Source organism: Primulina eburnea, chromosome 17, assembly GCF_022965805.1.
Source record: "Primulina eburnea isolate SZY01 chromosome 17, ASM2296580v1, whole genome shotgun sequence".
NCBI lineage: Eukaryota > Viridiplantae > Streptophyta > Magnoliopsida > Lamiales > Gesneriaceae > Primulina > Primulina eburnea.
In genome coordinates this window covers 10,368,562-10,440,650 of record NC_133117.1, presented here as the reverse complement: position 1 = coordinate 10,440,650, position 72,089 = coordinate 10,368,562, and the positions used below count along the sequence as shown (strand labels likewise).

The 72,089-nt window shown below is 38.3% G+C and overlaps 4 protein-coding genes and 2 long non-coding RNA genes across 13 annotated transcripts; 4 read left to right on the top strand and 2 right to left on the bottom strand.

Moving 5' to 3' along the window:
- Positions 1-6,962: 6,962 nt before the first annotated feature.
- LOC140817857 (uncharacterized) lies at positions 6,963-7,487 on the top strand. Its single transcript, XM_073177649.1, has one exon. The coding sequence runs from the start codon at positions 6,963-6,965 to the stop codon at positions 7,485-7,487; it is 525 nt and encodes a 174-aa protein (XP_073033750.1).
- Positions 7,488-9,007: 1,520 nt separating this feature from the next.
- On the bottom strand, positions 9,008-10,484 carry LOC140817856 (uncharacterized). The gene is made up of 4 exons (XM_073177648.1): positions 10,257-10,484; positions 9,723-10,177; positions 9,557-9,617; positions 9,008-9,205 (listed from the first exon to the last, which is right to left on the bottom strand). Exons 1-4 carry the CDS (start codon positions 10,377-10,379, stop codon positions 9,008-9,010), a joined length of 837 nt encoding a protein of 278 aa, XP_073033749.1. The 5' UTR covers positions 10,380-10,484.
- Positions 10,485-26,906: 16,422 nt separating this feature from the next.
- LOC140818432 (uncharacterized) lies at positions 26,907-28,684 on the top strand. 2 transcript variants are annotated; one of them, XR_012114979.1, is made up of 4 exons: positions 26,907-27,058; positions 28,084-28,175; positions 28,336-28,408; positions 28,605-28,684. It is a non-coding gene; the product is annotated as an uncharacterized lncRNA (long non-coding RNA). The 2 variants fall into 2 exon arrangements; XR_012114978.1 differs by lacking the exon at positions 28,605-28,684 and having other exon boundaries at positions 28,336-28,495.
- A 5,330-nt stretch (positions 28,685-34,014) lies between these two features.
- On the top strand, positions 34,015-34,461 carry LOC140817853 (uncharacterized). Its single transcript, XM_073177646.1, has one exon. The coding sequence runs from the start codon at positions 34,015-34,017 to the stop codon at positions 34,459-34,461; it is 447 nt and encodes a 148-aa protein (XP_073033747.1).
- Positions 34,462-41,202: 6,741 nt separating this feature from the next.
- On the top strand, positions 41,203-42,240 carry LOC140818433 (uncharacterized). The gene is made up of 3 exons (XR_012114980.1): positions 41,203-41,248; positions 41,338-41,426; positions 41,725-42,240. It is a non-coding gene; the product is annotated as an uncharacterized lncRNA (long non-coding RNA).
- Positions 42,241-46,575: 4,335 nt separating this feature from the next.
- LOC140818248 (pentatricopeptide repeat-containing protein At5g66520-like) lies at positions 46,576-50,817 on the bottom strand. Of its 7 annotated transcripts, none has more exons than XM_073178152.1 (3): positions 47,522-50,817; positions 46,937-47,418; positions 46,576-46,852 (listed from the first exon to the last, which is right to left on the bottom strand). In XM_073178152.1, exon 1 carries the CDS (start codon positions 50,560-50,562, stop codon positions 48,688-48,690), a length of 1,875 nt encoding a protein of 624 aa, XP_073034253.1. In that variant the 5' UTR covers positions 50,563-50,817; the 3' UTR covers positions 46,576-46,852; positions 46,937-47,418; positions 47,522-48,687. The 7 variants fall into 7 exon arrangements, with proteins under 7 accessions (XP_073034253.1, XP_073034252.1, XP_073034254.1 ...); XM_073178153.1 differs by having other exon boundaries at positions 46,582-47,418; positions 47,522-47,608; positions 48,453-50,817; XM_073178151.1 differs by having other exon boundaries at positions 46,576-47,418.
- Between the last annotated feature and the right edge of the window lie 21,272 nt (positions 50,818-72,089).

Genomic DNA, 72,089 nt, shown 5'->3' with positions numbered 1-72,089 from the left:
TTTTCATAACCAATGTCACAGGTCAAAATTTGTAAAATTAACATAAAGAAATAGAGTTTTTGTGTAATAAAAATATAAAATGAATAAAGTTATTTAATTAAAAATTAAATGGGATGGTAAATTTGTCCTATTAAATGGGATGGTAAATTTGTCCTATTAATATAATCAAATGCCGATAACAGCAAGTCCCGGATTGTTATAACCCGACACGTTATAGTTTTAGTTTTACAATTATTTTATTAATTTATAATATTTTTAAAAAAACCCTTGGCAAGTGGCAACACGCTTACATAGAAACCTCAGTTCTCTCTATTGCGCTCTACTCGTTTCTTCCAACAGCCCAAACTCCCCACAGAATCTGCTTCCTTTACCTACAGTAATGGCACAAATCAACAAAATCTTCGATTCTAGTTCAATGAAGAAGAAGGCGTTTGCATTTTCGGACGATCCCAAAATCATCAAATTGAGCCGCAGCACATTTTTTCCTCCCATCCCCGTCCGCGGGGCCGTGAAGCGCCGAATCTTCTCAAGCCTGTTTAGAATGTTGGAGTATGCTTTCGAGTTCTCTGCGCGCTTCTTGAGAGGGTACTGACGTGTTCGATAGGCGGCGACGAGACGAGAAGCTAAGACTCTTGCTTGTTTTTTCAATAAAATTCTTCGTGTTTATGTGTGATTCTGTTTCGTATCTTTGTGTAAGCTTGTTTGATATGGACAGTTCGCGAGTGTGTTGTGTGTGCTCTGGTTTTACTATATGGAAATAAAAAGAGTTTGTTGTGCTCCAGTTGTGTCTTGTCCGGCAGATTTCCCAGTTCACTGGAGAAAATAGTGGTCTCCGCGGCGGTTTGGATGATTTTTTGGTGGATGCGGTGGCGATGGGATGTTGGGCCGCCGGTCCTGGGAAGCGGTGAGGGCGGCGACTGTGGTTCTGAAGCTAAATTTTTTAAATTTAAGGATATGGAAGTCATTTCACTTGTACTCTTTTTTGTAAGGAATTTATTTATGCATGGTTTCGAGTATGAAATTATTGGTAGTTAAATTTAAAGATCTATATATTATGATCTATGCGTTTAGATTGTTTGCAAAAACTTGTGTGATCACGGATTGTATATGTGAGATGGATTTCTTATTTGGGTTGTGAATATGGATAGGATTGACTGTCACAAATTAAGATCCGTGAGACGATCTCACATGAGACCCAACCTAGATTGTTTCTTATGTGTAAGATTGGATGAGCTCTGTTTTCAAGCACCAAACAATGAAACAGAGTATCGAGAGTGTGAAAGAAGAAACTATCGGGAGAAGGGTTGATCCGCAATGTATAAGTGAACACTTAATATATTTTCTCTGTTGAGACCGGGCTTGTAGCCCAATGGTCTCACCCGCCGGATTAGTTGGCCTCCCTCCCCGGGTTCGATCCCCCTCCCCTGCGTGAGTTGTAATAAAAAAAAATATATATATTTTTTCTCTGTTTTGGGTTTTGTCGGATAATCGTCTCAAAAAAAAGTAAGTGTTTCATATAATTTTAGTGATAAAGGCTATATTTAAAGAATTCGGAGGATAGGGAAGTCAATTCAATGTTCTTGTTTGTAATTAACTAGTATTTAATTTTGTTCAGTGTAATTAATTATTAAAATTAGCAATCACTTTTATATCTAAAATGATTATACCATTTGAAATAACCTTCAAATATGGATAACAATCTTATGCAGTTAAATTGATTTATTTACTATTATCATCGAAATATTGGTTTAGAACAACAATTATTAATAAAAATATATTTAAAAATCATATTTTATTTTGTCTATCAAATTTGAAATGATAAATAAGTATTTTTCAAAAAATTAATTTTTTTTTCATTTATAATAAAAAATAATTATTATTTTTTAAAACATTTTAAAATATTTATATCAAGTTCTAATAATAATAATAATAATAATAATAATATCAATTTAGAGAAAATAAATATATCAAAATTCAAGATTCATTAAAAAGTTGGAAAATGTAATATCATATAAAATTTATATTTTATTTATTATTTTAGAGAATATATATAATTAAATATATAAAATTAACACAAAATCTAAAATCATAACCAAAATTAAATTAAATGATATAAAAAAACAGACATTGAAACATAGTTTATATTTTCAAATAAAATTATATTCAAAACTTAATTTTTAAAAATAAAATTTAAAAACTTAACATTTAATTACATGTTTAATTGCTAATATTTAATATATTTCATATATATTTACATGATAATAGTATAATTATTTTCGTTTTTAAGAAATACATTTTCACAATTTTTTTCAAATATGCAAAACTCTGTTTTTATAAATATTATTAGACTACATGAATTTGTTAACAAGATGTCTTTTCCGGAATTATTATCATGATAACAATATCTTTAATTTAATTTTATACAAAATCTTCATAAAATTAAATTTAGAAATATATTGATGTCAAACTTGAAAGAATCTTGAGGCCACCATATATTATGCTTTAGTCAACGTAAACTTTGTGTTTTAATGCTTTATTCTCTATGTAACCGTCGACACGCTTTTAGAAAGATTGATTATTATTATTAGTCAAAAATTGGTGTGAAATAGTCTCATGGGTCGTATTCGTGAGACAAATCTCTTATTTGGGTCATCCATGAAAAAATATTACTTTTTATGCTAAGAGTATTAATTTTTATTGTGAATATGGGTAGGGTTGACTCGTCTCACAGATTAAGATCCGTGAGACGGTCTCACATGAGACTCACTCTTATTATTATTATTATTATTATTAATCTATCCACACACACACCTATATATATAATATAATCATGGCCGTGCCTATTAAGAGGCAAATGAGTCAAATGACTCAGGCTCATCTCTTTCTTGGAGCTCAAATTTTTTTTAAAAAAATTATTATATATAATACTAGTTACTAGATTGCCCAAAACCAAATATTTATTAAATGAAACTTGTTTAGCATGTTATCAATTTATTCCTCAATCTTCTCCAATATTCTGCGTTGTCTCTAGGTTTGATTGAAACACCCGTGAGGAGCTGTAAGTCTATTTTATTGTATTTGCTTTGTTCGGGCTTCTAATTTTTTATTGTAATTTTTTACTTTCTTCGGGACTTTATATGGTATCTATAATCTATGCTTTTTGACTGAAATTTTGGTGGATGTAATGCTTATCCGGCTTTCAAATGCTCATATTGTTTATAAAATCTTGTTGACTGTCCCGGTCACAGTAGCAAGTGTAGAGCGAAGTTTCTCAAAGATAAATCTTATCAAAACTTTTCTCCGATTAATCATGTCACGAGAAAGATTGAATGGATTGACTATGTTATCGATTGAGAAAGAAATTACTGAACAACTTGATTAGACGGACGGATTAGTATTTGTAGCTCTAAAACTGTTAGACGGTTTGTTTTTTAGTGATCATTTTGGACATGTTTGATATTTTTATTTTTTTAGTTTTTTATATTGTTTTTGACGTATTGATTTAATTTGAAAAATTTCTGTGGAACTAAAAAAAATATGAACACACATTATGATTCAGAGGTCTCTTTTTAAAAATTAGACTCAGGTCCAAATATCGTTAGAATCGGCTCTGAATATAATATTATAAAATTATCTTGTTGTAGCAGCTTTAGGTTTCACTTCAAATAAACCATTAAGCTATTTTAAACTTGTTTGACGTGTGGGGGAGTTGGAATGAAAATGGAGAGTCAAAAAAGGAGAAAAATTATATGCATTAACACAAGGGAGCTAATTTAATTAAAGCAGAGTGTGGTGGGAAATTATATAATTTAATATGTAGCCCGAGCATCGAATTTCAACTTGGACCTGGGTTTTTTTTAAAAAAATTTAACCGGCCCACTCTGGTTTTTTCGGGTATATGAAGGGCTACAAACAAACCGAATATAACAAAAAAAATTAATCCTCGAGTTTGATCTTGATTTGAAGTTCGAAATTTTAAAATATATGGCTCAGATTTGATTTGAATTAAAGCTCGAATTCGAGTTCGGCTCGAAAGATTCGAACATGTTCGTTAACTATTTCTAAAAAATAAGTACTCTCGTACGCCTCAAAATTTATTCATTTAATATGTAATTATATTATATTAATAAAATATTAAGGTATGTAAGCGCCTCACTAACTATCGAATAAAATTAAATAAATTGAGCTCAAGAAAGTTCGAACGTGTTCGAGTTCAGCTCAAATTCGATAAACTCAAATATGAATCCAATATTTTTCGTATCGTCTCCCCAAAAATGACTCATTTCATCTACACATCTTGATCTAAAAGGAAAAAAACACCCAATCCTAGGGTAACTCAATTCTCCTGTCGCTTTGAGAAGAATGGAGATAATTTGTCTTAGATTAAAAATAAATTTAAAACTTAACCGCACTTACTTGTAATTCTCTTGAGTCATTTCCTAAGGAAATAATTTTTTTGGGAGACGTTCTTATTGATTTTGTTTGTTTACAGATCGATCTGATCTATATTTAGAGTGAAAATTAATATTTTTTTTGCATAAAAATTAAAAAAAATTCATTGGTCATGTCGATCTGTATATCTATGTTACAAAATTGACGTTTTCATAAGAGTTTTTATGTTTGAAAGCGTAAACGAATGCAACTTATTCAAAAAATATTTGATTCTCCTTTACCATTTTCAAACGTTTTTTTTCCGACCAAAATCGAGCCTTAATTTTTCTATTTGATAGTATGTGATGTAATTTTTAATAATTTATTGATGTTATATAATTATATATTAAATAAATATTTTTCGATCCGAATAGTTAGACCTACTCGCCAATATATTTGGATCCTTCGGGGTGAAATTCGAACTCGCTCTAATTTAAATAAAAAAAATTAAAATTTTCAATCTTCAAATCTATCTTCGAATAAATTGAATTTGAGTTTGCGGATTTAAGGGGGCCAATTAAAAAAATGGGATTAATACATAAAAGATTTAAAAAAGAAAGACTCTGACTTTTTTTAAAAAAAGAATTTTCTTACATTGGGTGGGCATAGTTGAACATATCATTTGCCAGAAAAGGCGGGAGGAGCAATGGCAGAACATGTGAGAAATTTACTAAAGACACGGCTTGTACAGAAAAGGCGGGAGGAGCAATGGCAGAACAGGTGAGCGGCAAATGTCTTGAGCATTGTACAAGGACGTGCTGTAGGAGTAACCCATTACCTTCTGGGTGGAATTGCCAGAACTGACAAAAGTCAAGTGGAGCCCAAAAGAACTTCCCGCTTGTGGCAATGTCAGTGTTTGCGGTTTCCTTTTTTAGTGGGAAAAATGAAGAAAGAAGGTCCAGTCGAGCTTCTTTAACCTGCAGGCCGGAATAAATATGTGAGATTGGAGACTTCGAGAGGCTCCCCAGTCCTCTTTAACGCCACTCGACATGTCATTTTTGAATGATGAGTCCTTACCTTATTCTAGTGTATTTTATTTTACAAAAAAGGGTTGTGATAAGAACGCTCAATTTTTCGCGCTCTTGCTACAGGAAATGATCTTTACAAGGAAATGAAAGAATCTGGAGTGATTAATGAAGAAAATATTGCAGAATCAAAAGTTGCTAGAGGGAATAGTGTGGTTGTGCTTACGAGAATGTAAAGAAGTAATTCCAAGTTTAGGACCAGGAATCAAATAAGAAAGGATAGCTAGTGAGCGATTCTTTCGGGCGGGCATCTACTAGATCGCAACTGGCGAGCGATCAAGCAATAGGTGTAGAAAGTAAATCCAGTACTCGAAGTAAGACGTTTAGCAGCTAGTCATTCGAGCCCCTTGAAGGAAAAAGAAGGAAGCCAGACTCAAGGTTTTTGAACCCCTCGTAGCCTTAGTGGGATGTGATCATCAAAGATGGACTTGATTCAATCTTTCGGGCTGGATGTAATGCAGTGGTTTCCGGGATTTTTCGTTTCTTCGTGGTCGTAACAATCACTTCAAGCAGTGGAAAGAACAAAAGATGTGATCCAAGTCCCTCGTAATGATGATGATGACGAGGATCACCGTCCGATTATCATTGAGTTCTGGGACGGCGCAGCGCTGCTTACGCGCTAATTAGCTTCCGATGTCGAAACTTCTCCGGTATGGAATTGACTCTTGATTATTATATTAAACCTTCATTAAACTATTAACTTAATAAATTAATTGTTCTCTTATTTTTTTCTCTTTCTTCTCAGTCGACCCACTTCTTCTTCCTCCCCAATTAAAAAATGGAAATTTGGGTTACCAGCTGCCCAAATGTAAAAACCTCATCTACCACATCTACGGCTGCCGCATTACATTAAATAGAAATTGACTGTTGTTGTTCATACCTCATATCTAGATGTAAATCTACTTCTATTGCCAGATTTTCTGTATTTGAAGACCAATTCGGCTGCATTTGAAGAAAAAACACAGTAAGTTTTCTCCATTTTCGACGAATGCACATAATGTGGATGCCATGCATGTGGATCGTAGTAACACAGACGAGTTACATGATGAAACATGTAATGACGCAAATGAGGTCGAGACAAATGTGGTTGCAAATGCTGATGCAAATTTGGTTGCGGATGTGGATATTGATAATGACACATTTTCATTCACGGATGGTTCAAACTTGTTTGTTGGTCAAGAATTTCCAAACCGAGAAGCTGTGAAAAAAGAGCTAATTAGAATAAGTTTGGAAGCTTGCTTTGAATTTGAGACGGTTTAAAGTAGTCAAAAAGTGTACGCCGTAAAATATGTAGTGTCTGATTGTAAGTGGAGAATCCGGACCTCAAAGATTAGGAATGATTAACATGCATTCTCTGTTCATACATATTGCAATACACACACATGTGGTTTGACTGGGAGACGAAAAAGAATCTGTGGAGCGAGTTCTGCTGTTGTTCGAGATATGTTGGTGGATAATTTCTAAGGTCATCCAGTGCCAATTGTACCAAAAGCGGTGATAGCAATAATGCGCAATAGTATGAATGCTGATATATCATACTACAAGGCTTGGAAATGGAAAGAAATAGCAAACAATATGTTGAAAGGTGATCCTACGAAGAGTTTCACTCTATTGAATTGTTATTTGCACATGGTTGAACAGATGAATCGAGGAAGCATAAAAGACATATTTGTCGACGAGGAAAATCGATTCAAGTATATGTTTCTTGCCTTTGGTGCATGCGTCAGAGGATATCGAAGTATGCGGAAAGTTGTATCGATTGATGGTACGTGGTTGAAGGGCAAGTGTAATGGTGTTTTACTGGTGGCATCGGCACAAGATGGAAATTATCATCAATATCCTTTGGCTTGGGGAATCGTAGATGTCGAGTGTACTTCTTCGTGGAGTTGGTTTTTAACTAAGTTGTTAGAAGTAGTACAAGACGAGGATGAATTGGTGATAATTTCAGACAGACATAAAAGAATAATTAATGCGGTTTCTACTGTATATAAGTCATTATACGTGGCATTTATCCCAAAACATGAAAACTAGATTCAAAAAGAAGGGTGAAACCGAAAAGTTGTTGCACATTGCAAAAATTTATAAGCCTTTCGAGTTTTATAACGCATACAATGAATTTAGGAATAATTATCCTGAGGCAGCGCAATTTTTGGACGAGAGAGATTCACTTGATAAATGAACTCGAGCTTATTGTCTAATGACCCATTACAATATTATGACGACAAATGGGGTTGAGTCGATCAATGCTAGACTACTTGAAGAAAGGAAGCTGCCAATCATTACACTTTTAGATTCTTTGCAGAAACTGAACTCATCTTGGTTTGCCCGATATCGCCACGCATCAATTGTAAGTAACACTAATTTGACCCCTACCATCGAGGGGATTCTTCGTAGCAGGTTCAATGATGCCTAGGGAATGCAAGTTTTTGAATTAGGAAGTCTGGAGTTCGATGTTAGGAGCCGTGGACATTCGGCCATAGTGGACCTGGAATAAAAAAGATGCACATGTCGAGTTTTTGATATTGATAGAATCCCATATGCTCATGACATTGCAGCCAGTTGGTTAGCAAAGATTGATATATATGATCTGTGTTCAGAGTACTATTCTACAATGTCATGGTGCATGGCTTACTCAGAGACTGTTTACCCTGTTCCGGAAGAAAATGAATGGCCACGCAAAATTAATTTTCCATTGGAGTTGCCTCTTTTGTTAGAGAAGAGAGTTGGCAGAAGAAAACAAAATAGAATTCCTTCAATCGGTGAATTCAGCAAAATATAGAAGCATAGGCTGGAAGTTTGGGTCGACCCAAAAGCACCATGGGTCGACCCAAAGGCTGGAAAGTTTGGGTCAACTTGTAACTTGTGGGCCGACCCAAAGGTTGAACTTCGGTCGACCATTTTTTTAGGGTCGACCCAAAGGATGGAGCTTTGGGTCGACCCTTGCTTGCTTGTGGGTCGACCCATGCAAGCTTGTGGGTCGACCCAAAGTTCCACCTTTGGGTCGACCCAAAAGCAAGCAAGGGTCGACCCAAAGTTACGGCCTTTGGTACATAAATTTTGTTTTTGTGTCGATCTTAAACTTCCGGCCCAAATTGCTAGTACGTGCATAATTTTTTTTAATTGATATTCAAATTGTCGAAAAAATGTAACATAAATGTAAATTGTGATTCTGTGATTCATATGTAACATAACTCTGATTTCGTGATTCACATGTTAAAACATTTAACATGTTTGTGAAATAACGATTCATATTTTTTAATATGTAACATAACTCTGATTATGAAATTACGATTCATATAATATGTTTGTGAAATAACGATTCATATTTTTTAAAATGTAACATAATTGTGAGATTGTTATTCACATGTTAAAACATAAAACATGATTGTGAAATTACGATTCATATTTTTTAAAAAGTAACATAACTCTGATTTCGTGATTCACATGTTAAAACAGTGAAATAACGATTCATATTTTTTAAAATGTAACATAACTTTGATTTCGTGATTCACATGTTAAAACATATAACATGTTTGTGAAACCCTAAAACCCTAAACCCTAAACCCCAAAGCAACATGGGTCGACCCAGATATGAAGAGGGGTTGACCCAGATATGAACATGGGTCGACCCAAAAGCGCAGTGTGGGTTGAATCAAAAGCAGAGTGGTCGACCAAAACGAACCAAAAGCACCATGGTCGACCCAAATATCAACAAGGGTCGACCAAAACCACAGTGGTCGAACAAAAATCTGGTCGACCAAAAAGATTTTTGTTCGAGCCAAAAGATTTTTGGTCGACCCAAATATCAACAAGGGTCGACCAAAACCACAGCCAAAAGCACCATGGTCGACCCAGAAATCAACAAGTTCGACCAAAAATCAATAGAGTCGACAAAGTTAGGCATATCGACTCACAATCAACATGGTCGACACAAAACACAAGTAAATTCGACCCAAACCAACAATAGAACAAAAACAATGTCCAATAACTACATATAATTTTCCAATACATCATAACAATGTCCAATCATTATCGAACATATTACAAGCTAAAAAATATCTAAACTCAGATAATATTCTATCATCTAAAGTTAGTACTACTTGCTCACTCTTCCTCGGCAAAGAGTATCCAACAACCGCTAATACAAAAATGCTCAAGAATCTTCATTGTGAAAAAAGAAAATAAAAAAAGAAGTTATTATTTACGTACAAATAATAAAAATAATAATGAAGTTATTATATTTTAAATAGAAAGATGACAACTTACTGTTTAATCTTCGATCTAAATTCATCATGTAGCTTTATGTACCATGCCCTCTCAGAGTGTGGGTTGTTCCCAACAATGGATAGCAGACGAGCAGTGTTTATAAGCATAGGATCTATGTCCTCATTCAGAGCTTTGACGTTGGGGTCGTGCCTCCGCTGCAAGTCAAATATACTGCACTTATTCACCCCTTTCACGAGTTTTAACAAAAACCAGTACCCATGTCTGTAGACAGGGATGAGAATTCTTCGTGGCTTTTCCCACGAGAGGCAAGGCCATTTTGGATCAATACCTTTGACTATATCCACCAGATTTCCGTTGACAAATTTGTCTTCATCTTGAGCCAATAACGACATCCAAGTGTAGAAATGCCCACCCATCAAAGACACATCTGGAGACATCACTTCAGGATGTCGGAGCTGCATCTCAAGCAATCCCCGAAGAGCTTCGACCATGAGCTGCATTTGACAAAAGAATAGGTTTTCAAAGTTTAAAGATAAGTATGAATGCTGATATAAATGAGTTGTAAATGCTTACAAAGCTAGTGACAAGCGAGTTTGCGATCACCACGGGACCGTAGAACGTCTTCTCGTATTTGTCGTAAAAGCCTTTAATCTTACTTGGCGAACTCACGAGTATCGAGGCCCTAACTCGCGCCATCGAGATGTTTACCTTCAAAGTCACGCTCTCTGCAAGTGGCCTCACACCGTCATCTATAAATGCCCCAAACAGACGGTTAGCTGTGTAAATTGATAATTATTACAACTTTAATGCTAATAGGAATAGATAAAATGTCGTGAACTAACTTCTCGACCTGCTCGCCTTGCCAACTGCCATAGCCGCATCACGAGTTACCTGGATATCTAAAACAAAAATTTTATTGAGTAATATACTATACATATGAAATGTCTGCCCTTTTTTATTGCTTTAAAAGTACTAGAATTTTTTTTTCCGGCCAATCTAATAAAATGTTTTTATAAAATATTTTGCCCTTTTAAAATAAAACCTCAACCAACTAGCATTTAAAAATTCAAGTGAAATAGTCATAATGTGATAGGATCGGTTGTCGTAACAAGAGTGTTCAGAAGGGGGGTTGAATAAACACTTACAATTAAAATTGTTCTTTAATAATATTTGAGTTCAGTTTGTTGACAAACTGAATCTTGGAATCTTGTTGGTCAATAACAATCAGTTAAACTAGAGTAGTTGCGGAAATCAACTGACTGAAAGATATAATACGAAACTGAAAGAAATATGCAAGAGTTGTTTCTGGATGTTCGGAGAATTTAATTACTCCTACGTCACCCCTTCTATCACAAGGATAGGATATTCACTAAAAGACTTTGATCAAGTACAACACTTGTACAGACCCACTTCAGTTTGGACTTACTACTGCCAAAACTGAAACTCTTAGTTCTGCACAATATTCTCAGTGCGTAACTGATATTAGCACAATTGAATCTAACAACTTTTACAGAGTGCTAATAAGCTCAGATTGTAGCCTTGATTGCTACGAATAATTCAAATGAGAGTGAGCTAAGATTTTGACAGAGTAACAACAAGTTTAAGATTGAGTGATCGTTATTTCTTCTTTTTCTTCTGCCATATTTATACTCTTCTTTTCCAACGGTAATCTTGAGATAAATTTGAATCTTTGTATCCGTTGGTTTCCACTTGATTATTCCTTCGATATTGTTTGCTTCATTTATTGTAATTCGGCGTCTTGATTGCTTTGTCCGGAATGCGTTGTTTTAAGTAGTCTTGGTTGTTGTGCGGCGCTCTTGTAATCTGTTATGTCTTCTTTGATCTTTCCCGAGACATCTTCAGTTGAGAGACTTTTAAGGCATTCGGCTGAATGTTTTAACTGATCAGTTCCAACTGATCAGTTTACTTTGTATCATTGTATCAGCTGATTTCATTTGATAAGTTCAGTTGCCGAATTTTCTTGCGCGTATCAGTTGATTCATATTTTGTTAATCGATTGATTCATGTTTTGTCAAACTCTTGAATCTAGTTTCCAAAAATTTCCCCCTTTATGGTGTTTGACAAAACCAAGTGGTTTAAGATCAAATAACTGAGCTCTTTGTTGATAATAGATTACGCAACTGAATCATAAAATAACTGGATTCCTTGTAGATAACATAAAATCTGAGAATATAATATCAGTTGATTCTAATAATCTGATTAATTCTTCTTCTGCTGCATTAATTCTTCTTCAGCTGCTGTTCTTCCCCATTTTTGTCAAACAACTCCATTTTATCTGATAACTTTCGAGCGTCAATGGAAAGAAGTTTTACATCTGATGAGATACTTGTGGCAACAGTTGTGAGGGAGGTCTGCAGCAATTCTATTTTATTTGAGACAGAGGTTTCCAGTCGCTCAACTCTCTGACTGATTACATCCTGAGTTATAAAGAGTGAGTTAGCTAGCCCCTTCTTTATTTCACGCACAGTTCTGCTAAGAGAATTCATGTTGGCTTGAAGAGCGTTTAGTTTTGCCGAGTCAAATTCAGTCGAAGAATCTAATTTGACAGTATGAGACAGTTGTTCTAATTGAATTTTCTTGATTTCAGCGAGCATCTGCTGCATATTGTACTGTATGTTCTGGATTTCTTCAAGCACAACATCCATTTCTGTGGATTGAATTGGAGGGCGCTGACTTGTCGTTTCTGAATGCTTCGATGTTTGTCCAAAAAGAACTAATACTTGATTAGTTTCCATTGTTCCAGCCATAGGCTGATAGGCTGAGCTGGAATGTTTTCTTGAATTTGAGATGATGAACGTTGGCTTTGATCAAGAAATGGACTGTCTGGCTTAATGATGGAGATGGATGGTTCATACATAGGGGCCTCCTGTGGAGAATTAACTGAACATTGTTCTTGCTCCTTTGATTCGGTGAGCAACTGACCTTATACATGTTCAGCAGTTTCTTGTTCTGAGGGTTTTGATTGTTCATCAGTTTGAATGTCTTGTTCAGCAGAACTTTCTGGCTGAACTGGTGCTTCAGTTTGAGCTTTTTCCGATTCAGTTATTTTTTTTCTGAAGTTTGGTTTGGCACTTCAGTTTGATCTTCAGTTTGAGCAGATATAAGTTTTTCAGCAATAAGTGACTCAGCTGGTGCTTCAGATGATTTCTTAATGTCTTGCTCTGGTTGTTCAGCTAAATGGGTAACTGAGTCATAATGTATTCCCTCTAGCTGAGCTTCCAAGGTAACAGCTTGAATGATTTCATCAATGTTTGCCAAGGATAGTTCTGCTTCAAAATATAGCTGATGTTCTGTCTGAGAGGAATGAGGCGTTCCCTGAACTGGATTTTCAGTTGCCTGTTGTGGAGATGGTTCTTTTTGTGGAGAGGAGGATAAATCTTTTTCAGTATTTGAGTTGGGGGGTTTGTCTTGAAGAACTAGTTCCTGATCTTTTTCCCAAAATCTGATTTCACTCAGCAGACTACTAAGATCCGTGTCCAATTGAGTGAACACAGCTCTATCATTGTATGCAGTTGGACTTGTTGGATTGTAGTTGGACTTCAGCTTTGCTACCATTCTTGTTAGATTTTTGACGCGAATCTGATCAAAGAAATATTTCTGCCTTTCTAATGCCTGTGGAATTGTAGCAGCTTTGACTACTTTCATCACAATCGCTTCTAGCTTGATGAACTTTTTCAGTTGAGATCTATGCTTCAGTTCTTTGGCAAAGATTTCTGTTCTGAAGCTTTTCCAAACAATCGAAAGATTTTAATTGTGATGTGGCAAATGTATTGACCTGTTCCCAAACTAGGTCAATGTGTGTTTGAATGACATTGGATGGCCGGGATTCTTCAACCAGCTTGCCTTTTCCTTTGTCAGTTGAGAGAATGTGAGGAAGATCCATTCCAGAATGTGTGGAGTGCACTGGTTCCCTTAATATTACTCCTTTAGATCTGGCTCTAGGCAGGATGGTAGGGCGATTTACAAGAGTCAAGGGAGCTCTTACCTTAGCTGGTGTCTTAGCTTTGGTAACTGAATCATCAGGTGAGACTACTTGCAAGGGGATAGCTTGAATGGGCTGTTGAGCAGCTGATTGAATAATTTTCTCAGGTGGAATGTCTTCCACTGTTGTTATTGGTTTGGTTCTTTGAGTCCTTGGTCTCTTGACAAGCTTAGGGGAAGGAGTTTTCTCTGAATCTGATTCACTGAGAATCAGTTTCCTTTTTGTTGTTTTGGCCTTCTTGACTGGTGATGGCTCAACCTCTGGTTTCGTTTTTGATGGCAAGGTGTTTTTGGCAGTAAAGACCTTGAATTTTGATGATGTTTCAGCATTTTCAGCTACCAAACCCTTCAGTTTTAACAGATAACTGATTTGGATGGCAAAGCCACATGACTGTTTGGATGACTTGAGCATATTCTTCAAGATGTTAAAAAGAATATATCTCCAATTTGCTTTCTTTTCACCCATGATTATGGTCATTACCTGGAAATTTTCGAGTGTAAGACCAGCATAAGAACCGGCTTTTGCTAATATTCCCTTTGCCACGATATCAGCTAACAACTGAATTTCTGGTTTCAGTTCCTTCTTTGGATCGGAAACCTTGATTTTCCGTCCATCAACAGATAATCAAGACTGCATTTCTTCAATATCCTGAGTTTTTACTTCAGAAAAGCTGACATAACCATCAGTTGGCAGAGAGAAGATTTCTCCGAAAGCTTCTTCAGAAAGGAGTAGCAACTGATCTTTAATAGTAACAGAGATAGTGTCATTAGCAGTGATAAATCCCTTCCGATAGAATTCATTGACCTCCTTGAGGTATATCTTCTGAGAAGATTGTCCTAATAACATCCTGAGACCTGCCGACTCAAGCTTTAGGAATACATTCTTAATTTCTGCTTCTTGAATCGATAGAACCGAGTTAAAATCGATGACCATCGCATTCAAAATATGGGCTGGGATCTGGTTTGCCATTTCGGAAAGTGTAGTGATCTGCAAATTGAAGAGAATAAGTTCTGAAATTTGTATACTCTTAGAAACTGATTGTAATTTTGAAGAATAAAACTGAAATGAAGCGGGCAAAATGCTTTTGTTCGTGACTGTTCAAATTCTGGACACGTGTCAGCCCGGGATATTTTTTGAATAAAAATGTGTGCACGTGTGCTGTAATCGTGTGTATATAATAATGAGCGGTTTTAAAATATGCCACGTCATAAAAATTTAGTCACGTCATTTGATTTGGAATATAATAAGTTTTTAATTGGTTAACTTATGTGAGAAGATTTGTAAAATTTTCAAACTGAACGATCAGTTGGGAAACTGATTCAAGTCAGTTGAGAATTCACAAACGATTGTCTTCCCAGTTAACTTCTTTAAAAACTGACATTCCCCCTAGATTGGTGCATATAATAATTAAAGTAGTGCTACAAAATAATTTTAAGAGTCATAGAGGTTATTGGTTTTGCTGAAACGTTGATGACTCTTCAGCTTTCTTGATATTATGCTATAAATAGAAATGGCTCAACTAGTTTAAGACATATCTTCCAAAACATTAAAAAATGTCTGATACAGGTGACTCAAGTCTTTCTCGCTTTTCTGTGGAGGCCAGGAAGGCCGAGATAGAAGACGAAGTCTTCTATGAAAGTCTGCATTACTGGGAGCGATTACAGGAGCTTGAGCTCTTATACAACTCTGGAGAGGCCACCACTCCTGAATTGGTGGTAGAACTGAATCAAGTGCGAAAGCACTTGAATATTGCTGTGTGGGTGGACGTCTTCAAGGACGATCACATGTATCAGCTGATGCTCCGCAAGGAATTGAAGATCCTGAGGTGCATAGCTCATTCTCATAGCTTTCGCATGACTGCTCCTTCTTCTCTATCTGTTTGGTTGAAAATTTGGATAATTGTTGTGGAGAAGAAGTATGATGATGTAATCCAGACCAACATTTATAAGTAATGAAATATTTATCTGATTTTAACTCTGTTTTTTTGCAAATAATATATTTCATCAGTTGTGATATGTAAACAAATTATATGATGAGAAACTAACTGTCATATGTTGATCATGAACTGGGACTATTTAAACAACTATTAACAGAATTCAAACAAGTGTCAGTTGACAATGAACAACTGATAACTTAAAGTCCTTGGTAAATGTGAAAGACGCATTAATTGACTTGAGACTCTTCAGCTTCTCCAACGTCATTTTCCTATAAATAAGATGATAGTGATAAAAATGTGATGCAATATCAGTTCAAAAATATTTCAATATGTCTGATTCTGATGCATGCAGCAGCACTCATGTTCATATTACTGAGCAGTCAACCCCTCGTTTAAAAAATATCAAGAGAAATATGGAGATATATGTTTTTCAGAAGGTGATGTCAACATGGGAAAAGATTCATGAGTTGAAGAGGGTGAGTGACAGTGGTGCTATTCCTACTCGTGCTCAGGAGGCAAGAGCACTGAAATACCTTGAACGTTTTGAAGTTAGACATGTTAGGGATTTGGTTGAAGACAAATGTCTTTTGGAGGCGATGCTATGGAAGGAGTGGCATGTTGTTGATAAGATTTCGAAATCTAGGGCATTTTCAAGAGTTCGAATTTATGAGTTAAATGATTGGGTTAGGGCGTGTCTAGATTCAGTTGATTCCATGATATCTTCTGTAAAATGGGAACGTTGGTATTCTTAATGAAGTGTTATTTTCAATTTGTTGTGTTCTTATTTTCTGCATATAATTCTGTTAGTGAAGCAATATTACTAATAATTTCTAAGATAAATCAATTAAACCAAGAATATTTCGAAATTAAGAAAACTTAGCCTCGGGTAATGGTTTTGTGAAGATGTCAGCTGCTTGCTGTTCAGTTGAAATATATTCTAGTCGAATATCCTTCTTTAACGCATGATCCCTAATGAAGTGATGCCTGACATCTATATGCTTGGTCCTTGAGTGAAGAACTGGATTATAAGTGATGGCAATTGTGCTGGTATTATCACAAAATATGGGCGATTCAGTTGACGTTACTCCATAATCCTTCAGTTGTTGCTGAATCCAGATCAGTTGTGCACAACAACTACCAGCAGGAAGATATTCTGCTTCTGTTGTTGAGGTAGCTATGGATGTCTGCTTCTTGCTGAACCAAGAGATCAGTCTGTCTCCTAAGAACTGACAAGATCCACTTGTACTTTTGCAATCAAGCTTACATCCTGCATAATCTGCGTCTGAATATACAACTAAATTGAAGGTGGAGTCTTTGGAATACCATAGCCCAACATTTTGCGTGTCCTTAAGATATCTCAGAATTTTTTTAGCAGCTGAGAAATGTGATTGCTTAGGATTTGCTTGAAATCTGGCACACATACAGACAGCAAAAACAATATCAGGTCGACTGCCTGTTAGGTACAACAATGAACCTATTAATCCTCTATATAATGTCACCTCTACTGATATTTCCCCTTCGTCAGTATCTAGTTTAACTGATGAGCTCATGGGAGTAGTTGCAGCTGAGCATGATTCCATACCAAATTTCTTTAGCAACTCCTTTGTATATTTTGTTTGACTAATGAATATACCAGTTTCCAGTTGCTTCACTTGCAGTCCAAGAAAAAATGTCAGTTCACCCATCATACTCATTTCGAATTTGTCCTGCATTAACTTAGCTAATTTTTCGCACAATTTGGGGTTAGTTGACCCAAATATTATGTCATCAACATAAATTTGAACTAATAGAATATGATTATTTTTAGTAAATTTGAACAAGATCTTATCAACTGATCCGACTGTAAAGTCATGATCAGTTAGGAATTTTGAAAGAGTTTCGTACCAAGCCCTGGGAGCTTGTTTAAGACCATATAATGCTTTGTTCAAATAGTATACATGATCAGGAAGTTTGTGATTTACAAAACCTGGAGGTTGTTCAACATATACTTCTTCTTGTAACTGACCATTTAGGAATGCACTCTTCACATCCATCTGGTAAACTTTGAAGTTTTTGTGAGATGCATAAGCAAGAAATATTCTGATTGCTTCCAATCTTGCAACTGGAGCATACGTCTCATCGTAGTCAATTCCTTCTTCTTGCCTATATCCTTGTGCTACTAGTCTTGCTTTGTTGCGTATAACTGAACCGTCCTCGTTAAGTTTATTCCTGTACACCCATTTTGTACCTACAATGGTTTTTGAAGTTGGTCTTGGAACTAAGTTCCAGACGTTATTGTGAGTGTACTGATTCAGCTCTTCTTGCATAGTATTTACCCAGTTAGGATCAGCAAGAGCTTCATCAGTTTTCTTTGGTTCCATTTGTGAGACAAAGGCTGAATGAATAAATAAATTTAACATTTGATTGCGAGTTCTTACTGGGTCAGATGGATTTCCTATTACCAGTTGTGGTGGATGTGATTTTCTCCATCTGTACTCTGCATTTGTTGCATCAGCAACTTCTTCAGTTGGTAACTGAATGCAGTTTTCAGCTTCAGTTGATGCCTTGTCAGCTGGTATTTGAATGTTATCAGTTTGATTTAATAACTGATTGTCAGCATTGACTTCCTGCTCATTTAATTGATCTAATATCTCTGGTTCTGGTGTTTGAAAGATGTTTTGATCATTATGACTTCCATCTTTGTCATCATCTTCCAAACTGATATCTGTAAATCGATCAGCTAGCTCAACTTGATCAGTTGGCTCATCAGTTAGTACAGTTTCATCAAAATCAACATGCGCAGATTCTTCAACATTTAAAGTTTTCTTATTAAAGACTCTATAAGCTATACTAACTGATGAATATCCAAGGAATATTCCTTCTGCAGATTTGGCATCGAATGCTTTTAAGTAATTTTTACCATTAACATGAATAAAACATCTACAGCCGAATATTTTGAAATAAGTGATTATACTTTTTCTTCCATGCCAGATCTCATATGGTGTTTTCATATGATTTTTATTAATCATTGATCTGTTCTGAGTATAACATGCAGTGTTTACTGCTTCTGCCCAAAATCTTTGAGAAATACGAGAATCAGCAAGCATTGTTTTAGCAGCTTCTTTAAGGGTTCGATTTCTTCTCTCAGCTACACCGTTTTGCTAAGGAGTTCTTGCTGCTGAGAGCTCATGCCTGATTCCAGCATTTTCTAGAAAGCTTGAAAGTGTTTGATTTATGAATTCAGTTCCTCGATCAGATTTTGTTCGATCAATCCCAACTGATTTTTCATTTAAAAGTCTTTTAAAGAGTTTGATCAGTTGTGCAGCCGTATGTTCTTTGGATTTGAGAAAGATAACCCAGGTAAATCTTGAAAAATCATCTACGACCACCAAGGTGTATTTCATTCCCCCTAAGCTCATGACTGGTATTGGACCGAAGAGATCCATGTGCAATAGTTCTAAGCATCGGGACGAAGATTTACAGCCCTTGTTTTTGAAAGAAGATTGTACTTGTTTTCCATACTGACATGCTGAGCAAAGTTTTTCTTTTGAAAAATTTATTTTGGGCAAACCAGTTACAAGTTCATGATTACTCAGATAGGCAATGGATTTAAAGTTTAGATGATTTAACCTTTTATGCCACAACCAGTTTTGAGATGATTTTGAAGCAATAAAGCATACTGGTGAATGAGGCTGTTCATTCCAACTGACTTTATATGTGTTTCCACATCGTTTGCCAGTTAGTATGATTTCATCAGTTGATGCTTTAACTGAGCATGAGATTTTATCAAATTGTACCGAGAATCCATTGTCGCATAACTGACTGATGCTAATCAAGTTATACTTCAGATTATCTACTAATAAAACATCTTTAATAGTAAAGTTACCAGGGATAAGCTTACCCTTACCCACGGTTTTACCTTTGGAATTATCTCTGAAACTGATGTTTGGACCACTATATTTGGTCAGTTGAGATAGCATACTTGCATCTCCTGTCATATGTCGTGAGCAACCGCTGTCCAAATACCATATTGAATTTTTATTTGTACCTGTTACCTGCAAGCACACACATAATATGATTTGGTACCCATATCTATTTGGGTCCAAAACTTATTAGTCCCTTTGGAACCCATACTTGGATTAGTTTAACTGACTTTCCAGTAGCTGTATTCCAAATGGTTTTTCTCGGCTTTTGTGTGCTTGGTGAGTATTGTACAGATGATAAAGTATGTGTTTTAGTCTTATTCAACTGATTGTTCAATCTGTATCTCTTCTGAACTGGCTTGCAGTTATAGTAATTGATATAGCCATTCGAATAGTTTTTGTGAAATCTTTTTGATGACCCGCTTTGTGAATTAGTTGAAAGCTTTTGACTATAGCCAATCTCATATCTTCTAGCCTTGTTCAACTTCTCAGTAGGTTGTTCAATCAGTTTACTGGGCTCAATTTGTTCTTGTACCACTGCTGATTTGACAAAGTGAATGTACTTCCCTTTGTTCATTGTCAGCTTTGGTTGAGTATAATTTGAAAACGTTTCTCCTTGATTACGGAACTCTAAACCAGTTTTATCAGAAACTGATTTTTGTGAATTCTGCAACTCATTCAGTGCAGTAGACGATTTATTCCAAGATTGAATGAGTTCAGTCTGTTTTGAATTTTCAAGGATCAATTTCTGGATCAGTGACTGATCTTTCTTTCTCTCTGCTTTTAACTCAGAAATTTCTCTTTTTAGACTCAGCCCATCAACTGATTCATCAGTTTTGGTTTTATTGTCCATGGGATCATTTTGCTTTGACTTTATTTCCTCAAATGATGATGCAAGTTTTTGGTACTCATTTACCATTTCATGCAATGTTAAAATGAAAACTTCTCGTGTAAAATCAGTTGAACTAAAATCAAATACCTGTTGACTTGTAGATTCTGCTTCTGTATCATTGGCCATTAGACATTTGACTTCCTCTTCATCACTTGAGCTATATGAGCTTTCTGGTTCTGATTCGTCACTATCAGTTTCTGCCCATTTGGATTTGTTCTCTTCAGCTAATAGAACCTCATGTTTCTTTCTGTAGATTTTCTTACCATCTCTGGGTCTTCTCTTATGCTCATGTGATTTCTTTCTTCTGTCAGTTGATCCTTGACTGTCCTTTTTAGGTTTAGGACAGTCAGCAATGTAATGACCTGTTTTGCCACAATTGTAGCAAGCATTTGTTTCTTCTTTGGAATTATTTCTCTGGTATTGCTTCTGAAAGTTTCCTTGGTTCTTTCTCATGAACCTCCCAAACTTTTTGATGAATAAAGACATAGCATCATTGCTTAACTGATCAGCAGATTTCTTGGCTGAACTGGTTGGTTCAGTTCTGACAGCTGCTAAAGCAGTTGTAGGAGTAGGAGTAGATGGTTCTCTTTCTCTGTTCTGCAATTCAAAGTCATAAGCTTTTAAATCAGCGAATAGATCATGAAGTTCGATCTGGTTTAAGTCTTTACACTCTCTCATGGCCATAGTTTTGACATCTCATTCCTTTGGAAGGCCTCTCATAACTTTCAGTGCAACTTCTTTGTTTGTATACACTTTTCCAAGTGCATTTAATTCATTGAAAATACTGCTCACCCTTTCATCATACTCATTCATTGATTCTCCAACCTTCATTTTGATATTGTCAAATTTCTGAACAACAAAAGAGAGTTTATTTTCTTTTGTTTGGTCATTTCCTTCATATAAATGAATCAACTTTTCCCAAATTTCTTTTGCTGTTTTGCACATCTTTATTTTGTTGAATGTTGCTTTGTCCAGTGTTTTGTACAGAGTATCTTTGGCCACATTGTCAAGATTGGCTTTTCTTTTGTCCTCAGTTGTCCACTATTCTCTGGGCTTTTGAATTCTCTGTGGTGCTCCTTCAGTTATGGCAATTGTTGTGTTTGCTTTTAGAATCTTCATGGGTCCGTCTGTTATGACATACCACATGTCATCATCTTGTGCAGCTAAGTGAGCCTGCATTCTGATTTTTCAGTCATCGAAATCTTCTCTTGAGAACATAGGAATTTTATTGAATGAAGTCATGCTAGCAGATTTATAGATCAGAAGTATTCAAGAACAAGATTCAACCGCTCTGATACCACTTGATAGGATCGGTTGTCGTAACAAGAGTGTTTAGAAAGGGGGGGTTGAATAAACACTTACAATTAAAATTGTTTTTTAATAATATTTGAGTTCAGTTTGGTGACAAACTGAATCTTGGAATCTTGTTGGTCAATAACAATCAGTTAAACTAGAGTAGTTGCGGAAATTAACTGACTGAAAGATAGAATACGAAACTGAAAGAAATATGCAAGAGTTGTTTCTGGATGTTCGGAGAATTTAATTACTCCTACGTCACCCCTTCTATCACAAGGATAGGACATTCACTAAAAGACTTTGATCAAGTACAATACTTGTGCAAACCCACTTCAGTTTGGACTTACTACTGCCAAAACTGAAACTCTTAGTTCTGCACAATATTCTCAGTGCGTAACTGATATTAGCACAATTGAATCTAACAACTTTTACAGAGTGCTAATAAGTTCAGATTGTAGCCTTGATTACTACGAATAATTCAAATGAGAGTGAGCTAAGATTTTGACAGAGTAACATCAAGTTTAAGATTGAGTGATCGTTATTTCTTCTTTTTCTTCTGCCATATTTATACTCTTCTTTTCCAACGGTAATATTGAGATAAATTTGAATCTTTGTATCCGTTGGTTTCCACTTGATTATTCCTTCGACATTGTTTGCTTCATTTATTTTAATTCGGTGTCTTGATTGCTTTGTCCGGAATGCATTGTTTTAAGTAGTCTTGGTTGTTGTGCGGCGCTCTTGTAATCTGTTATGTCTTCTTTGTTCTTTCCCGAGACATCTTCAGTTGAGAGACTTTTTAGGCATTCGGCTGAATGTTTTAACTGATTAGTTCCAACTGATCAGTTTACTTTGTATCATTGTATCAGCTGATTTCAGTTGATTAGTTCCGTTGCCGAATTTGCTTGCGCGTATCAGTTGATTCATATTTTGTTAATCGATTGATTCATGTTTTGTCAAACTCCAGAATCTAGTTTCCAACATAATGTAAAATCGTCTACTGTTTTACCAAACCTAAAAAGCAATATTTTGAAAAGTAAAGTCCATACTAAACCTCTCAAAAATCTCTCAAAAGCATAATGAAATAATCTTAAAAATCTTTAACTTAAATCAGTAATCATAAAGCGTAATGCGAAAATAGTAGCGCTGGTCCTCGGGTTGTGTGCACCTTCAGTCCAATCAGGTCAACCATCAAGACCTCCACCAAACTCACCTGCATCCATCACACCTAGTGAGTCTAAAGACTCAACACACCATAATCTTTATAACAAATAATACGTATAAAACCACATGCAACAGTGAAAATAGTTTTAGGTAAAAATAACATTTCATGACATGCATAAATATCCTTGATCTTTTTCCTTATCATAACATAAAACATTTTTAACATGATCATAAAAATTTTCCTTTTCCTTTTCCTTTTGTTGAATTCAGATCGTTAATTGTGACTTTCCTGATCATGATCATGAGGGTCGATGGATCCATCTATGTATAACCATAGTACTGGGCGGCGGGGGACACCAGCAACACTCTCACCGGTCAACTGGGCCCTGGCCTATCAAGATTCGAATAGAAATACGATCGTCGGGGCTCCCTCTGGGGCTTTTTCCAATAAATGGGCTCCCTCTGGGGCCTTTTCCCCTCACGATATTCCCATTCTTCCGTTACCACAAAACCGTTACCACATATCTGTTACCACATATTCGCAATGATGGAAACACGATCGTCGGGCTCTCACTGGGACCATAACCCTCACGACGTCGCCAACATTAACGAATTAGTCACAATCACTTCACATCCTTCAAATTTTTTTTTCATTCACATCACTTAGAAAAATCATGAATAATATTTACATTTTCTATTTTTGAAACCAAGCATGCAACATGTATTTTAAATGTCTTCTTTAAATCATAAAAATTCCTTAGACATTTAAAAAATCATAATTTAATCATGAGAAATTCATAAACATTTAAAAATAATCATATTTTCATAAGAACAGTCTTTAGGGCACTGCCATGACCTTTACTAATTTCTAGGTGTAAAAAGACCGTTTTACCCCTAGACTCGACATTTTACGAATTCGACTTTTTTCTTGCTTTCATGACCCTAACATGTCCCAAATAATTATTTAAGCTTACATAAATTTTTCCATAATTTTATTTAGCCTACAACTTAGACTTTTTCATTTATCTTTAATTAATTGTTTTGATGGTGTTTTAATCCCGAAAAATCCCAAACTTTAATATAAAACTCCTAAATTAAAAAATTAGGCTTCTAATAATTATTTAATCTTAAACCTAATTTTTCATAATTTTTTTAAGCTTAAAACTAGGCGTTTCAATTAACTCGTTAATTAGCATTTCGTGCGGCGATTAAATCTCGAATAATTCCAAAACTCGTTATTTTGATTCCAAATTTTAAACATAACCTTTTTATGATTTATTCTACCTTTTCAAGTCATGAGCCACCCCCGTGGACCCATGGATTCATTTTTTAGCCTTTTAATTTTCGTTTTTGACACCCTAACGAACCCACCGAGCCATCTCCCAATTTACTCGAGCCACGCCCGAGCCACCTTGAGCCAAAACCTAGCCAACCCATCTAGGGACCCTACTATGCAAGCCCAGCCCAAAAAACCAGCCCTGTACGCCCAAGACACTTCTGAAACTGAGACCAAAAACTGCACCCCTTTCTAACTCACGCTAGTAATTTCCTAGTCAACCTAGGTCACCTCCAGCCGAGCCACACTCGAGCCCAGCCGACCCTGAACACCCCTGGACCTCGCCCAGATCCTGACCAACCAACCCCGAGCCCCTGAACGCGAGCAGCCACCTAACTGAACCAAACAACAACCTCGCGTAGGAGCTCCCCTCACGCTGTCGTGTGTTTTCTCGACTGCCTGAACCAACCCATACCAGCCCCTATCCCAACCCTTAAGCACTCTCTTAGGACCCTAAGGTCGCACCCTAGCCCAGCCCGAAGACCCCAGACCGATCCCCTTAGCCCTACTCAAGCGTTGAACCCTGCGCACATCTGATTCCTTTCTCGGGTAGGAGTCCTCGATGGATGGGACTCCTCCCAGCCATCTAAGCTCGCGTCCTAACATGGCTTGGACCCTTCTCCTGCCTCACCTATGGTCTTAGTTAGGTCCTGGTCCCCACCAACCCCAAGCCTAGCCTTCCATCCCATACAACCATTCAGCCCTCAAATGTCCCCGTTCCTCGATCGCAACTGGAATAACTTTTCAAAATATATTTTAATGCAACAATGGAGAATAATGTATTTTAAACATGAAAATATGCACAACATAATTAATTAATGCAATTAAAACATTTAATTAAAATACAGGATAATTTAATAATTCAAATGCATGTGGTTCGCGTTGACCTTTAAATTTTTTGGGGCGTTACAACATAAATATATAATCAAAAAAGTGCATTGAGTAATATACTTGCCTTTGGAAGATTCCTCTATTATGACTGGAAGCCTAGGCTCAAATCTCGGTTGTTCCAGTGCTTGGTTACTACTACTGCCAATTTCTCTAGCCATATCATCATCCACACCTAACATCATATATCAAACAAATTAAAATTAGAATGACAATTCTAATACATCAATCTATTACGTAAACATAAATATTATTAATAAAATTAACTTACAGAAATCTGCCTCGGATGATTTCCTCTTCTGTCCTCTGCTATAGACTATGCTATAATCTCTCTCCTGATGCACTAGCATGTGAGATCTCATCTCAGGAAAACCAGCTCTAATCTGCTCAGTCAAACTCGATCTCAACTCATCGAGACCAAGATTCATACTCGATTTCAAATCATCGATAGCCAGATTTATATTCCTGTAGACTCTCTGGTTTCAATAAATCATATCATTTGAAGACGCATAGACGTAACAGTATCCTCCAATTCCGTCAACCGCCTCTCGAAACGACGCTCAAAGGGTGATGGGAGGCGGGAAGGATTGAGTCCAAAGTGGACTCTAGGACCCCTATGCATGAGAGCACTGGTGCTAGAGCTCGATCTACTGACATCACCAGAACGGGTGCCGGAAACATTAGGAGATGAATGTGCAGAAGGCGTGTGCTGGACTGAGAGAGACTCCAGATGGTGCTCGCTATATATGACTGTCTGACCTTGCCTCCAGATCTCGAGTACCCGAGTGGTGACCGCATCAGGCGCAGAATCAACAAAAACCCCGGTAGTATAATACGGTGAAACGAGCTCCTCAGGAGTAAGATTCAAACCTCCAAGACAATCCTACGTTTAATTAATAACGTATCAGATTAATTAAAAATTAAGTCCACAATTATTATATCAAATCAATTCATATTACTTACATCTACAACATAGTCACCAAAGGCTGCAGTGACATCAACAGTAGTTGGGGCACGGTTTGACGGTCACGTGTTAGTCACCCAATGAAACATCCTGGGCAACATCAAACCGTCCACATCTCTTCTCTTCGCAAACTTTTGTGCCATGCTCAGATAATATTCATAAGCGAGGATCTGTAACATAAATTTCAAACAATGTTATTAGTAGAAATAAAGATAACAAATCTACTTTTAACATTCAAAAAATAATATACCTACAGAGGCATCACAAAACCACCGACAAGGAAACTGCCATCAACTTCTTTCCGACCTGTGCCTCAGTGAGGTAATCATATCAACATAAAATGTCCTTCTTCAAACATCAGACTGCATCACGAAAGGCTACTCTACCCCACGAATAGCTATTAAACATATCCAAATCATCTTATTCGTTTTTCTTAGTCCCCACACCGAACACAAAATAACAGAAGTAAAGACTATCCATCTTTAACTTCTCCCACATCTACACCAGTCTCATTCTGCACTTGAACACTCATCTTTGCCTCCAAATCACTCAGAACAATCTCAGACTTACAGGCAAAGTGTCTGGAGCCAAAGACTCCTCCCTCTGGTACATCTACAGGCTCTGTAGCATAATCGAGCCTATAGATCTTGAAGAAATTCCGAGTAATAAGGTAACCGTGCATTTGATTTAGTTTCTGCTAAAATTTTACCAAATTCTTATTATGCTATTTTCTTTGCCTAGAGCATCACTAGAATGGCAAACATTCTACCAATTCCAACTGACTCGTACAATCTTGGTTTTAATGGAGCTGGAAAAATGGCTGAGAGCATTGCCAAAGCTTGGTTTTAATGGAGCTGGAAAATTGGCTGAGAGCATTGCCAGAGGTGTAGTAATCAGGATTGTTGGCTGGTTCCAGATTCAAATTGCCTATCATGCCTTGATTCGCCATACTGCATTTGAATCTTTTGGCGTCAAAATACTTGATCATAACAAGCAGGTACATCCTATTGCTGGACCAACTCTCTCTTTCTCTCCTCGCATATGTGCGTGTATGTCCAGCTTTATTGATGGGGCCTATGGATGTGATATCTGCGGAAAGAACACATTTTGCAATATTCAACTCACTTTTGTTCTTGATTCCTCCTTTTCTAGTACAACTCTCGATTTTAGTTGTTTTTTTTATTTGGAATGTCTTTTATTCTAGTCTTCTACTCTTGCATTGCATTCTGTCAAGTCAAGGACATAAACGAAATATTGAATACAGAAAATAATTTCATATCTCAATGGTCATGTAGAAGAAAAGAATTTCATATCTCAATAGTCATGTAGAGTGTGTTGTCGTGACAAGCTACCTCAAGTGGTTTGATTTTTTTTTATATATTGGAAGGTTATAAACTGATGCCATGAAATTCACTCTTTATTCTTGCATTTTAATAGTTTTCTATATTGAATGCATAGGTATTTTATAAATACATGGCACTGCCGTTCCCTTTCAGTGAACTGATTATGTAAATTGACCTTTTCACAACATTACGCTGAGGCACAAAATTTTGCTAAACTTTTTAATTAATAATTAGTCATGACTCTTGATATTTTTTCGTTTAAATTGCTTGTCTCGGAGGTTGGTTGTAGAAGTCAGTGATGTAATCATATTATATGTTAAACCTCAAAGTTGGTGTGATCCATTCCTGGTGTTTCTCCAATTTTTTGTATTTAGTGTTTACTTTGCTACTCAATTGATGATGTATCTACGAGCTTTAGCTGGTTTTTTGGTATCTAGTTTGGTATATATATATATATATATTCAGTTTTGATCTATTGCACACCACCATGCTCACCATCGATGGTGTGTCACTCCCTTATTGGATGTGATGAAACATAGAAATATTGTACGTACAATAGGTGAATGTCACCTCATTTGGTTCTCAAGTAAGTGTGCACCATGGGTGTGCAACATATCAAAAATATATATATATATTATGGCAATGCATTGACAGCTCTGTTGTTATGTTGATTCTGTAGTTAAAGATGTGATGCTGCAGTTAAGGCCATTTCTTTCGGAGAAGCGGCTCTTGGTATCCGTTGTTGCTGGAGTTAAGCTAAAAGATCTTCAGGTTGTAATGTACAGTACAATCTAAACTCTTAATGCTTCTACGAATATGGTTATACATCATATATGTGCACTATCTAGTTCTATTCCAAATCTCCATGGTTCTAATAATTGATTTTAGCTCACAGTGTTTTGAATATTCTTACTGGTCCATGGATATCCAGGAATGGGCTTGTCACAGTCGGTTTATCTGAGTAATGCCAAACACTCCAGCTGTTGTTGGTTTGGCGGCATCAGGTATCATCATCCGTGTATCACTTTTAGTTTTCCTTATTATCTTTTCGATCATCTTGGGAATGCTAATATCAAAAAAGAGGATCACATTTTATGCCTTGCATACCAGTATATTGGTATGCACATGTGATGAATGAACATTGTTAGCTTAGGGCTTGGTGTCTGCCTATGTTGAGAGACATTCTACTTAGTTGTGCAGTTATAAGCCTTGGTTCCATGGCAACAAAGAATGATGGAGAAGTAATTGGGAAGCTGTTTGGAACAGTTGGCAAAGTGTGGTGATACCCCCATTTATGATTCGAGTCAGCATTGACCCAATTTGTTACTTAGATAGCCGAGATCAAGATCACCCGGGTAGAAAATCATGGCTTTACCCGAGCTCTTTTACCAACAGCCAGCGCCCTCATGGAACCATCCGGGCGTTTCTCAGCTTCCCGGGCAGGATTCCCGGATTACATTACCACTTGGACAACCTCGAGAACTGCACCACCTCGAGATATGAACCCCACTCGAGTATAATCTATGCAGTCAGTCCAATCTGTCAGAACAACTTGGGTTTGAAGTGTCCGAGAAGTCATCAGAAGCTAGTATGGTAAACCGACTTAGTAGGTGGTGTGATAATCGAGGTAACTACCCACTCTTCCACTATAAATAGCAGGTATTAATCTCATTTAATGATTCTGAAATCTTGGAACTAAGGGCATTTTACATATTTTCCCTCCAATATTGCTTGTGTTCATCTAAAAAAGCCCGCTGACTTAAGCATCGGAATGGCCACGCCGGACATCCCTCCGGCGCCCATTCACGAGTTACTCTCTTTTTTGCAGGTGTTGTTCTAAGCCATTATCTTCACTCAAATTCCCAAATACTATAAATTATTGATTTGGTCCGTTGGAGCCCCGTACCCGGTTCATCCATTTCAACGAGATCTTATAATTGGCGCCGTCTGTGGGAATATCTGAGTTCGAGACGTTGATATGGCTCGTACGAGAAGAACCAACCAGGATAATTCGCACGCCCAGGGTGATGGTGGACAGACTTCGAGACAAACTGGTGCTAATAACACCGGACCAAACCTCATTACCCTGACCCCTGAAGAGTTAAAGAAAATGATGGCTGATGCCATCGTGCAAGCTATGACCAAGAAGGAGGTCTCCCATCCTGTTACACCACCCGGTGATAAACAGGGACATGAACAGGGGTTTGAGCAGGAGCAGGAGCAGGGGAGAAAGGAGAATGAGATGGCAGGAGAAGATGAGGAATCCAGCGCCGGGTCCAAATCTCCTACCGTGGCAGAGGAATTGTTTGAATTAAGGCAGAAGATGAAGGTCCTGGAAGGACAGTTGGAAAATCCGAGCGATTCCCGGGCAGTCCCGAAAGGATGCCCGTTTACTGATATCATTGTCCGGGAACCTCTTCCTGGAAATTTCAAATCTGTGAAGGTAAAAGACTATGATGGCAATGCAGACCCGGAGGAACACCTGGCCAGGTTTGAAAATATGGTCATGTTGCACTGTTACACTGATAGAATCAAGTGCAAGGTGTTCCTAACAACACTGGTAGATTCAGCTCAGAGGTGGTTCGAGGGCTTGACTTCCCAAAGTATCAGTTCCTTTGGAGATTTCCAGAAGGTTTTTTTACACCATTTTAGCAGCAGTAAAAAGTACAAAAAGACTGCTTTTAGTCTTTTTGAAGTTAAACAGAGCTCGGAAGAAAGTTTAAGGGCCTATATCAGAAGATTCAACAAAGTGGCCCTAGACGTTCCTACTTGTGCCACTGAAACCAAGACTACTGCATTCACCCAGGGTTTGAGAGAGGGCGAGTTCTTCAAATCACTTACTAAGAAGGTGCCGGGAGATTTCGAGGATCTATTGTCACGAGCAGAAAAATATATCAATATGGAGGAGGCCCAGAAGCAGAAGAGGGAGGCTGTGAGAAAGGAAAAAGGAGACCGGGTGTCTAAACCCGAGGAGAGGGGACAGAAGTGAGGCAATACAGGGCACTTTTCTCACCACGTGCCTCTGAAAATTGCTCGAGAGAGGGAAGTGCAGGAGTGCAGCAGAGATTTGGCCCCGGATCATCAGTTATCTCGGCCAGAAAAGAGCGGATTTTGCTCTTTTCACAAAGTGTGCCACCATAACACTGAAAATTGCAAGGCACTGAAGGGGAATTATGTCTCACCTTCCATCCCGGGACCCAGTAACAATAGCCAGAGGCCAAGAATGCCACCTTGGACATCTCGGCCACCAGGATCCGGCGCCCGGGGAGGAAGTGTGAGGAATTTCCCGAGGATTGAGCCCGCTAGAAGAAGGGAGCCTGAGCCCGAGAGAAAGAAGAACTCGCCCCCTGCTACGGGGTTCATTAAAATGATATCTGGAGGCTCCACTGATGGAGATTCCAACTGGGCGATGAAGTCGAGAAGTAGGAGGGAGTGTTTGGAGGTGGAAGGAGCAAGAAGGAATGAGGCGGTCATCAGTTTTGGCCCCGAAGATTTGAGAGGGGTGAATCTGCTCCACAACGATGCCCTGGTGATCCAAGCCCGAGTGGCAAATTATGATATACTCCGAGTCTTAGTGGACTCGGGCAGATCTGTGAATGTAATTTTTAAAGACGCTTTTATGCAGATGGATTTGCAGGGCTATCATTTGGAGGCTGTGGAAACGGCCCTTTTCGGTTTTGCTGGCCATGTGGTGTACCCAGAAGGGGAGATCGTTTTGCCATTAACCCTGGGTTCCCATGATTTCAAAAAGACGGTGATGACCTCATTCACCGTGGTGGACTCCCCATCATCGTACAATATCATTCTGGGGAGACCGGCCATGAACGAGCTGAGATCCGTGGCATCCACCTACCATCAGAAAATAAAGTTCCCCGTGGGAACCCGAGTAGGAGAAGTTCGGGGAGATCAGCCATATTCTCGGAAGTGCTATGTGGAGGTGGTTAAGGCAGATCGGAGCAAGAATAGGAGGGAGGAGAAAAAGGCAAGGGTGGACGGGGAAGGAGAAAGAATGATCGGGAGAGGAGAGGTGCATTTTGTGGCGGAAGAAGAGCAAGAAGCAATAGAAGTTGGACCAGGCCAGCAAATCCGGGTGGCCCGAGATCTCGATATATCCACCCGGGTTAGTCTGATTAACTGTTTAAAAACTAATATTCGTGTGTTTTCCTGGTCTCAACAGGAGTTGACAGGGATTTTTCCCTTGATAGCGGAACACCAATTGAACTTCCTCCCAGGATATCGCCCGGTAAAACAAAAAAAGAGGCACTTTGGCCCTGAAAAGGACAAAGTGAGTGATGTGCAAGTAAGTGAGCTTCTGAAAGCTGGCCACATTCGGGAAATTCAATTCCCTACATGGCTTTCGAATGTGGTCTTGGTGCCCAAATCCACCGGAATGTGACGCATGTGCGTAGACTTCCGCGATCTTAACAAGGCCTGTCCCAAGGACCATTATCCCCTACCCCGCATTGATCAATTGGTGGATTCCACATCAGGTTTCGAGTTGTTAAGCTTCATGGACGCGTCCCAGGGGTATCATCAAATCCCCTTGGCCAAGTGTGATCAAGATAAAGCCAGCTTCATCACCTCGGGAGGTACATTTTGTTATATTGTAATGCCTTTCGGGTTGAAGAATGCAGGGGCAACTTACCAGCATCTAATGAACAAAGTCTTTGAGAAACAATTGGGACGGAACGTGGAAGTCTATGTGGATGATATTCTTTCTAAATCCAGGGAGGGCGCCAGCTTTATTAATGATCTAGAAGAAACTTTTGCCACTCTCATGCATTATGGAATCAAGCTTAATCCGGCCAAATGTATTTTTGGCGTGAAAAGTGGCAAGTTCTTGGGATTCATCGTGACAGACCGGGGAATTGAGGTGAATCAAGAGAAAGTCCAATCTGTGCTGAGCATGCCATCTCCCCGATCTGTCAAAGAGGTACAAAAGCTAACCGGGAGAATTGCTTCCCTTTCCAGATTTATTTCCCGATCAGTACACCGGAGCTATCCTTTCTTTCAAGTCTTAAGGAAGGCCCAGCAATTCGGATGGGATGAGAAATGTGAACAGGCTTTCCAGGACTTGAAAATTCATCTTGCAGGGCTCCCTGTGTTAGTACCAAAACCCGGAGAAAAATTATATGTCTACCTATCTACTACATAGTATGTTGTCAGCTCGGTTCTAATAAGAGAGGCAAAGACTGACCAAAAACCTATCTATTATGTCAGTCACGCTCTGAGGGGGCTTGAACTCCGGTATAGCGAAGTGGAGAAAATTGCTTTGGCCCTGGTCATGACCGCCCGGAAACTAAGACCTTACTTTTTGTCGCATCAGGTTATTGTTCTTACCAATAGTCCTCTGGGTAGGATCATGACTCACTCTGAAATATCCGGGCGAATGATAAAATGGTCAGTAGAGTTGGGAGAATATGACATCGAGTATAAACCCCGAGTGGCCATTAAAGCGCAAGCTTTGTCAGATTTCTTATCAGAAATGATCCAACCCAGCGAGGAGGAGGTATGGAGAGTGTTGGTTGATGGGGCATCTAGCCTGGTGGGGTGTCGAGTAGGGGTGGTGTTGGTATCGCCCCTGGGAGAAAAGATCAAATTAGCATTAAGAATTGATGCCCGGGTAACCAACAATGAAGCTGAGTATGAGGCTATCCTTGTAGGTATTCGAGCTGCCCGGGAAGTTGGAGCTTCCCGAATTATTCTATATTCCGATTCACAGCTCATCACTCAACAAATAAAAGGAATTTATGAGGCTAAGGATGACAGAATGCTTAAATATTTACAGCTCATTAGAGCCCAAGCAGAAAGTTTCATGGATTGGAGTATTGAACAAATACCTCGGGTAGAGAACAGTGAGGCAGACTCTTTGGCTAAAATGGCTGCTTCTTTATCAGAAGTTAATACCCGATAAGTACTGCACATTACTCGTTTGGTCCTCTCCATGGAGGAAGAAGCATCACCCGTGCCGGAGGACTCATGGATGACACCACTGATCACGTATATTACAAACAATGAGCTCCCCGAGGATAAAGCCCGAGCTCAAAAGATCAAGAGACAAGCTCCCAGGTTTGTCCTCTTAAATAAAATTTTGTACAGGAGATCATTCCAAGGACCGCTTCTTAAATGTCTAATTGAGAAAGAGGTGGATTATGTTCTCCGAGAGATTCATGAGGGGTGTTGTGCCGAGAACCTCGGAGGAATGCCTTTAGCTCGAAAAATGATCCTTGCTGGATTTTGGTGGCCAACCTTAAAACGAGATTCTGCTCGGTTGGTCCAGACTTGCGAAGGCTGTCAGCATAATTCAAATTTCACCCACAGCCCGACCACTCTCATGAAGCCTATCTGGGCTTCCTGCCCTTTTGATCAATAGGGCATAGATATTGTGGGTCCTTTTCCAGTTGCTCAGGCTCAGAAGAAATTCTTATTAGTAGCTGTTGACTACTTTTCTAAATGGGTTGAAGCTGAGCCTTTAGCAAAAATCACCGAGCAGGAAGTATTGAAGTTCTTGTGGAAGAGCATTGTGTGCCGGTTCGGTGTGCCCAGAAGATTAATCTCGGATAATGGAAGACAGTTCCAGGGCAAAAGAATTACATCATGATGCCAGGAGATGAAAATCACTCAATCTTTTACCTCTGTCGCATATCCTCAAGCGAATGGTCAAACAGAAGTTGCCAACAGAATAATTGTGCAAGCATTAAAAGCAAGACTTCAAGGTAAAGGAAAAGATTGGGTGGAGGAGTTACCTAGTGTTCTATGGGCTTACAGAACTACTCCCCGGGAACCTACTCAAGAAACTCCTTTCAGCTTAATATATGGTTCTGAAGCGGTCCTCCCAGTCGAAATTGGGAAAGTTTCCTCCCGGGTAGAATCTTACCCAAGTCAGAACGATCAAAGCCGGGCCATGGAATTGGATCTGGTAGAAGAAAAGAGAGACCAGGAAACCATTCGGATGGAAGCATATAGGAACAAGGTTATGAAATCTTATAACCGGAGAGTCCGGGTCCGAGATTTCCAAGTAGGAGATCTGGTTATGAAGAAAGTTAACTCGGCATGAGATGTAGGAAAATTAGAGGCTCGATGGGAAGGACCCTATAAAATTACCCGGAGAGTTAGTTAGGGATCCTTTTACTTAGAAGATGCCCAAGGACATTATCTCAAAAGGCCTTGGAATGTATTTAATTTAAAGAAGTATTACTCATGACAGATGTAATCATTTGGTGAAGATATAATAAAAGATCTATTTTTCTCGAAGAAGAAGTGTTATATTATCTCTCGTATCTTAAAATTGAGGAAAAACGGTTCTTAAAAAGCCCAGGGCATTACACCTTGGCTCGGGGCTCCGTACCTCGACCATTCACAAGTCCCGGGACATGCTCCCCGGCCCAAGGCTCCGCACCTTGGTTCTTAAAAAGCCCAGGGCATTACACCCTGGCTCGGGGCTCCGTACCTCGACCATTCACAAGTCCCGGGACATGCTCCCCGGCCCAAGGCTCCGTACCTCGGTTCTTAAAAAGCCCAGGGCACTACACCCTGGCTCGGGGCTCCAGACCTCGACCATTCACAAGTCCCGGGGACATGCTCTCCGGCCCAAGGCTCCTCACCTTGGTTCTTAAATAGCCCAGGGCACTACACCCTGGCTCAGGGCTCCGTACCTCGACCATTCACAAGTCCCGGGACATGCTCCGCGGCCCAAGGCTCCGCACCTTGGTTCTTAAAAAGCCCAGGGCACTACACCCTGGCTCGGGGCTCCGTACCTCGACCATTCACAAGTCTCGGGACATGCTCCCCGGCCCAAGGCTCCGCACCTTGGTTCTTAAAAAGCCCAGGGCACTACACCCTGACTCGGCGCTCCGTACCTCGGCCATTCACAAGTCCCGGGACATGCTCCCCGGCCCAAGGCTCCGCACCTTGGTTCTTAAAAAGCCCAGGGCACTACACCCTGGCTCGGGGCTCCGTACCTCGACCATTCACAAGTCCCGGGACATGCTCCCCGGCCCAAGGCTCCGCACCTTGGTTCTTAAAAAGCCCAGGGCACTACGCCCTAGCTCGGGGCTCCGTATCTCGACCATTCACAAGTCTCGGGACATGCTTCCCGGCCCAAGGCTCCGCACCTTGGTTCTTAAAAAGCCCAGGGCACTACACCCTGGCTTGGGGAGCGCGCTTAACCATTCATAACTCCTGATTTAAAAGTTTATCATCCCGATCACTTATCAAGATTCCCGGTTAGATCTCAATACTTAGAATATTTTGTGGTTGTTTTCATAAAACCAATGGTATTATTCGATTTTCAAAGAATAAACGAGAAGCTCAAGACATTGTTAAAAAGGAATGGGGAAGTTTTCATTAAAGACAGCTCGGAGGCCAAACATTACAAAAAAAAAGAAGAAATACAAAATTAACAATCCTACTCTACTCTAGATCTAGATCTAGGGCAGTAGTGGGTTTCTCCCCTGTCTCTTCAGGAACCTTCTTGGCCTCCTCATCAGCCGCATTATCCTTGGGGAGGGAATCAATGGCTTTGTCCATATCCGGAAATCCCTCTTTATCGGCCGGGATCAGACCCTCTTCCTCGAATTGCTCTCGGAATTTTTCAAAGCCTACCGAGAAGTACTTATAAGACTTATCTTCAACGGTGGCTTGGAACTCAGAGGATTGAAGGAAGACGGTTCGCCATTCTTCTTGAGAAAGCTGCAGCAACCTGAGATTATCTCCAGCCATAACGGCCCGATGTTGTTGTGTGTTAGCTTCATCCTCAAGAAAGCGAGCCCGGCCCTCAAGAAAGGAAATTTGTTTTCGAAGGGCCTCTTCTCGGACTAGACCTTCTTCCCGGGCAGTGTTTGAGGAAGCCAGGTGCTGATTGGCCACTTCCAAAGAGGCCTGAAGCTCTCCAGTTTTCTCTTGGAAAGCTCGGGTAGCCTGGGCTAGTTCTCCTTGCATTTTTCCAAAGAGATCCTGATTGACCTTGACCTGCCTACTTTGTCTCGTAGCTGCTGCCGCCACTTCCTCAAAGGCCGAGATTATCAATTGAGCAGACTAAACATTAATAAAGGTCAGAATTATACATGTAAATATTTACATATGCAAGAAATAGGGAACAAAGGAAACCTACAGAGAGGAGTCGGTTTGATCCCTCCAGGAACCTGCCAGTTGCAGGGACACTTTTCAAAAATGTCGCCTCAGCAGGGCTAAGCATCTGCTTAAAACGCTTAGCACCACTGGCAGTAGCTCCCTCAAAAAAGATGTTTGCCAGGGGAGGCTGGTCAGTGGAAGGGAGCTCGGGGCCAGGTTCCTCATTGGACTATTGTCGAGGAAGAGAAGAGTGGATAGAACGAGAGGTGCCTTGGCCACCCTCGGGAAGGTCTTCAAGAATGACCAGCTCTGCAGCCTTACGTTTCCTCTGACTAAGAGGAACAAGATCTTCAGCTTCCTCCGAGGTCTCAGTCATCGCCCGGGAAGTATCATCCTGGGGAGGGTCTTCCCGAGCAGCTTCAGCTCTTCTGGATGTCTCCTCTGCAGCTCTTTGTCTCTCCTCTTCGACAACCGCTCGACGAGTTGCGATTTCTTTTTCTCTTGCCGCCTTCTCGGCTGCCCGTCTCTTGGCGAAGGCTGCCTGCATCTCGGAATTATCTGCAAAAAAAAAAGAGAGAAGAAGAAATAAGGTTATAGATAAACGGAGCAAACTAAGGAATAATTAGACGAGGCAGAGAGGAGAATTACCGGGTTGAGAGCCCGAGCCTGCCACCTCATCTATTACCCGGTCCATGGGATCCTCAGCCCGAGGACTCAACCCGTAAGTCACTAAATTTTCGTCCGAAATAAGAGTAGAGGAGGAATATTTACGCCCTTCCACCAGATCTTGGCTTACAAGGAAGGGCTCTTCGAACTTGTAAGTACCGGGAAGTGAAGGTTGTGGGGGAAGGGAAGAAAGGAAGCCTGTTTTGCAAGGAAGAGGTCCCGGGAGTTCAATAAAGAAGTATCTTCCTTTCCACCCTTTCTGAGAAGAAGGTATGTCATCAAGGAAGCGGGAATTTTGTCCGGCAGTCAGGGAAAATGCATTTTCCCCGAACCGACAAGAGAAATAGTAGTGAAGGATGAAGGGGTCGATGAGAAAATTGTTCATCTGGAAGAGAACGTAGGTGGCAGCCATGATCCTGAAGTAATTAGGATGAAATTGGTTAACGGGTACGCCGAAAAATTTGGCAACCGCGATATAAAAGGAGTGGACAGGAAATCGGAGACCATTCCTAACCTGGTCCCGAAAGAAAGTTGTGTATCCGGGAGGAGGGTTATTGGCTCTGTCGAAAGACCCAGGTATTAAGATAGAGGAGGTCGAAGGAATATTGCCCAAAACCCTAAGTTCCTCATCTGATCTCGAGTGCAGGGTGCTACTCAGGGAAAAAAACCAATGAACTCCCGGAGCCTCAGTAGGAGGAGGGCTCGGAGCCCGGGATTTACCCTTACCTCTCTTTATGGTAAGAGCCTGAGCCCGGGAAGGGCTCGAAGTAGAGGGTTTCGAAGAAATCAGTTTGGTTTGGTGGGTTGAGGGTTTTTTAGAAGAAGGCTGGGTGATAGAGCGGCGAGGGGGAGATGGAGGGGAGTCAGTGCGCAGCGCGGCGGACTCAACGCTAGGCGAGCCTTGCGCATTGGCCCCTGATGTGGAAGTAGTAGAATTAGACATATTTTGGGAAAACAAAAGAACAAAGACTTACGATTTAAAAAGAAGTGGTCGTAGGTGGTCGTAGTAGCGGAGATTCACCAGAGAGGGAGGAGTTGGCACAGAAGAGCTTCCAGAAAATTTTTTGCAAGGGCTTCGCCGGAGTTTCGAATTCGAAATTAATTTCTGGAATTGGAGCGCCCAAAATTTATAGAAGAGGAAATCTAATCTACACCGTTAATATGAATCAAATAGAACGGTAGAGCTGAACCTCGGAAAGTGTGCGGATAGGTGAAAGGACGCATGCAATGATTAAGTTGTCAGACTTATCAACTCCTCAAAAAATGAAACGTTTCTGACCGTCTTAGGAGAGGACACGCGTTCTTGTGACACCCCTTGGACTACCCGGCATCTTATTTACAGCTCGGGAGGTTTGAGGCCCCCACATCTTATTTACAGCCCCGGAGGTTTGAGGCCCCGGCATCTTATTTACAGTCCGGGAGGTTTGAGGCTCCGGTATCTCATTTTTAGCCCGTGATGTTTGAGACCCCGGCACTTTATCTATAGTCTGAACGCTGGTAATAAAGTAAAAACGGAGATAAACCAAGTATATTTTTTGTTAAAGAAAGATATTAACTATGGTATTACATTTGTGCCAATCTGGAGGCCACATAATCTTTCCATTCAACTATCCAATCTGTTATTTTTGGGACGAGAAGATTGGAAAAAGACTCGGATAGCGATAGCTTGTTCAGTTGATTCCTTCCACAGCATCGCGTGCATCAGAACTTGGTCAGTGGCGAGGTCTGCAACGTGAGCTACTCTTAGATCTCGCCTATACTTCCTTGCCACTGCCCTTTGTGCGCGGTTGAGGGCCAAGCCATTCTGGTACGCAATACCAATATCTTGGATCTTGTACCAAGTGGACATAACCTTTACCTCAATATACTCTTCAATCGTTCTTTTAAGAGTTGCCACATAAGGACGTAGCTCGGCTGGTGTTTGACTGTGTGCACCAATGGAGGAAACTGTGCTCCTGCAGTCGCTGAATTCACTTGAACTTGACATGTTGAATTAACAAACACTTCTCCTTTTTTACTATCTTATTTATAGGCAAATGGCATTTAATGAAGGAGAAGTCGGAAGGTTTCTGGCCAGTCGGAACGTTTTCCCATTTACCCATGAAAAAAGTTAAATCGTGATTATTAGTTTGAGCGCACGTGGACGATCATGATGCGCTTCGTGAATTTTCTTAGCAGTCGAAGGGGCGTGCACAAGCACCGATGGCACGAAACCATCTTTACCTTGGAAGACGGAATGTTTATAAGCGGGAATTTAATGCTGATGCATGTATTATTTGTGCTACCGCATCGTAGACTGGGAGGTCTTAGGCCCCGGTGTCGTGTACTATGGGCCGGGATAGATGAAGCCTTAGTTTTTTCATGCAGATCCCGAGAGGAGTTGAGGCCCTGGTACTTCGTTTTGAGCACGGGGAATTCTAGGGCCCATTTTCTTTTTTCAGTCGGGCACTTATTAGTTTTGGATATTTATTCCGATTCAGTTTGTGATATATATATCATGCGATGACAATGATATACAGGCAATGAGAGTAAAGCTAGATAATCATTTTTTTATTATTTCGGAAATTCTTTACCCGTTACATTGAAAAATTCCTTTTCTACAGAGGCTATCCATTTAATTATTAAACTCTTTACAGAGCTACCAGTGAACGCTTTCGTAATGCTATCAGAATGGGCTATCTTCTGCAGTATTCGCCTCTCTTTGTGAAGCATTAATTGGAGGACATAATTGTCCTCAAAGAGGTTCACCATATCGGAAAGTTGCAGGCGTTCCCGATATTTTGCAGGCTTTGCTACCAGCTGAGGAGTGGTAGCCTCCTCCCACTCATGAAGAAGCTCAAGTCCTTGCAGCTCTTCCCAGTAGTGAAGGATCTTCTGGAAGACTTCGTCTTCCAATTCAGCTTTTCGCCTCTCAAAAGCTGCCTGCATGAACTCGGCCGCCATGTCGAGAGCTTTTGAACCATTGGAACCTGCCATTGCGCTTCCTAGATACTGAATTGGTGGAATAAAGAAAAGTAAGCAGGTCGCTATATATACACAAGGGGATAAAATTCCACCGTATATCCGAATTTGATCGAACGATCAAAAAGAAATCTAGGAAATTGAGCAGGCAGATGAAAAGACGTGCACGCATATCAAGGAAACATATTCATTATTACCTCGGAAGACGAACCATTTTCAGCGGTGGAGAACACCAATGCATGTATCATAATGACACTACTTGGACTTCCTGAGAATATTAAGCGCCAAATATTCACAAATCGGGGATATGTGGGAGTCTAACACGTACAGTCGTTAGAGACCCCGAGACCTTATTTAGTTTGGAGTACTTTTTGAGAAAAACCAGTATGAATAATCGGGACAGCGAGTAAAACTCTAGCCCGACTATTTTAGGGATGGGTGGTGATACCCTCATTTATGATTCGGGTCAGCATTGACCCAATTTGTTACTTGGATAGCCGAGATCAAGATCACCCGGGTAGAAAATCATGGCTTTACCCGAGCTCTTTTACCAACAGCCCGCGCCCTCATGGAACCATCCGGGCGTTTCTCAGCTTCCCGGGCAGGATTCCCGGATTACATTACCACTTGGACAACCTCGAGAACTGCACCACCTCGAGATATGAACCCCACTCGAGTATAATTGATGCAGGCAGTCCAATCTGTCAGAACAACTTGGGTTTGAAGTGTCCGAGAAGTCATCAGAAGCTAGTATGGTAAACCGACTTAGTAGGTGGCGTGATAATCGAGGTAACTACCCACTCTTCCACTATAAATAGCAGGTATTAATCTCATTTAATGATTCTGAAATCTTGGAACTAAGGGCATTTTACATATTTTCCCTCCAATATTGCTTGTGTTCATCTAAAAAAGCCTGCTGACTTAAGCATCGGAGTGGCCACGCCGGACATCCCTCTGGCGCCCATTCACGAGTTACTCTGTTGTTTGCAGGTGTTGTTCTAAGCCATTATCTTCACTCAAATTCCTAAATACTATAAATTATTGGTTTGGTCCGTTGGAGCCCCGTACCCGGTTCATCCATTTCAACGAGATCTTATCATGTGGGCTGCGGATGAGAAACTGTTCGATGCAATCACTGGGCTAAGGTCTCAGAAAAAACCGTTCTATAGTTTTTTGTTGAGAATGAAAGTCTAATTCTTGATTTTTTTACCTAATATTTTCTGTTTACGAACAGTGGTAGTGGATCGGCATACATATATTTAGCAATAGAAGCTTTAGCTGATGGTGGTGTAGCTGCTGGTCTGCCTCGAGAACTTGCACTCGGTATAGCTTCACAAACTGTGAGTTATTGCATGCATGAAGTTTTGTTCTTGAAAATTTCCTCTTAACAATCCAACCTACTATTTCCGGCTGGTTGCTTGTGCAACATGGTGATCAAAACCTAGGTTTTTGGCTGGTATAAAATTTTAAAGATTTGAGTTTTGCCATTCCCATCAACTAATTTTGAAACAGCAGGAAACACTTCATCTTACACCTTTGCTTGAAACTCTATTAGCTTAACGAGATATTTTGATTAAAACATGTCTTGACGCTATACCTGAATTACATGCTCCATTTTCAGTACCCTGTTTTAGGAGCCGTGTCGATGGTAGCTGACATGGGGAAGTATCATGGTCAGCTGAAAGATGATGTTGCATCGCCCGGTGGCACAACCATAGATGGAATTCATGAATTGGAGAAGGCCAGTTTTCGTGGAATTTTGATGAATGCTGTTGTTGCTGCCTCAAAGCGCAGCCGAGAACTTTCTTAGAGCTAGTCTCGTTAAATTCTCGATCAAACAAAGCTTTTGCATGCATTAGTTATCTCCTTTTCTCCATCGAGCAGGTGGAATTTTGATGCCTGATGCAGTTAGATTGAGAAAAATGAATGTTACTCATCTTGATATAATTTTGAAGGTGTTCGTTTAGTTAGTTTTGGAAGGGCCTTTGAGCTTGGTGACATTTAGAAATAATTACCTTCCCCAATCAGTTTACTTTGCATCACTGCAGGCATAATTTCAGTACAGAACCCTTCAGGATTTTGTACCAAGTATGTTTATTCACTTTAATCTGCTGTTCGACATGTTCTTTTTATTTGATGGCAAGACATTTGTAAAAGGGAATGAGATGCTGTTGATTTTTTCACATCTTTCTAAAGTTAGATTCTTTTTTATTATGCATTTCACCCAGTCATCTGGATTTTTATACGCACTGTAGATTAGAATTTAGTTAAAAGCTTTGAATAAATTAATTATTGATGAAGAAAGCATATAGCAACAATGGTAACCTATTTAGCGGAGCGAAAAGGGTTTTCCATGAGATGGGAAGAATCAAGCGAAGTATCACAAATGTATGCATTTCGATTAGGGTCGTATTCCGCAGGATTAATTTTGAAAACCAGTCATTTCTTTCCTTTATCAACGGCTCTACCATCGCGGGCAGCACAAAAACGAAATATTGGGGCAGGAAATTCTTTAGCGTTGAATCGGGATATTCAGGATATCATCGATCTCATACCAAATCCCATCAATCAAATCACTTTTTCGCGGGCCAGGGCCATAAATGTCTATATGAAATCCTCAGATGCTATGTTTCAATTTTCGATTCGATTTTGCTGTTTTTTCATTCATACAGAAATTCTATGAAAATCTCGAAAATAATGAGAACATTCTATGTGATTTTATTCAATCGAAAAATTAACTTTTGATACTCGTATCTATTATCTATATAAATATGTGACTTTATATATATGTGAATTTTTATTTGTCTTCTTTTTAATTGTTTGCTTTTAAATATTTCTATTTATCTATTTATTCATATTTTAAATATGTGTGATTATTATTAGTATTGGTTTTTGGTAAAATTAGAAATAAATTACCAAACCCAAACTCAACTTTATCCTAACTCCCTACCCCTCAAAAAACTTTACCCAAACTCCCTAAAATCAAAAAATTGACAAAAACACCTTATATTAAATTGATTGATTTTCCTAGGATAAATGATATTAGAGCTTAGGTAAAATTATTTCAAACATACAAATTTATTATTATAAAAGTAATTAAATGTTTGAGGAGGAAATTTTTTTCAATTAACATGAATCCGAATCCAGGTTCGAGATTAAATTGTTACAAGATTTATTCCAGAACTCCGAAAAATTTGCAACAAGAAGATCTAACCAAGGTTAGATATCAAGAAAGAACCTATCAGGGGACTAATGTAAACTTATGATTCAAAATAATAGGTTCTTAGAAATAGTATCAGATTCCTCTAAACTCTCTGGAGATCTTAGAGAAATTCAAAAGATGATACAAAATTATGGCAATAAGCTATATTATGTACCACAGAATGTGGAGAAAATCCTGAAAAACCAGGAATAAATTCTTGGGATATTAATGAATATTCGAACAAGAATTCAAAACCTAGAACAACAACCAAGTTCTAGTAAAAGATCTTCAGCAGGAATGTTATCACCATCATTTGGTACTGAACCCTTATTACATCAAAGAAGGAAGGCCAAAGTGATGCACAAACCTTTAACTGAAAAAGAAAAGATGATCAATCTGATCAAAACAGTCTCAGAAAAGAAATTAATCTGATGACAACTTTAGAAAGGATATGTGTAGAGCCCAAATTCAGTACACGTAAAACCATGTATTTATATTGTTAAATTGTTTATTTAAATTTAAAATGATTTATAGCGATGCATGATTTATTTAATTGCATAATTTTAAATTATTTATGTATATGTGATGCACGTTAAAATATTTTCTTGAGTTTCATATTTCAGACGATTATTCGATGCGAGGTCGAGGAAAAGAGATCGACGACGATTTTGCAATTTTCAAAGTGTGGTATTTTATTTTAAGTTATGTTTGAGGCATTTTAAAATTTTATTTAATTTTAACATTTTAAAGACTAATTTAATTATTAGGTGATTTTATGACTGTAAAGTTTTTAAAAATTTGTCACTTGTAGATTTTATTTTAAATTAAGAGATTTTATTTAAAGTTAGAGGAAGGTTAGTATTTTAATTAGTTGTTAATTATCTAATTAAACAATTTTTATTCCCTAATTACCTCAAAACTCACGCACACACCCACATTTACACACACACACACACACTTGTGTTTAACACACACACACACACAATTCACTACCCTTCAATTCAGTTTTTTAAAAGAAAACTTAGGGTTCTTGAAAGCAAGAGCAGCCGTCTCCTTTCCCTTCAGTTTTCCAACAAGTTTTTGTCGCTTTTCTTCAAGAAAATCGAGCTACAAATCGTTCCGAATCAACCCTCGCATCCTCCCCGCTTCGGTATCGTCGTTTCGGTATTTTATATATCAAAAGGCATGTATGATCTTTTGTTTCTGCATCGATCTTGTTATATTATATGTTCTTATGTTTATTATGCATAAAAATCCATGTAAGTTGTGAAACGTTTGTGCAAAAACTTGTTGGATCGGTTTTGAAACGCTTTTGGATCTAAAAACTTGAAATTTGCTGTCATTTTAAATACTGAAATTTTTCGATCGATTTTCTTGATAAACTTTCAACATATGCAACGTATAAATTTTCGATGCCTTTGATTTGATAGTAAATTCGAAATATTTGGATAAGAAATGAGTGAGTTATGATCGTTTTGGTGGGACTACTCAAACTGCGATTTTCTGAAAATGCGTTCTTGATGTGTTCTTGTAGTTTTATTGTTGCAGGCTTCGTTGGGGATCGACGGGTGATCGCTGCTGTGTTTAAGTATGTTTAGTATGATGTTGGGATGGTTTTTGGTGCGTCGGTTTGCGTCGATAGCCACTTGATTGCATTAGAAGTCGTAGGATGCGTTTTGGTGTCAAAATGGCGTGTTTACGAGTTGTGTTGCGTTGTTTGGGGTGCTTCGTCGTTTGGGACATTTGTATAGGTTTGAGTTAATGCCATAGCATCCTAGGATGGGTCTCGAGTTGTTAGTTCACGGTATGATCGAGTTAGGAGTAATAAGCCATAAGTGTAGTGTTTCTCCGTTAGTTTACGATTTCAGTAGGTACACGGACCCTCAGCTGGACCCTTACACAGGGTCCGTGCCCTTGTTTCTTTCGAAATTCGAAATTCCAGCATTTACCCGGACCCCTAACCAGACCATTACACGAGGTTCGTGTACTCCTAAAAAAAATTATTTTTTAAGGATTGTTTTTGGGCTTGATGTCATGATTTAGTACGATGATTAAACGAGGTTGAGTCCCGAGAGATTTAGAAGGTCATAAGGAAATTTTTCATTTTTGGGTGTGAGCATGACTAAAACGTCTAAGTTATGAAAGATAAGTGTTTGAACTCATGTTAGTATGTGCAGCAGTGGCACCAAGCGAGATCCAATGAATCCCTCAACGCCATGTAAGTATGTTCGACGTGCAAAAGAAAATATTTTATTTTTTCGAGGTATGCTAAATGTCTTGTGACCAAATTATGAACGGGTTTGGAAGTCGGTGAACGTGGCCGAGGACCTCTCCACCCCGGTAAAGCGTGACCGGGTTTAGATCGGGATTGAAAAGAGGTAAAGCATGATCATAGACCAATCCATCAAGTAAAGCATTACCGGGGATCTCATGTATGTGGTAGTAGATTTTTCCTGCCAGCCCAGTACTGTGGTTTAGTCTGATCAGAAAAATTTATGTATAGGTCATATGCTTTGAAACATATCTTTACGCAAAATGATGAAGTTATACATGTTCAAGTATGTATGATGTAAGTATGTTTACGAAAAGTTTTATGATGATGACACGTCTATGTTTATGTTATTACGTTCAAGTTTCAAGTATGTACATTCTACTTTAAAGATGTATGTGGTTTTATTATGTACTACTTGTTATATCCAGTTTATACATAATGAATCTTTAGACTAATTAAATTTGATCGATGCAGGTGATGACGAGTATGAGGAGACGAGGAGTGGGGACCAGTGAGCCGAGTTGGATTGCGCGGGAGGCTAAACCCGAGGACTGCCAATGTTTCAAGATTTTATGCATGACGATTTTAATACTCTGATTTTTACGAGATTGCTTCATGTTGTTGGAACAAGTTATTTTTCTAGAAAACTTTATTTGTAACCTTTTTCTTGCAAATATTTTTGCCGAACAATTTATTTTTATTGCAATTTGAATGATTACTATCTACTTAAGAAAATTTTTATTTTTCCGCAAATTTTAAAATAATTTAAAAGTACGATACGTTACAGTTGGTATCAGAGCAGTGTTCTTGTTAAAGGTTATGCCTACTGTCAGTTGCGAGAAGCTCACGAAGTCACACCTCAAATCTGTAAGTTTTAAATTATTTCATGTAGTAAACAACAAGTCATGATTTCAGCATGTGCATATATAAATTCAAATTACGTGCATATTATGATATAGATATTATGTTCATGCATATTGGGTTTATGGCTTGTTCGTTCGTCAATTTACAATCAAAATAAGCTACTTTTTTTTTTATCCAACTACGACATCACCATCAATAATTTCCCGTGCCTTTTTTGCCCTTGTGAGATTCCAATTATCCTTTTTTCCCTTGTGAGATCCCATGTGACTTCACTACTCTATTTGCAGTTCAAAACAGGACTAAACTGATATAACTTCGAGCTGAGTGCGAGAAGCGATCTGACAGATTCATGATGGAATTCGAGCATCCTGTTTTCCAGATTGCCTCCAATATGGAAAGCATTGTAATTATCTTTTGCAGAAAAACAGAACCAAGTTATTAACAGATGATCCTGCAAAGTCGACGCCCACATGAAATATAAAAGCAAAAATTTACCAAGAACAAGAAATTGCAAAGACTTTTGTATCGTAACATCCATTCATTTGCTCAAACCATCTGCAATTCCCGTTTCTGCCCCCAGTTATCTTGTTTTACAAAAATGTCTATGTCTACTTTCGCACTCTTATGAATGAACATCGAAGGCAAGATAATAGCTAATAGATTATACCCCTGCCTCTATTGGTAACTTTACGTATATTCCTGAATAATATTTGGTTTATACATAATCAGAGGATAAATTGACTGTATAGGTTGTTTGATGCAGCATCAAGAAAGAGCACCAGGGCCATGTCCTAGATTTTTGTTGCAATGGAACAAAAGTTCACTAAACTTCTCTAGCTCAGCTCCTCGAAGTTGGGTGTTGCATTGGCACTTCTAATATTGGAAGTCCTTGATACTATTAAACTCAAAGCCAATCAAAACTGGGGCAGATCTTAGCATAAGGTGCTTGTTTAAGGGGTCCTTTTTTCCCAAATCAGCTGCTAGACTAAAAAGAAGAATGAAACAGAGCACAAAGGGGAATGGCAATCTTTACTGGATCTCAAAAAAAGTTTAAATAATCCAGGATGTGAAAATTTGTACCTCGAGCCCAGTTCAACCATGTACACAGCAGACAAGTCACACATTGTCGATATATGAACAGAGGAGACAACATATGCATGTGTCGATCTAACCAAAATCACAACTGGTTTGAGTGCAACATAACAAACAATATCATGCTATATGTAGGGCAGTGCTAACAATAAAGTGCGGCATGGAACCTCAAAAGGCTTACTCGAGCAAATCTATCAACAATATTAGTTTGACATTTCATTAATATATTTACATTTTTGACAGCTTTTTGACAGGAAGGGATTCAAGAAAAATAAATATCAAGTAACCGTTATCCAACAACCCTAAGCAAAAATAAAAAATTATTGTCAAAGCCAAGAAAGAACAAGAAAAATCACAAGCTCATGCATGAAATATCCATGAATCAAAGAGAGCTCATTATTAATCTCATCTCTGCATCAACTCATTTACCAATTTGTTTTTTTGGGCTCGGATCTCTCTCATTGCTAAACTTGACAGCAGCATTTTGATCTTTACCATAGTAAATAAATGAAAAGATTATATAATGAGACACAGTTGAATAAAACTCATAATCCAGGGTGAATCAATAACTGAGCAGATGGATGACTAAATGTATTTGGAATAGAAACTTGCATTTTTAAGAAAAATTAAGCATCCAATACCTTAAATAATCCATCTGCTCAGTTCTTGTTTCCAGAAGGTATGTACATTATGTAGAAACCACAAAGCAAAAATCCTAATGATTCTGACCAAAGCCAAGAATGCTTACCCTTTTATTCACAATTCTATATAGGTATTGATTGATTTTTTCGTTACTTCTTGAAGATGGAAGATCAATGGTTTCTTTATTTGATATACACTCTTTCATACATGAAACATTACAAAAGCAAAAAAGGAACAATATGTAATTAATAAACTAAGTAGGATACCTGGGACTTACCCAGGGAAATGTGCTTGAACAAGCTACTCGTGTCTGACAGATTTTCCATCTGGTTCGAACTTGATAACTCTCGAGACATATTCCTTACTCCCAAACAAAGGTCTAAAAGATCTTATTCGGCATTAATTTCTTGCATCCAAGAATATGCCATAGATTGTCAAAATAGACAATTATCCACAAGGGTCCTACCAAATGTTCTCAAGCTGAGGGATCATGTCGCCACCCATTTTTTTCTTCACCAGTATTCTTTACACGAACATAATCCTCCTTTGAAATGGTGAAACCGATTCCGATCCCTCACAATTATTTCACGATCATAAACCTTTGATATCAACTTACTCACCTCATGGCAATCTTTACAGACACGCAAGTTCTTGGTAACACGGATAAGTTCCCCAGGTTTAGTTTTCAACAATCCAAAAGCAATAGCCAGTTTCTCACTATGGCAGTGAGATAGATTGTCTCTTTCCTCATCAGAGATATCAAACAAAATTTCATCAGTGTCTGGCACATAGCCTACATCTCTAATACGTACAAAAATTTCTTCCATTTTACAATATATTTCTTCAGCTTGTGGATGAGTAATTCCTCCAGCAATGAACTCGCTAACTATACCTTGAAATTCAATCGTCGAAATTCCAGCTTCCTTTTTAACTCCTCTGTCATTCATCAACTTCCTGATGTTAGCAACATTTTCATATCTACCAATTTTGGTATATAGATTAGCCAACAAAACATAGCGCCCACTGTTGTCTGGCTCTAGGTCGATCACTTCCCTCCCGATCTCATCTCCCATATCCACATTCCCATAGATGTTACAAGCTCCAAGAAGAGCACCTAAAACACTCGCATCAGCTTTCATAGGCATATCATGAATAACTTTCCTCGCTTCCTCGAGTAATCCAGCTCTACCCAACAAATCCACAAAACATCCATAATGCTCCATTCTTGGAGAAATGCCATACATTTCAGTCATGTAACGAAAATAATGCTTCCCTTCTTTTACTAGTCCTGAATGTGCACAAGCACTGAGCAGATTCACGAATGTAACATAATCAGGTTGCACTGCACTCTGCTCCATTTCTTTCAAAAGCTCAACGGCAGCCTTTCCTTGACCATGCATACCTAATCCCCCAATCATACAATTCCAAGATGAGATCCCTTTACTTGGTAATCCCTTAAACACCTCGAGTGCCTTCTCCAGGTGTCCACATTTGCAGTACATATCAATAATTGTTGTCGCCAACTTGGGATCCACTTGAATCCCACTACTTCTAATGTATTCGTATATCCGATCACCTCGTTCCAGTGCACCCACTCCTGTACAAGCAGACAGCAAACTAGCAGCCACAAAATTGTCCATCACCACATTTTCTTTTAGCATCCAATCGAACGCGGAAAACGCTTTATGGAACCGATTATTCTGCACATAAGCTGCGATCAAGGCATTCCACACAGCGGATCTTTTGACAGACATCAACTCAAGAACATGAAGCACTTCATCAACGCAGCCCAGCTCGGAATAACCACTTATCAAGGTAGTCCAAGAAACATCATCTTTCACATCCAACTTGTCAAACACTCTTCTAGCTTCATCCAAAGAATTAAATTTCACATACATGTGAATTAAATTGTTCTGACAAAATGAATCCTGGCCAAACCCAAGTTTGATCACCTGGCCATGCACCTGCTTCCCTTCTTCAACCGCATTGTCTATGCTACACGCACGTATAACGGGAGGGAACGTAAATTCATTCGGCACGACGAACCTTTCCAACATACGAGAGTAGAAAAGAATACCATTTCTGCACAAATTTGCTCCCAAAAAACCCCTCAGCGTAATGTTATAAACATAAACATCTGGGAATGGCAACATAGCGAACACCTTGAGTGCATGTTTCAAGTCCCCTGATTTTAATAAAGCACAGAATTTGATGACACGGCCCATGGCATCATTGTCGGAAGAACGACCCAGTTTGATTAACTGGGCTTGACATTGTTTGAGCTCCTCCATGGTTGAACACGAATGTAGACTCTTCAACGGCACAGACACGGCTGAGTATGTGGAAGATATAGATGTGGGTGGTGGAAGAACACATGCTAAAGCCATATGCAGATACTTGAAAGTTGATTAAATATCTTTTTCCCACAAAAAAACACTTCAATTGTTTGGCAATGAGTTTCATCACAGTAAGAAAAAATGCAAACTCGTAAACAAATACAGAAGAAAAGTTTGGAAGGATCGTGTGAGTAAATAACCCGGGGACTGAGGACATCGCCGGTGAAGAATGGATGCGTCCATCTTCCATTAATGGAGACGACAGAGAGAGAGATACATATCCATATATCTAACGTCAGATTTTATTCATAATTATTTTTGAAGTTTTAGAATAACTCACTCTTATCTATATGTCAGATATTTAAAAATTAAGTGGGTATTACGTGAGATTGTTTCACGGATTCTAATCTATGAGACAGATCAATCCTATCGATATTCACAATAAAAAGTAATAATTTTTCATGAATTACACAAATAAGAGATTCGTCTAAAAATACGACCCGTGAGACCGTTTCACACAAATTTTTGTATTAAAAATTTGCATGTTGTCCTCTTTTCGTTGCTGGAGTGAGATAAAAAAAAAAATCTTCACAATATCAGAATTAAATAATACACACACATATATAATAATAATTATTTTAAAAAGAAAAAAAATTATATATAATAAAAAAAAATAAAGTCGAAACTTATGGGTAATAAAGCATATTTTATAATATATAGTCTTCTTTTTGGTTTCTCCAAAAATTATATTTCAATTTTTACATTTAATACTACATTTAGTAACTATTTTTCTTGTTTTTTTATTGATATGTTTCTATGAACTAAGTTTTGAAAAATATGCATTTTTTCCCTTGAGTCGGCTCGTACCTGATGTAAGTCTCATGAATCGGTTTACTTAGGGCCCATACCTAAAAGAAGACCCAAAAATTTTACTATGCATATTGGTGCTTTTAATACATACTCAGAACTCTAGAATAAGTGTCCATCAAATCAACTCATGACTTCTGATTTTATTGATTCTAATGTAAAATAATTTTTATTTTAATAATATTTTACGATTTTATTCAATTATGACATTATATTTTATCTGTATACCTACGTAAGCTGTATAAATAAAGTCATCGAATATACAATTGGTAACATGAGATCTGTCTCTTAATGCAAGATAATGAACTCATTAGAAATCGTACAGTATATTCTAAATGTGTTCCTATTCGAATCAACAGCCTAAAATAAGGATAAAGATCGCTTGAGTTTGAGACTAGCATCTGTGATGTAAACGCCATATTTCATTGACAAGGATATGGAGATGTACATTCATACAGATGGGTTGTACACCATTAGTCCTTTGACGCGAGACAATGTAGGGGCTATACGTACTAGCATGCACTTTGATATGTTTACCAACTCTATTGAGGGTCATCAGGTGACGAGGTTGGATGTAGTTTTGAAATACATAGGAGCAAATGCATTGTATTCGGGGATTCATCGTTTGCCTTGGGTTAAATATGTCCTATGAGGTCTGATGAGTTAATAGTGCAAGAAATCTCTAGTCAGTAAGATATGTCCAGTTTGGAAAGGTGTTTCCTCAGTCGCATATACCATGACACTATTATTCAAAGATAAATTACATTGTTGTCGAATTCATATGCAACTCTCGATATACAAATGGTTGTAGATTCGATCGGGATATTTGAGTTGAAGGTACAACTAACCATGACTTAAGGTTCTTACAGGAAGTATCAGTGATACGTATGGGATCATGAGGTGATGCTACTAGACGCTCTTATCATGATCCGATGGGTGCAATTAGAAATTAGTTCTGACATTCTTGATCAAGAAGTTGATGAAATGAATGGGGCTAACTAAGGTAAGCCCGAATAAAAATAAATGTTATTCTGAATCACATGGAGATGTGAACCCACGACTAGCTATATCCCTGAACCATTGAGGGTCACACAAGTATCATATTCTGTGTTCCCGTTGGAAAAGTCAAAGTTCAAGGAGTTGAATTTTGCCACTATTGTTTGATGGAAATCAAACATGATACTTATAAAAGAGTTTAGAAGCTGATTCCATATAATGTAAAAAAAATTAAGTTAAATTAGTTGCTATTAAGGAAGGAGAGTGAAATTGCCAGCTTTAGTGAAGGATGTCAATAAAATTGCAACTGCTCAATAGGGTAAGTGAAAATTTTGATCTTCAAAAATTTCAATTTTCATTAGATGAATAATACATGTATCCTTGATACATCGACGCTCTTGGATCGTCGATCGAGGTTATAATGAGTTCGAAATCATTTATTTAGTGAATTTGGAATTTACTAATTAAATGCTAGTACTAGTAATGGTGACTCCAAAAATATACAAATTCTCATAAAACGTTTTAGAGGGATCTAAAATTAATTGACTAGTGAGTTAATTAAATAAATTAAATAATGATTATTTAATTTAATTAATATGTTTATGTATAATGTACTAATGTTTATACACACACATACTTTATATGAAGATATAAAATGTGTGTGTGTGTATATGTATTATTAATATATCATGCATTATCCAAAGTTGACAATTACATGATATGATAATAATATGAGAATTAAATATAATGAAATAATAGAGTTTGGTGGGACAAGGATTAGGAATCCTTGTGGGAGAGGAACTCCTGATGAGATCAGGAGTCACACTCTATAAATACACCATTAATGGGCATGATATAACATAATTTTGTAAAAACTTCACATAACAATCTTCCTTCCCTCATTCCAACTTTCGGCCATCACAATTTTTTGGGAAGAAATTTCAGCCATTAGCTTCCTTCCGCCGTTGTGTCCCTCTGACGCTGCACTGACTCCGAATTTTGGAAATTCGGAGGCTAAAGTCTCAACGCAAAAATCGCTTGCGATTTCTAGTGTAAGCATGATTCACAATAAACAGTGATTAAACATCATAATTTTTTTAATTATTAAAATTTGATATGGAGAATTCCTCAATGAATTTTTTGTCCGAAAACTTTCATTATGTTTGTTTTGAATTATGTCCAATAAATGATAATTTTTAAAAATTTCTTTCTACATTTTTTTAATATTTTATAAGACATTCAATAGCTACTTAGAAAATACAAAGTCTCTTGTAGTTTTTTTTTAAAAAATATATGAATGGATTACTTTGTTGTCAAATTGGATAGTTTCGTTAATAAAATAAATTCTTGTGTTGGTCTCAGGTACTTCATCTTGAAATAAAAATATGAAAATAAAGTATAAAACTTGACACCGAGATTTACGTGAAAAAGCCCTAAAAATCATAAGGGTAAATATCATGAGAAAGATGAAAAGAATTCAACTATAATATTTTATGGTGTACAATTACTCACTGTATTTTCAAAGAGAACACACACTCTGTTAATACAAAAAACAATCATATCACAAATATTATAGAATTAAGAACTCAAATGCTATGAGATGAGAGAAAAAACGAAAAATGAAATGATCGAATGTGCCTCTATTTATAATCGAACTTCAAGGTGTGAACATTGAATTGCATATGAAATTTCTACAACATTTACATGTTCACACCACCAACCATTTTAAATGATGTATATGAAATGTATTTAATGAATTTCAGATTTTCACAAATTTCCTACTTTCATCACTTGGAGATTTTTTTAGAATCAAACATATCTTCACATATCCTTCATCTCCACACATCTTTTCAATCTGGACATTCATGTTGCTTACATTTCCTCTGGGCCATTTGAGGATCAATACTACTCAAACTTATCCATATTCATTTGCTTGGTTATAGCATCTGTTAGAGTAGGTGTCTGTCGAGCCAAGTGTTGGTCGAGTGTTCACAATGAAACTCTATGTATAAGCAATCTTTATTTTAATAATATTTGAAATTATTATTTTGGCACATCTTTATCTGTATACACATGTTAGTTGCATAGATAAAGCCCTTGAATATACAAATAGTAGAAAGAATATGAGATGCTCATATGATGAGTATCATGAAACTCATATTTGGAATACTGTATATTCTAAACCGTTCCTAGTCGATTCAGCCGCCACTAAGAAGGATATAGGCAGCTAGAGTTCGAGACTAGTATCTGCGATGTGAGTACCATGTTTCATTGGTAGGGGACATTGTGATGTCCGAGCATGCAGATTGGTGCTCCTGGTAGAGTGCATAGAACAACCCTCCATAAAAGGACTTTCCAAGTGGTTCTCACTTATCGAGTGGAAACGTCCTGTTTTATGGTTGTACACCATTAGTCCTTATGACCCGGGACAACGTTGAAACTCTATGTGCTAGAATTACACTTTGACTTGTTTACCGACTCTCATGGGGTCATCAGGTGGCAAGGTTGGGTGTTCTGTCGAAACATATAGGAGTCGATGCATTGTAGTCGGGGATTCACCGCTTACCTTCGGGTATGGATATCCTATGTGTTATCATGTGTATGTAGGTTGAAATATCTGATCAGAGTATGGTGGTAATTATGAAAGGGGTTTCATATATTACACCATCGATGCAACTACGACATGACACATAGTACGATTCATTGACAACTCTCGATAAACCAATGGTTGTCGAATCGGTCGGGATATATGAGTTGAAGGGACCGTACTGTACGCTAACCATAATTGAATGGTTCTTGCAGGCACTATCATTTGATACCTAGGGAATCATGTAAGCGATGCTGCTAGGCGTTTAACATGATTGGTTGGGTACTATCAGACTTGAGTTCTGACGTTCTTGTTATCAATGTGTTGATAAGTAAGAATGGAGCAATTGGGGTATGCTCATATAAGGACATGTTTAGTCCGAATCACATGGAGATGTGAACCCACGGCTAGTTGTATCAATGAACCATTGAGGGTCACACAATAACTAGCTTTCTAGATCCCGTTGAGAAGTAAAAATAGTTCAATGTGTTGAACGGCTTATAAAGGAGTTTATAAGCGTAGGGAAAATTAGAAGTATGACTTCTATAAAGGAGAAAAATAGTTCAATGTGTTGAGCGGCTTATAAATGAGTTTATAAGCGTAAAGAAAAATAGAAGTATGACTTCTATGAAAGAAATGTAAATTTTAATTTATGAATGTGTTCCTAAATTAAAATTTGGACAAGTGAATAATGTATTTGAAAATTGTGATTTTCATAAACATTATTATGGACTAAATTAAATTAATTCAAGTGTTGAATTAATTAAACACTAGTGGACCTAGTAGAGTCCAAATAATTAAATTAATTCAAGTGTTGAATTAATTAAATTATATTGAGTGTTGTAGAGCTCAATATAAATTAATTATTTAACTAGTGGGACTTGGGTAAATTCAAGTAATGTTTAATTAGTCTCAAATATGTTTGAGATAATTAAATTTAGTCCATGGTTTTTAATTTGTTAAAAAACCATATAATATATCATGCATGGGAGGTGAAGGGTTGGGAGACTACTTTTTGTGTCTCCAAGGCATGGCATGCAAAAGTTGGACACAACTTTTTCTACAACCAAGAAAATGCTCCAACTTTTCTCCTTGACCATGAGATGCACGAAAAAATTCATTCTCTCCTCTCCCATTTTTTCTCTAAAATTTTGTTCTTCAATTTGTTGAGGAAACACTTCACTCCTCTTTGAAAAATCCTCATATTTTTCTAGTGCAAAATATGAGGGGATCTACCTAGTTGGTGGTGGGCTTAATAGTTGGGCAAGGAGTGCTCAAAGGAAGCTTGTAGATTTGTCATCCTTGAAGAGTCAAGTTGTTTACAACTTGGTTGGAGCCATCATCAACCTCAAGAGGTTGATAGGTAAATTTTTAAACACACTATGAATGTCATTTTTGTGTTTTATTGTATTTGCTACACACAAAGTCATGGTGGCCGAAAATTCTTGCAATAAATCCAAAATTTTTGACTTTCGTTGCGCTTCCGGTCACCGTAACCGATCCCCTTTCAAGTGGTATCCGAGCTATGGTTACGATTTTGTGTAGCAATTACAAGATATTATGTTGAGATCGATTTCTAACCGCATGAGGTGAAGTTTTGCAACGATTCAAGGCCGGATTTGGGGCGGCTTTTGGGCAGAAATTGCTGCCCATTTCGGGCATCTTGGGCTGCCCGAAACGGGCAGCAAGGGCAGCCCCTTGGGCTGCCCGAACAGCCCCCCTATTTTTAATAATAATAAAAAAAATTTGTTGCCGGAATCCGGCGACGGCGATGACGACTAGGGTTTCCAAAAGTGTTTTGGAATATCAAAGTGTCATGGGCCTTGAGTTGTTGGGCCATTGAATGGCTAACATATTTGTGAATTTTAAATGGGCCAAAATGATTTTGGTGAAAAATGAGTCTTTGGGCCCTTAAGTTTAAAATTACAAAAGTTGCAAACATTTTCTCATGAAATAAATATTTTAAGTTGGACTTTAAATATTTATAGTAAATGGTGATTTACAAGAAATTCGGTTATAAATAAATTAATTTGAAAGTAGACAAAGGTGTTTGTATACTTTGTTAATTTAGTTTATAATCGTGGCGGTTAGTGATTGGATCAAGATATATAATATTGGATCAATTAATTATTGTGATAATTAATTGATGGTGTATGATATGTGATAATGTGCATGAAGGATGATCAAAAGCCCAAGCCCAATTTGCTAGGTGTATGCTAGGATATTTTGTGTTGAATGATTGTAATAATTATCAATTTATAAAGTGGGCTTGGTTTATGGCCCGTTCCCACCCCATGAGATGTATCCCTATTTGCCATGGATATTTATTTGTAAATATTAGTATAGTGGATGATCAAGATTGGAAGATGGTGGCCATGATGATTATGAAGATCGAAGACATGTAAATATTAGAAGCTTATGTAATAGTTGCATTTGCATCCCGTGCATTTCCCTAGGATTGGACCTAGGCCCGTGTTTAGCTCACACGGTCCGTTAGTTTTGGGGCGATTGATCATCCTTGTTTGTTTACTGTTTATAATACATGCATGATATGTTATAAATAATGAGTATGTGCGTTATTATTATGATAATAACAAAGTTGCATGAATCCGGCAAACATACGATCAAACATGGCGAGCTTTTAAAATAAAATTAATGATGAGACCTTTCAAAATTAAAAAACCCTCATTTTGAATAAGATTCAAAATTAATATCAAGCCCGAAAAGGGAAATTATAAATTTGTTTATAATTTCCATGTCTTCCATCGACAATAGGTGCATGATGAACGCTACCCGTACTCGAGGCTCGGCTCATATTATTGGGGGAGGCTTGGGTGCCGGAAAGCTGTGACATCCATTGACATGGGGATGTGAACTACGTGGAACTCCCATGAGCTCATATTATTGGGGGAACTCATGGCGACCGTCCATTAAGGTTCAATATCGATGGGTAAGGCTTGACACGTGAAGATGAACGACGTCATATTATTGGGTCCTAATCAAACGTGAGACAAAAGTTTACGTAGAGGGTTGCATTGTGATGCAATTGGAAACTACCTTTTAGGAATTGTGATTGGCTGATATTATTCGGGATCATAATTCGCTAATTGGACCTTACGTACCTACTGAGGAAAGTTGTTTCCCGTTTTCACTAGAGGGTAGTGAAAGATGTCAAAACAGTGGGAGCAAATATTTAAGAAGTAAAAGTCCAAACTTCATATCTTAGTAAATATTTTAAAATAGTCATCAACATTTATCTGTTTTTACTTTTCAGTACAAATTGACAATGTCTTCGATTCGCAATCCGATATCTGCAATACTCGACAAACACATATTAACTGGACCTAATTACCTCACTTGGCTAAGAAACCTGAAAATCGTCTTGAATTCGGAAAGGGTAGCATATACACTGACTGAGTCGCCCCCTGTTGAGGCTCCGACTGACTGCACTCCTGAGGAATTGCAGGCTTACAAGGAATGGTGTGACCATGACTTGATAGCCAGGTGTTATATGCTGACTTCTATGAATGATGAGCTGCAGAGGCGTTTTGAGGATGCAAAGTGTGCTGCTGACATTCATTTGCATCTCAAGGAACTCTTTGGTGAGCAAACACGGCCTCTTAGGCATGCTACCGTCAAGGAGCTGATCACTTTGCGCATGCGAGATGGGGCCTCGGTCCATGAGCATGGCCTGGAGTTGATTGGGCTCTTGGAAAAGCTCGTTGGCATGGATCTGATCTTGCCTTCGGAGTTGACCACCGACGTGTTGCTGTTATCATTGCCTAGCTCATTTGATCCTTTTGTGGTGAACTTCAACATGAACAAGATGGAGCCGACCCTTGAGGATTTGGTGAATATGCTTGTTACGTTTGAATCAACCATCAAGAAAGAGAAGTTGGTTCTTTATGTGGGTTCTTCATCTGGTACGAAGATTGATCCACATGGGAAGGGAAAGAAGCGTTCTTTCCAACTCCCCAAGAAGAACGTGCCCTTGATGAGGCAATCTCGGAATCCCGTTGTGGCAGCCACACCAGTGAAGGCTGACAAGACTAGTGATGTTTGTCATCACTGCAAGAAGCCTGGACATTGGAGGCGAAATTGCAAGGAATATCTGGCCCAGAAGAGTTCTGGAAACGGTATGTTCTAAATTGAAGTAAACATTTCAATTAACTCTACTTCTTGGGTATTGGATACCGGATGTGGATCACATCTCTGTAATGTGCTGCAAGTGATGGGAAGAAGTAGGAGACTAAGGGAAGGTGAGACCTTATTGAGGATAGGCAATGGAGCAAGAGTTGCTGCCAAGACCTTAAGAAATGTTTACTTATTGTTGAACAATGATTTTAAGTTAATTTTTAAGAGATGTTTTGTTTGTACCTTTTTGGTGAAAAACATTGTTTCCATTTCTATTGTGATAAAGATGGATGTTCTTGTCTATTTAGCAAAGGTGTTTGCAACATTTACAAGAATGAATGTTTAATTGGTACTGGAGAACTTGAAAACGATCTCTAAAACTTAAAATTGAAAGATATTCCACTAAATGTCCATTCAAAGGCAGACACCATATGAGATATGGATAGGTAAGCCTCCCAAATATTCTTGTCTTAGAATATGGGGAGCCCTGCTTATGTGAAGCAGGTAGTGGCAGATAAATTGGATAGTCGATCCATTTTATGTTACTTTGTGGGATATCCAAGGAATTCAGTTGGATATCATTTCTATCATCCCCAAGAAACAAAGGTGTTTGTTTCTAGGAATGCAACCTTTTTGGAAAAAGAATTTCTATTGGATAGAAAAGGGGAGATGATAGAACTCGAAGAGGTTTGAAAGACACCCACAATTATAGAACCCACACCCGAAGAGCCAAGAGAGGAGATACAAGCTCCTAGAAGATCCGAGAGAGTCTCGAGACCACCTATGAGGTATGGTCTGCTTCTTGAAGAGGGCCATGATGAGCCTAACCATGGATGTGATCCAAGGACCTTCAAGGAAGCGTTATCTGATGTCGATTCATCCAAGTGGCTTGAAGCGATGGAATCTGAGATGAATTCCATGCATTCGAACCAAGTGTGGAATCTCATGGATCCACCTGAGGGAATTGTTCCCATAGGGTGTAAATGAATTTACAAGAGGAAACTTGGGGCAGATGGGAAGGTATTGACCTTCAAGGTGCGATTGGTGGCAAAATGATATACTCAAAGACAAGGAGTTGACTTTGAGGAATCCTTTTCCCCAGTCGCAATGTTCAAGTCCATAAGGATTTTGCTAGCCATAGCTGCATGGTATGACTATGAGAGGCGGATGGATGTTAAGACAGCCTTTCTTAATGGGGATATTAAGGAAGAGATTTACATGTCTCAAACCTGAAGGGTTTACTTCTGTCGGAAGTGAGCATATGGTATGCAAACTTCAGATATCTGTTTATGGTCTAAAACAGGCATCTAGGAGTTGGAACCTCAGATTCGATAGTACAATCAAGGAGTTTGGTTTTGATAAGAATCCTGTGGAACCCTGTGTGTATAAGAAGGTCAGTGGGAGTGTTGTGACATTCCTGGTGTTTTATGTTGATGACATTCTACTCATTGGGAATGATGTAGGAATGTTGCAATCAACTAAAATATGGTTAGCAAGTGAGTTCTCGATACAGGACTTGGGTGAAGCATCTTTTGTATTGGGAATACAGATCTATAGAGATAGATCAAGAAGATTGCTTTGTCTTACCCAGTCCACATACATTGATACCATCGTGAAGCGGTTCTCGATGGATGAGTCCAAGAGAAGACATCTACCAATGTGTCATGGCGTGTCCCTATCCAAGTCAATGTCTCCCAAGACTGATGCAGAGATAGCGGCGATGACACGCATTCTGTATGCTTCGGCAATTGGTAGTATCATGTATTGGATGATATCTACACGTCCTGACGTGGCTTTCGCACTAAGTTTAGTGAGTAGATATTAATCGAACCCTGGTCTTCCACACTGAAAGCTGTGAAAGACATGCTCAAGTAGTTGAGAAGGACCAATAAATTGTTCTTGGTCTATGGGGTGGAGAACTGAAATTGGAAGGCTATATCGACTCTAGCTTCCAAAACGATATCGATGACTCGAAGTCAACCTCTGGTTTGTATTCATGCTCAATGGTGCTGCTGTCACTTGGAAGAGTTCCAAGCAAGACAATACTGCTGATTCCAGCACAGAGGCCGAATACATTGCTGCATCAGATGCAGCAAGGGAGGCTGTTGGATAAGGAATTTCGTCTAAGAGTTGGACGTCATTCCTAATGGAGTTGCTCCTGTCCCGGTGTTGTGTGACAACACGGGAGCTTTAGCTCAAGCAAAGAAGACAAGGTCTCATCAGAAGTCCAAACATGTATTGAGAAAGTACCACATCCTCGGAGAGATTGTGGAAAGAGGAAGAAGTGTCGATTGACATAGTTGGCTCTGCAGATAATATTGCTGATCCACTAGCTAAGCCTTTACCTGGACCATTATTCAAGATGCATCGCGAATCAATAGGTTTGAAGCATATGGGTAGTTGGCTCTGGTGCAAGTGGGAGATTGTTAAAGTAGGTGCCCGTCGAGCCAAGTGTTGGACGAGTGTTCACAATGAAACTCTATGTATAAGCAATCTTTATTTTAATAATATTTGAAATTATTATTTTGGCACATCTTTATCTGTATACCCATGCTAGTTGCATAGATAAAGCCCTTGAATATACAAATAGTAGAAAGAATATGAGATGCTCATATGATGAGTATCATGAAACTCATATTTGGAATACTGTATATTCTAAACCGTTCCTAGTCGATTCAGCCGCCACTAAGAAGGATATAGGCCGCTAGAGTTCGAGACTAGTATCTGCGATGTGAGTACCATGTTTCATTGGTAGGGGACATTGTGATGTCCGAGCATGCAGATAGGTGCTCCTGGTAGAGTGCACTGAACAACTCTCCATAAAAGGACTTTCCAAGTTGTTCTCACTTATCGAGTGGAAACGTCCTGTTTTATGGTTGTACACCATTAGTCCTTATGACCCGGGACAACGTTGAAACTCTATGTGCTAGAATTAACCTTTGACTTGTTTACCGACTCTCATGGGGTCATCAGGTGGCAAGGTTGGGTGTTCTGTCGAAACATATAGGAGTCGATGCATTGTAGTCGGGGATTCACCGCTTACCTTCGGGTATAGATATCCTATGTGTTATCATGTGTATGTAGGTTAAAATCTCTGATCAGAGTATGGTGGTAATTATGAAAGGGGTTTCATAGATTACACCATCGATGCAACTACGACATGACACATAGTATCGATTCATTGACAACTCTCGATAAACCAATGGTTGTCGAATCGGTCGGGATATATGAGTTGAAGGGACCGTACTGTACGCTAACCATAATTGAATGGTTCTTGCAGGCACTATCATTTGATACCTAGGGAATCATGTAAGCGATGCTGCTAGGCGTTTAACATGATTGGTTGGGTACTATCAGACTTGAGTTCTGACGTTCTTGTTATCAAGGTGTTGATAAGTAAGAATGGAGCAATTGGGGTATGCTCATATAAGGACATGTTTAGTCCGAATCACATGGAGATGTGAACCCACGGCTAGTTGTATCAATGAACCATTGAGGGCCACACAAGTACTAGCTTTCAAGATCCCATTGAGAAGTAAAAATAGTTCAATGTGTTGAACAGCTTATAAAGGAGTTTATAAGCGTAGGGAAAATTAGAAGTATGACTTCTATAAAGGAGAAAAATAGTTCAATGTGTTGAACGGCTTATAAATGAGTTTATAAGCGTAAAGAAAAATAGAAGTATGACTTCTATGAGAGAAATGTAAATTTTAATTTATGAATGTGTTCCTAAATTAAAATTTGGCCAAGTGAATAATGTATTTGAAAATTGTGATTTTCATAAACATTATTATGGACTAAATTAAATTAATTCAAGTGTTGAATTAATTAAACACTAGTGGACATAGTAGAGTCCAAATAATTAAATTAATTCAAGTGTTGAATTAATTAAATTATATTGAGTCTTGTAGAGCTCAATTTAAATTAATTATTTAACTAGTGGGACTTGGGTAAATTCAAGTAATGTTTAATTAGTCTCAAATATGTTTGAGATAATTAAATTTAGTCCATGGTTTTTAATTTGTTAAAAAATCATATAATATATCATGCATGTGAGGTGAAGGGTTGGGAGACAACTTTTTGTGTCTCCAAGGCATGGCATGCAAAAGTTGGACACAACTTTTTCTACAACCAAGAAAATGCTCCACCTTCTCTCCTTGACCATGAGATGCACGAAAAAATTCATTCTCCCCTCTCCCATTTTTTCTCTAAAATTTTGTTCTTCAATTTGTTGAGGAAACACTTCACTTCTCTTTGAAAAATCCTCATATTTTTCTAGTGCAAAATATGAGGGGATCTACCTAGTTGGTGGTGGGCTTAATAGTTGGGCAAGGAGTGCTCAAAGGAAGCTTGTAGATTTGTCATCCTTGAAGAGCCAAGTTGTTTACAACTTGGTTGGAGCCATCATCAACCTCAAGAGGTTGATAGGTAAATTTCTAAACACACTATGAATGTCATTTGCTACACACAAAGTCATGGTGGCCGAAAATTCTTGCGATAAATCCAAAATTTTTGACTTCCGTTGCGCTTCCGGTCACCGTAACCGATCCCCTTTCAGCATCAGCTCTGTTATCTTTTGTATAGATCTTTTCCATATCTACACTTCCTTTTTCTACTACTTCTTGAACAAAGTGAAATTAAACTCCAATGTGTTTAGTCCTGGAATGAAATGATGAATTCCTTGCATATGCAAGGCGCTCTGACTGTAACAAAACAAATGAACCTTATCTTTTTTGTTCTCGGTTTCCTTCAATAATTTTTTAATCTATATTGCCTCATTGCAAGCTTGAGTAACTGCTATATATTCTACATCTGTTGTAGATAACACCACAACTGTTTGCAGTTTTGAAATTCAACTTACTGTTTCTCCTGCAAGTGTAAACACATAACCAATAGTATATTTTCTCTTTTCAGGAACACCTGCATAATATGAATCGACACAGCCCCTGAGTATAAAATCTGATCCTCCAAAACACAATAAAGCAATTGAAGTACCCTTAATGTATCTAAGTAATCCTCTTAATAGCGCCTCGATGCTCTCGTCCAAGATTCACCATATACCGAATAACTTCTCCTACTCCTTGAGCAATATCCGGCCTTGTATAAATCATGGCGAACATAAAACTTTCCACTGCTGATGCATGTGGTACTCTATACAACTTCATCCTCTCTATTTCACTGTTAGTACTTATCTCGGATGATAACTTGAAGTTAACAAGAAGAGAGATCGAGATTGTCTTACTATATTGTATGTTGAAGCGTTGCAAGACTTTCTTCAAATAATTTTTCCGGGAAAGCAAAATCTATCTGTTACTTCTCTCTCGGTGAACTTACATCACTAGAATCTTGTTTGCTGGTCCCAAGTCCTTCATATCAAACTATGTGTCCAATTGTGCCTTCAATTCTTGGACCTAATCTTTGTTGGAGTTTGCTACCAAGATGTCATTAACATATAACAAGAAAATAATATAATCATCATCATGCCTAATGAAATATATACAAGGGTCAGCACTAAGTTTGTTGTATCCAAGGATCGTGATATAGGAATTAAATCTCTTGTATCAACATCTTGGTGGCGGTTTGAGACCGTACATAAATTTTTTCAACCTGCAAACCAAGTTCACTTTGTCTTTTTTTCACAAAACATTTTGGCTGGAGCATATAGATTTCTTATTCAAGATCTCCATGAAGAAATATCGTTTTCACATCTAGCTATTCTAGATGTAGGTCAAACGCCACACATAATGCCAACACTACTCTGATTGTTGTAAACCACATCACAAGAGAAAATATTTCATTGAATTCAATGCATTCTTTCTGAGCATACCTTTTTACCATCGATCTAGCACGATACTACTCCACTTGATTTTTGCCATCACATTTGATCTTATAGACTTATATGTTACCAATGGTTTTCCTACCTCGTGGTAGTGTAACAAGATCCCAAGTTTTACTTCTCTCTATTGCCTCCAATTTTTCTTGCATTGCTGTCATACACAAGGATACATCCGAGATTTGACTAGCCTCATGAAACTCGATAGCTCACCATCTTCTGAAAATAGACAATATTAAATATTGTTTTCAATGACATAATCTGACAGCCAACCTGGTGATTTTCTCTCTCAAGTTGATTGCCTCACTTTTGAAACCTCAAACTCAACATGTTCTTGTTCCTCTTGCTCCGGTACTTCTTCACAAGAAATTTGATCTGCGTCTGTCTTATTTTAGACCAGAATTATAGTAGTTTCTGATTTCAGTGTGTCTTTGTCTCCCTTTAATTTATCATAAAATCTGTGCTAATGACAAGCTTATGGACAGTAGGATCCCACAAGAGAAACCCCTTTTGTGAGGCCCGGGGCCAAAGAAGGCGGGGGGGGAGGTGATCGTCGGTGCCATGAGGTTGCACGGATAATGAGCAGCTCCTGGCAGTCTTCTAGGTGGAGGGAATATGAATGAACCGATCCCACACCAGAATGAGAGGGATTCCGAGACTGTTCAATGTAATGGACTGTACAGTTGAAAATAGTTTAAAAAATTTGATATGTATTACTCATATTACTAAGGTGCATCTTCTTTTCGGTAGCTCATCACATAAGAACTCCAAAGTTAAGCATGCTTGACTTGGGGCAATTTTGGGATGAGTGACCTCCTGGGAACTTTCCTAGGGTGCGTGTGAGTGAGGACATAAGCATGCTGGAAAGACCCGTCTTGATACAGTGAGGACAGTCGTCGAATCTAGGGCGTTACAGTTGGTATCAGAGCCGACCTCTCTTAGTACGCTGTGGTTCGGGGACGAACCAAGCGGAATCTGGTGGGCATGTGAGGCCCTGGGCCGAAGAGGACGGGGGGTGATCGCTGGTATACATCTCAAAACGGGTTGGCGGGGCGGACCAGCCCACAACCCGCCATTAGGCTGGGCGGGGCGGGCCAACCCGCCATTTTGGCGGGCCTCTAAATGGTCAACCCAGCCCAACCCACCTTGGGCCGCGGGTTAGGCGGGCCGGCCCGCTTATTTTTTTTAAAAAAAAATTCTAAAGAGTATCGAAGTAAATATATAAGAAAAATATATTTCAGTCAAATAGTTTCATAAAATACTTAAAAACGTTGAAATAAGAAATTAAGAAATCATACAACAAAATCCATAAAAAGTAAAGTGTTTAAACCAAACATGAAGATTGAGACATGGAAGAGAACATAAAGTCGAGGAAAGAGATGGTTGTAAATTTTAAAAAATATTATGTCTTCAACAATACACATACTTAGCAAACCTCAGTCGGGTCCACAAAATTTCACTGCAACTCGTCGGACTTCAAAAGAAACCGCTCTTGGGTTCACAAACAACTGCTATGCTTAATAATTATTTTAAGATTCATGAATAAAATTTACAGGAATTTATTCCCTTTTGTTTGCTTTATGTATATTTGAAAATTTCTCTCTTTTTATTTTCTTTATGTATATTTGTTCTAAGAGTAAATTATCAATATATTTGTTCTAAGACTTGTGGACGCATGAAACTTATTCCAATTTTTATATAAAACTTAAAAATGTAAAATTTTATCCTAATTTGGCGGGCCAGCCCGCCCCGTTTGGGCTCGACCCGTCTTGACCCGTAACCCAAACGGGCTCAACCCATTTGGCCCACCTCCAAACGGGTTGCTATTTTTTCAACCCAACCCGTTCAATTTTTATGGCGGGGCGGGCCGGACCGACGGGCCTAACCCATTTTGACAAGTCCAATCGCTGGTGCCATGAGGTTGCACGAACAATGAGCGGCTCCTAGCAGTCTTCTAGGTGGAAGGAACATGAATGAACCGATCTTACACCGAAATGAGAGGGATTCCGAGAATGTTCAATGTAATGGACTGTACAGTTGAAAAGGGCTTAAAAGATTTGATATGTACTACTCATATCACGAAGGTAAATCTTCTTTTCGGTAGCTCATCACATAAGAACTCCAAAGTTAAGTGTGCTTGACTTGGGGCAATTTTGGGATGGGTGACCTCCTGGGAAGTTTTCTGGGGTGCGTGTGAATGAGGACATAAGAACGTTGGAAAGACCCGTCTCGATATAGTGAGGACAGTCATCGAATCTGGGGCGTTACACCTTTACTCATAATTAACTGACTTCTCAGTCCACATCTCCATCTGAGTCTTCAAATCAATCACCGCTGAAGGAGAACGATTGATGATATAAATAGTTGTCTTGACTGCTTCAGCCCAAAATGACTTGGCTAGACCCGCAGTCCTCAACATGGATCTTTTTCTGTCCAACAAGGTCCTGCTCATCTGCTCCATCACTGCATTTTGTTGAGTTGTGTAAGCCATTGTGAACTATTTTTTGATGCCATCATGTTGGCAAAATCAATCAAATTTGTCTATGGTATATTCTCCTTCATTGTCAGTACTCAACCACTTGATTTTTTTTCAGAATCAAGTTTAGTTCGTGCTTTTAAATCTTTGGATATCTGAAAAACATCTGATTTCTTCTTGATTGGATGTACTAAACATTTCCTAGAGAAATCATCAATGAACGATATAAAATATCTCTCTCCTACTAGAGATACAATTGGTTCCTGCCAAACATCCGAATGAATATGCTCCAATATATTTTAATTTTGGTAGTAGAAGTTTCAACCTTTAACATTTGTTTTTTACTGGTAACACGATGCTCACAAAAGGGTAGTTACACTTTTGTAAGCCACGGCAACAGCTTTCATTCTGAGAGAATTTTGAACCTCGTTCTGACATATGCCTGAGCTTTCTATGCCATAACTGTAACGCCCCAGATTCGACGAATTTCCTCACTGTACCAAGACGGGTCTTTCCAGCGTGCTTATGTCCTCACTCACACGCACCCTGGGAAACTTCCCAGGAGGTCACCCATCCCAAAAGTGCCCCGAGTCAAGAACGCTTAACTTTGGAGTTCTTATGTGATGAGCTACCGAAAAGAAGATGCATCTTCGTGATATGAGTAGTACAAATCAAATCTTTTAAACCCTCTTCAACTGCACAGTCCATTACATTGAACAGTCTCGGATCCCTCTCATTCCGATATGGGATCGGTTCATTCATGTTCCCTCCACCTAGAAGCCTGCCTGGAGCCGCTCATTGTCCGTGCAACTGATGGCACCAGCGATCACCCCCGCCCTCTTCGGCCCCGGGCCTCACATGCCCACCAGCTTCCGATTGGTTCGTCCCCGAACCACACCGTACTAAGAGAGGTCGGCTCTGATACCACTTGTAACGCCCCAGATTCGACGACTTTCTTCACTGTACCAAGACGGGTCTTTCCAGCGTGCTTATGTCCTCACTCACATGCACCATGGGAAACTTCCCTGGAGGTCACCCATCCCAAAATTTTCCCAAGTCAAGCATGCTTTACTTTGGAGTTCTTATGTGATGAGCTACCGAAAAGAAGATGCACCTTCGTGATATGAGTAGTACAAATCAAATCTTTTAAGCCCTCTTCAACTGTACAGTCCATTACATTGAACAGTCTCGGATCCCTCTCATTCCGGTATGGGATCGGTTCATTCATGTTCCCTCCACCTAGAAACCTGCCAGGAGCCGCTCATTGTCCGTGCAACTGATGGCACTGACGATCACCCCCCGCCCTCTTCGGCCCCGGGCCTCACAATAACACTGTTAATTCTTCTCCTGAACCAATTGATTCAACAGCTAGTTTCACCTCTTTGTGAATTTATCCCAAAAGTACATATAGATTTACAAAAAATTTTTCCGCTTCATAAACACAAGGGCGCCCTTCACAATCTTTATCATCTCTATCTTGATAAGAGTTTTGCACTCAATATCATCCAATTGCCCCTAGGACAAAAGATTACTTGTCAGCCCTTTCACATGTTGTACCTCCAGTATGATGTGAATGGTGCAATCAAACATTATTATTTTGATAGTACCGACTCCGATGATTTCCAAGGCATGATCATTTTTCATTAATACAAATCCTCCCGAGACTGGTTCATACTTATTGAACCATGCTCTCCGAGACTTCATATGCCACGTCGCTCCTGAGTTCATAATCCACGTGTCACAAAATTTGTGCCTGCCTTCTACAACTATTGCTGCTTCGCTGAATAATATTTCACCACAATCTTAAGTACTGGTCACTTTTCCTTGAAACTCTTCTCAGTACTCGTACACTCTTTCTTGAAGTTCCAATTACCGGTATGTTTAAAAAATAAATATTTTTCTTCTTACTTCTTGGCTTTGATCTATCTCGCCTTTGGCTCCCACTGGAGTCACGGTTTATAAATCTTCCTCTTATCATCGGTAAAGCATATGCCTCCTTCGAAGTTACCAACCTATATTTTTTATTATTTTTTCGACTTTCTTCTCCAAGAACTGTAGTTAAGACATCGTCAAATTTTAGAGAGGATAATATTAATATGGTAGACTTTGAGTAGAATCTCGGCACATTCATTTTTCTCTATTTTATTTCCCATGTATGTGAGTTGGATAAATAGAGTATTAAGAGTGTTGATATGATCAATAATTAATAAGGATTCTGCCATATGAAAGGTATAAAGCCTTCTCTTTAGAAAATTTTATTGTGTGGTGCACTGACTCCGTACATCTTTGTCAGAGTATCACAGATAATTTTGTCATATTTGTCTCAGATATACTTGATAGTGCTTTTTCTGCTATACCCAAGTATAAACTAGCAACATCATTATTATTCACCTCATTCTATTTTCCATCATACTTCATTTCCCTCGGTCTATTTTCAATAGCCACCAAACAATTCTTGTTTCTTAAACTGCTTGTATCTTGATTTTTCACATCATAAAATTTCTTCAGTTGAACTTTTCTATCTCGTACCTGCCGGCCATTATGTCTACAAAAATTTAGTAGACTGGACAAAGTAATCCCACCTTAATAAAAAATCTTTTCAAGTGTGGAAGATCAGTCTAGGCTGCAACCACATATCATACTCAGAATTTTAAGAAATTTTAAATCAATGCTCTGATACCACTTGTTGGTCAAATGAGCATCATCTTGAGATAATATTATGAGCATGAAATATAAAACTGGACATCGAATTTTACGTGGAAAATCCCTAAAAATTATTAGGGCAAAAAACCAATGGCAAGATGAAAAGAATTTTATAAAATATTTTATGGTGTGCAACCACTCACTGTGTTTCTACATAGAATTCATACTCTCTTAATATACGAGGACAAACATTTTACAAATATTATAACAAAGAACTCAAATGCTATGAGATGAAATAAAATAAACGAGAATGGATGAATGAAATGATTGAATTGTGCCTCTATTTATAATCGAACTCCGAGATGTGAACATTGAATTGCGTATGAAATTTCCGCAACTTTTTCATGTCCACACCACCAACTATCTTAAATGATGTATATGAAATGCATTTAATTAATTTCAAATTTTCACAAATTGCTGACACTTTGAGTGTATAATAATAACTTGCATTGTCCCACATCGAAATTTGAGTATAAAGAAAATGATTGAAATACTATAAAATGAGAAGAATACCCCTTAAATTCTCATATCTTAGTTGATCTTTCGGATAAGAATGGTCGACGATTTCGAAAACGAGCTTGTTTAATGTAATCGAAAATGATCTTGTTTATTAAGCTCGAAAACGAGCTCATTTAATGAGTAGAATGAGACTAGTTAAAAATGATAAACGAGTTGAACTCAAGCTATTCGCGAGCTTAATAATTTTAAAACGATCCAAATTGAGCCCCATAATAAAAACTCGAACCGAATTAGAACCTGTGTATACATTAAACGAGCTGAGCTCAAACTTGATACTATTCGACTCGACTAAACTACATCCCTACTTCAATCCACGCTGATTTCGGTATTCTTCCGTACTCATCAAGTGTGACGGGGACTTTGTATTACTTTGGGAGCATTAATTATGCTTTCTATCTGCCTTGACTTCAATTTAACCAGGGTTGGTTAATGGACACGCTTCTAAGAATATTATATTATTTCATTTCATACTAATAAAAATTGAAACGTAATTTAAACTACAATAATGAGGTAAAATATAAAATAAATAAATATATATACACACAATAGTGACATTTGACACAAAACTATATGTATTTATTAATGCGTGTTTGCAAAAAAAATTTATAATTAATTTAATTTATATTTAAATAAAGATCATATCATAATTGTGAAAATTAATGAGTGTTGAAACGGTAAATTTGAAATTTCGAATGAGGGTTATATCATCGTTGAGAAAAATAGTGATCGACTAATCTACAATTTTGCAATAATAAATTTAAAAAAATGAAAAAAGAGAGATGAAAACAACGAAAACACACCAAGTCCTTTGTCAAGGGAGATGAGAACAACAAAAACACACCAAGTCCTTTGTCTATATTAAGGGAAAACTTAATAATATGTTTATATATATATATGTGTATATATATATAAAGGAAAATTGTAACTTTAATCTCCTAAATCGTCCTTCATATGATCTTATTTGTTTTATAATTAGTTATTTATATTAAAATTTTAGTTCGTCTCGGTTAGAGCTATGGCGTGGTACGACCCACTACTGATATGTCACCAAGTGTTAGCCATCAGGCATGTTCGACACCACGTGCTAACTTTCACGGAGAAAGTAAAAAAATTACAAATTAAACAAAGATTGCTCGCTAACTAAGATTAAAATTTAATTATTTAAAAGAATAAAAATCGCAGAAAAATCGAATTAGAGGGAACTTTATATTTTCCCCTTTCTCAAAATGATTGTTTTATCCAAAATAAAATCGATTCTATTGTTACTATATTTTTTAAATGACCTCAATTTTTTCTAAGAAATTATTAGTATTATCTAAAGTTTTAGTGATTGACAAAATCAAAACAATACTTAACTATTTCAAAAAAACAACTGCTGTTTATCTGGTATAGCAGGAACTATTCAACAGCTTGCAATAGAAGAGCTTCAACTGCTAGAAGATTTCCAATCAGTTGTTCGAAGA

Excerpts from the sequence above, each read along its gene's own strand:
- LOC140817857 (XM_073177649.1), top strand. The coding sequence starts at position 6,963 with ATGCGCAATAGTATGAATGCTGATATATCATACTACAAGGCTTGGAAA.
- LOC140817856 (XM_073177648.1), bottom strand. The coding sequence starts at position 10,379 with ATGGCGCGAGTTAGGGCCTCGATACTCGTGAGTTCGCCAAGTAAGATT. Across the intron at positions 10,178-10,256 it reads ACTCGCTTGTCACTAGCTTT|CTCATGGTCGAAGCTCTTCG; the intron begins GTAAGCATTTAC and ends TGTCAAATGCAG. Across the intron at positions 9,206-9,556 it reads TGCCGAGGAAGAGTGAGCAA|ATTTTTGTTCGACCACTGTG; the intron begins GTAGTACTAACT and ends TTGGTCGACCAG.
- LOC140817853 (XM_073177646.1), top strand. The coding sequence starts at position 34,015 with ATGAAAATCACTCAATCTTTTACCTCTGTCGCATATCCTCAAGCGAAT.
- LOC140818248 (XM_073178151.1), bottom strand. The coding sequence starts at position 50,562 with ATGGCTTTAGCATGTGTTCTTCCACCACCCACATCTATATCTTCCACA.